We start from the raw sequence: 53,217 nt of genomic DNA, 5'->3' as shown, positions 1-53,217 counted from the left end.
GGGGCGGGGCTTCCGGGGGCGTGCCCGCGCGCCGGGCCCGCGTGCCCCCGGCTCCCCGGGCCTGTGCGCCCGCCCGGGAGTCCACGGCGCGGCGGCGGCGACTACAGCCGCTGGAGGAAGGGGTGCGCGCGTGGGGCGGAGTGCAGGTGAGGTCACGAGGTCTGGACGCTCAACGAGACGACGTCTTAACCTAAATGAACTTAAGTAAAAGGCGGGATGTTACTGAAAATGGGAGATCGCGTGCAGTAAGAGCCACGAGGAGCCGCTTCGTGTCCCAGCTGTGGCGGTACATATGCAAACCTAAACACAAAACCCGTGGGACAAAACCCATACACACGCGGATGAATTCAAGTAACGCTGCGCAATCCGAAGAGGAGGGGCGGATGGCGTGAATGGCGATCGACATCCTGGCTGTGGTTTTGTTCCATGGCTTTGCGAGATGTCGTCTTGGGGGGAGAATGGACACAGGATCTCTATTATTCCTTACCACTGCGCGTGACGCGAAATTATTTTAAAATGTAAAACAAGGTTTTTTGCAATAAATAAAATCTGGAGATTACTATACAAAAATGCAGTAGAAGGTGGGGGGAACAGCACCTTGCAAAACAGGGTGTATATACTCCGATGGCCACTTTAAACGGAATTACAGGTAAATAAAATAGCATAGCTCTATATAGATGAACGTAGCATAGAAAAAAAGGTCTTCAGAAGGATATGCCCCAAAGTGTTAGGAGAGCTCGCCCCCAGAAAGGAGGGGAGTCAAAGGGAGGACATTCCCTTTTTACATCATGTACTTCTTAGTATCATTTGCATTTTTTCAAAGAACATGGACTGGCTTTGTAATTTAAAAACTAATGAAATTGTAATGCACTAGGGAAATGTGCTGTAGTGATTCTTTTTCAAAAAGCAGCAGTATTCACTCCCTCTAATGTTTTAAAAATTCTGACTTTCCCTTCAAATGGAATTTGCTGAGAGCAGCGCACACCAGCTACAGAGCACCTATCTACTTTCAAAGAAGAATGTTAGGGAAACTCCCAGATTACATTTCCACTTCTGCCGCCTGCTCTCTCTGCAGCTCTCACTATTGACATCAACAGGCCTGGGGCGCCTGGGTGGCTCAGTTGGTTAAGCGACTGCCTTCGGCTCAGGTCATGATCCTGGAGTCCCGGAATCGAGTCCCGCATCGGGCTCCCTGCTCGGCAGTCTGCTTCTCCCTCTGACCCTCCTCCCTCTCATGTGCTCTCTCTCAAATAAATAAATAAAATCTTTTAAAAATAAATAAAATAAAATAAAATAAAATGCTCTGACTTTGGCCACAAATACCACTCCACTGGGCCCTGAGCCCAAGCAGTATTTGGCTGTTGTGTCTGAGCTACAGGTCTGTACCATATATACATGCCTGTGGTGATTTTCAGCCTGCCAAAGCCTTCAACATGTGTCTGTATTTATGTAAAAACATCACTGCCTACCTACACCTTATAGCTAAGGCAACAACCAGACAGACCCACAGCAAGGAAGGGGCCGCATCAAGACTCGCCCTAGGCTTTCTGTTACTACCTCACGCCCATCTGGTGCCCCACCACGGCACCCCATCCCACCCAGGTGCTGTTAATACCCTGTCCTCTCTCTAAGCATGTTGCACCCAAAGGGAAAAACTCATTATCCTATCAAACTGGTGTAGCCTATTGCAGAGTACTCTGGACTTGGCTCTCCCAAAGGCCGCTGTTGGTGCTCAAAAGCTCAAAGACACAGGAAAGCAAGATATTGGGGCTGATTTTGGCCAATGTCCCCAATGTGTGTTCATCCCAGGCACCGAACTTCTGCTGACCTCGTAGGTAAGCATCACGTAGCCATGTCCTATTCCTTCAGGGCATCCCCTTTGGGAGCCCAGTGACATTTTACCTGAAGTGTCCCCTGGGTAGGAGCCTCTCCTAGGCTTCCAGACCCTGCTCATTCAGGAACCAGGAACAGCTCTCCCAGCACAGCCCTGAAAAGGACGTTAGGTTTCCCCAAGGGTGCTGTGTGGCAGCTCAGGGACCTGGAACGTGGGGACCCATGCTTGGGTTCTGGGCTGTGAAGACTGAAATCCTGGTCTGGGAGAGCCAAAGTTCCAGACAGAGCTGCAGGGGGCCTTCCTGGCAGCAAAGCAGCTCCACCCACTTGATGTTGGTAAGTTGACCCCATTTTAAAGGAGGGAGTGTGTGAGAGAGAGATGGAGGTATAATTATTTTTCCAGGTAATGACAGCTAACATTTGCTGCTCCTAAATAGGCAAGGAAATATTTTTTTTTTAAGATTTTATTTATTTATTTGAGAGAGAGAGAATGAGAGAGAGAGCACATGAGAGGGGGGAGGGTCAGAGGGAGAAGCAGACTCCCTGCCGAGCAGGGAGCCCGATGCGGGACTCGATCCAGGGACTCCAGGATCATGACCTGAGCCGAAGGCAGTCGCTTAACCAACTGAGCCACCCAGGCGCCCTAGGCAAGGAAATATTTTAGCTGTGCATTTTTAATGACACATCCTTCCTTCCCGGGGCCAAGTGTCACTCCCTGGCAGGGCACAGGGCCGAGTGCTGGGCAGACGCCAATGAGCCACGGTGGAGAGGAATACCCGGTCACTGTAGAGGAGGACTGTGGAGGACAGGGAACGAAACCCCCGCCTGGCAGGGGTTTGTAAACCTCACCTCAAGGAGCCCAGAGACACAGGAGTACTGAGAGGGAGAGAAGGAGCCAGCATTTTTAATGGGCAAAGCATGGCATTAAAAAGTGTTGTTATTCAAGTGAAATGGCCAATGTTTCCTTTCTTTTAAGAGAGACTCTTAAATTCCAATTACTCCGCCCCTGAAGACCAGTTGAGAATAACCCCAACTGGAGGGAATTAATTTCCTTAGGAATTTCCCTGTTACAAGATTAATGGAGCCCCCCTGCAGAGAAACAGTAAAACTGTAAGTACAGTAGATTTGCACCTGAAGGATACATATTTTAATTTCTGTTCTCAAGCTGGGATAACATCTTCTCCAGCTACTATAAAAAGCATAAATGAACACCCGCACGTCTGCTGAGAACCCGCGAACATGGAGCTCCCCAGGAGGAGTCTGCACCTGGCTGGGGATGCCCAGGGGCCCATTCCTCCCCCCTCCCCCCACGGGCTCATGCTCTCTCCACACGCACTGGTGGCCAGGGCTCCTAAGAAGGGGCACAGTGACGGCCACTGGGTGCAGGGCTGGGAAGGACCCAAATAAGGCACTTCCAGAGAGCCCCGACAGGTGGACTAGAGGTGACCAAAATCCAGAGGAGAATCCCTGGGCCAGATTCTGCGAAATCCACCCTAATCCCTGTGCCCCCGCCCTGCCATCGCCCTGGTACCACCCTCTCGAGAGACCACAGCGCTGGATGCAGGATAGGGAGAACCAAAAGGCAGAGGGTCTGTGTCCTGCCCTGCAGAGCCCTCCAAGGAACTTCTCACCCCACTGTCCAACAGCTTTGGTGGCCCCTTCAAGAATGGGCCTTGGGGAGGGTGTCTCACAAACCATGTTGAAATATGCCAGCAGGTGGGATGCTCCAACTGTCCCCAACAGTCAGGGGCTATCCCAATGGGGAAATGGAAATAGGCTGTGAGGGTCTGTCTGTCAACCCTTAGGGACCCCAACCTTGGATCTCGGCACCAGTCGGCCAATTTTCTGTGTTCCTTTCCTTACCAGAAACTGCTTTTATTGGAAGAACTCTATGTATATGCTGGCTGTAAAGGTTGTTTATGCTGTCATAGCTAGATTTTTATTGGTTGTATTTTTGCTGCACTTGTTTGAAAAATAATTATTTTCAAAGAAAAGAAGAATTACATATCCAGTAAACTAAATAAGACTCATGTTTATTAGGGACCCCTGACAGCTCCTCAAACGTGAAAAAAAGATTTCGAAGCAGTGAATGGACAATTTATGTGCAAGTTTATTTGTAAGACAGATTTCAAGACGTACTTCATCTTGGCTGTGCCAATAAAAATACATTCTATTTCTTTTCAGAAGTGTGCGTTATCTGATGGTTCCGCAGCAATCTGGTTTCTCCTAAGATACGACTACATGGATAACCATGTACCCGCTAACCTAATCTAGAATTGGGTTGAATGTTTTGGGCTTGCTACACACACAGAGACATGGGCATATCTCATAAGGTGCTCTCTAGAAGAAATATATTTATAAGAAATGTATTCACAAATCTTAATCCAATTACTGCGATCTCCAAAAACACTGTAGTCAGATAATTTTTAAACTCATGTTTAATTATTTATAATTTATCAAGAAAAAAATTCATCCTGAGCATTGACTGCCCATTTCCCTCCCCAGCATCAATCTAACCTCTTGTCTTCCATGGAGGGCCGGACAGGGTGGCCGGATCGGATGCAGAGCCAGTCTGCAGGCTGTAGGTGGCATCAGCTGCCTCCTCAGGCTGGGCAAGGAGCATCCTTTGTTGGTGGCTCCTTTATGCAACCTAGAGAGGCCACAACTCAGAATTTACACAAACTGGTTTCATATCTGTAAACACTCTGCTGATCCACCAAACAGGTGCTTTTCCCTGACCTGCCAACTTTGAGCACCTTCCCCCCCGCTTCTCAGTTGACATTCTGTAACAGTTACTAGGTCTGTACTGTACAGGGAAGGCATGCCAGGGCAGGGCTGGGGGAGAGGAGGACTCCATTGTCACTTGCACGCTCACATGCGTGCAGGTGCAGAGTCCAGGACACCCTGTTGATGATGAGTGTTCATAATCACTGTGTATGTCTATACGCAGCTGCCTATTGTCCTGGGTCAACCTTCTACATTACAGTATTGTCTGTGTGCCCATGTGTGTCTGTGTATGTATTCTCTAAGTCCATTGGTGTTAATTCTCTGCTCCTATTTATAATTCTTGCTTCAGTTTTGAGAAACTAAGGACACAGATGAACTTGATCTGGTGTCACAAACAAGATCACTTCTCAATCAGAAGTAATTCTTAAGGGGCGCCTGGCTCAGCTGTTAAGCGTCTGCCTTCAGCTCAGGTCATGATCCCGGGGTCCTGGGATTGAGCCCCACATCGGGCTCCCTGCTCCAAGGGGAACCTGCTTCTCCCTCTCCCACTCCCCCTGCTTGTGTTCCTTCTCTTGCTGTGTCTCTCTCTGTCAAATAAATAATCTTAAAAAAAAAAAAAAAGGTAATTCTTAAGAGAGCTATGAAGTTTTAACCAGGCGAGCTCCTCGGGCTGTGTGGCTCCCACAGCTGACGTCTCAGCAAGCACCCTTCTAGACACTGGCTCCCCATCCATGTGGTCTCATTTGAACGCATGGGCCTCTGTCCCGCCAACCTTGGCATTCTCTCACGGTCTGCCCTGGCATGGAGATGTCACGGCTGTCTGGAGCGTCCAATGGGCACTGTGAGTGGAGCTGGCCCTTCCTGCCCATGGAAGAAATTCAGGGTACAGAGGTCTGGGAAACACTGGGAACACACACACGTGTTCCTTAAAGACACAGCTCCATGACGCACAACTCATAGTCACTGGTTCTCAACACACGGCAGATGCCATCCCAACCTGGAAAGCTGATCCGTTTGGCTTTAGTTAAATCAATGACCACAATCTTACCCTTGCCTAAATTCCTCGAAAGTCGGCCTGAACGCTTCCGGCACCTTTTTTTTTTTATTATGTTATGTTAATCACCATACATTACATCATTAGTTTTTGATGCAGTGTTCCATGATTCATTGTTTGTGCATAACACCCAGTGCTCCATGCAGAACGTGCCCTCTTTAATACCCATCACCAGGCTAACCCATCCCCCCACCCGCCTCCCCTCTAGAACCCTCAGTTTGTTTCTCAGAGTCCATAGTCAGACCTGCACTTTCTATTCTGTGAAACAGAACAATGACATTTTCCCCCAGGTGCAGGACAAAGGGACACCAGGATTCTGTTTTGTCATCTGAAATGTGTATTTGGACCTTTTCCAGAGTTGCTGTGTGAATTTTGGCCCAGCACAATGGCCCCCCGCTAGATCTGGTGGGCTGGTCAGGGCAGAAATGTAGGATGCTCAAGGCACCTGTACCCAGCCGACTCGGGAGCCTCCGCAACTGCCTACGGCAGCTGCTCTCCAGGAAGTCCGGGGGCAGTTTCGGGAGGGGGGGTGGCAAAAGAATGACATAACTCTGGGTGCGGGGACCAAATCTGGGTTTGCTTCAAATCCAGAAGGGATTCCCTGTTCGGTGGTCTCCAAACTGGCTTGCCCCTGTCGGCTTTCAATGGCTGGGACGGTTTTCCTGTGAAATCACTACTGACTTTAAATTCCTTCCTCCAGAACCAAACAAGCAAAAAAAGAAAGGGAAAAAAAAGCACACCACTGATATTTACACGCTGCATGGGCCCTGTTGCCCTGTAGTATGTATATAACATAAATGAGTCAGTGTTTCATGTTCTCATGACGAAGTAGCTAAGTTGACACCTCCATGGATGTGTCCTTCCATCAGGGGAAAGCAAACCTTGGGGTTAACTCCATCCCCAGTAGCCTACATTAAGTCAGCATCTATTACTCATTCATATGAAATACACTTTATTATTTCTTTAATACTTATTTAATTTATTGTTTATTTATTACTTATTTACTATTTAATTATTTAATCAGAATATCTCACTTAAAAATTCCAATGCCAACACCCCCTTTAGACTTTCCGACCAAGACATACATCCTTTTCTCAGTTCGATTGTGTTGAACTACAGAATGAATAACAGGAGATAGAGGTGAAAGTCTCCTTCCTAGGATAAGATGAAGAGGTATGGGAGCCCGGAAAGAGTAGCCCTTGATGCCCCATGTCTGAGGGAGACGGCACCGCTAAGCCGCATCTGGCCGGTTCTGCAGACCCTAAGGACAGCTCTGCCAGGTACCGAGCCTGGCAGAGGTCCAGCCGCAGCCGCCCTAGGGGCTGAGATGGAAGAGGACAGAGCTATCTGGCATCCTTGGCCCCTCCATGGGGGGAGCCCTGTCAGCCCCACCTTCTATCCTGCTGCGCTTTATTCCTATTGTCCCTGACTCTCGGGCTTTCTCTCAGGACTGGGGCAGACCAGGAGGGATGCTTTCCGCTATTTGGATGAAAGCCCAGTTTTCTAGTTTTCCATGCATTTTTTTATCCTTGAATCACAAGGAGCAGTGACTGGACCCCTCTTCAGGATGCACAGTGGGTTTCTGGGCACCCAGTTTTCTCTCCCCTTGAATCATCATTCCTCCACAGGACTGAGTTATTACTGGCCATACCGTATTTACCTTACAGAAATATGTCCTTTTATGATGGGACATAAATATGAAATGACAGTGTTCTAGCATACTTGGTCACTAACACGGCAGGATGAAGCCGAATTCCAAAAGAATCCCAAGGCCTAATCATATCCTTAAAGAGAATGTTCTAAGGGATGGTACAAACCTTTAACACTATTTAGCAATCTCTTCGGAGAGGGTCTGTCTCTTATTTACTGGAAGATGTAGTATATGAGCTTCCATGGTTTTGCTTTTGTTTTGAAATTTCAAATTGTATATAGTCAGGAAATATTGCATTCATGGGCAATCAATTTATTTTGATTGATAAAAAGGGGTTAATAAAAACCCCCTTAGAAATAACAAGAAAGGGCAGTAATATATCTCTCATAGTGCCTTCTTTCATGGTGCATAAAGAGAGCAAGCTTCTTTACTTCTCCTCAATAAGTCTTTTCCTTTATTTTCTATACCTAGTGAGTCATTTATAACCCTTATTACTTCCAACCCACACACAGTCATATTTCCACATGCAGGGGGTTCCCCTCGCTAGGTCGTGAGAGCCAAGAGGCCAAAACACCCTATAATTTATATGAAAATACATGCCAAAAATGGATTATCACACGTAAGCAATGTGACTTCACACACTCGCAAATAAAAGAAATTTAGGATGAAATAGCAAACATCATGCTAAAAATTCAATCTATTGTTGAGACACAGCGTAGCACAGAGAGTATGCTGGTGTCTGGCGCCTGGCAAACATTGCCAAGTGATTAGGAGCAGAGATAAGTTGAGATGGGATACAATTAATACTTCCATTCAAACAGAAAGCTATTATTGACTTTATAAGGCACAGTTGTGGGTTTTTAATGTTTTTATTTTTTTACAGCACCTGTAAAGAAAATGCAAAACGACAGACCATGAAATGCTTGCCTTCTGTACGTAGCAAGTGTTTACACTTACGTTATGGGATGGATTGGGGCACAAACATTGTATAGCATCATATACATCTCTAATTTGCACTGGTCATAAAGTCTTTCAGTATTAAATAATTATCTATTGTTGGTCACCCCTGAAGGGCACATTTACAATGCCAGGAAATAATTTAGGGAACTGGCTTAGATCACAAAATTCTCCACGTAGAGATATTATTTTGAAAGTTGAAATATGGTGGGTTATTTTTTTTTTTTGCCTCAATGAAGTATTCCTGGATCATTATAAAGACTGCATTTAGAGAAATCTTACACCAAGTCTTGCCATAAAAGAAAATAGAGCCTGAGCTAAAAGGGCACTGGAGCAAACCCATGACCTGCAGGAAAACAAACATGCGCTGATCTTCTGGAGAGAGGTGCATCTCTCAGATTTGAATCCTCTAGGAATAAAACAGCCTGTCCACAGTGAGAGACCCTTACAAGTTGCCTGTTCACTGTAGAGTTGAAGACCAAGGCTGACAACGAGGGCCAAGAGATAGGAAAGTTTGTCATTCCACTTAACATCCCAGCAACAATAAATGTCATCAGCTGATAGCAACCCTGAAAAGGCAAGAGGCCACGCCACCTCTCTTGAAGGCCTCCTGGCCACGGCTGGAGCAAATAACACATTCACTCATTCATTGGCTTTGTTCTGAATCCCACCCTGGGTCCTGTCTGTGCTGGGTGGTGGGGACATAGAGATAAACACACTCCTAGAGCTTCCAGAGAACGGAGGGACAGCCACTGAGTTCACAGATGACAGATCTACATCTACTCAGAGAACCTTCCACTTTGTAGACAATGGAATGTTTCTGAATGGGTGAACAGGTGCACAGCAAGCGAGCCTCAGTCGCCCATCAGTACTGAACCTTTGCCCTTCTAGTTCTGTCTTTGTGATGTGCCCGAAAATGGTCTCACTTGTAAGATGGCTTCTTTCATGGACGGAGAGGAAAGCATCCTCAAGGCTTCCATATGAAGCACATATTCCATGTTAATTCACCAAGATGAACATTTGTCATATGCCAGCTCTATGCAGAAAACATCCAAGTCCAGATGGACGCAGATGGGAAGATAGGGACAGCATGACAGAAAGAAGGTGGCTTCTGTGAAGGACCAGGCCAGTCCCCACAGGTGGAGGGGAGGTCCCATGGGAGAAGATGGACAGCAGCTGTATCTCGAACAATGAGGAGAAAGAGAAAGGCAGGGAGAGAGAGGCCAGACATGCACAGGGCCCCTGGTCAGTGAAGGGGCCAGGCGGACCCAGGCTGCTAGGGCAGGAGGGACACAAGGAGGCAGAGACCTGCCAGGTTGTCAGGGAGGAGAAAGCCCCTGACCACACACTCCCATGCACAAGCCACTTCTGGCACACAGGTGGGAATGCAGAGTAAGGATGTACAACAGAGCTGCACCTTGCAAAGGCCACCTCTGGGGGCCTGCACTTTACAGCAGGGGGCCTGGAAACTGAGCTGTGAAACCAAGGCCCTTGGGGTGAATAGCAGACTGGAGCCCTTGCGGGGGGAGGGTTTCTTACTTGTTTGATCCAACTCACCTGGTTTTCGGGAAGACCTGCAGCTTAATAAGGAGGCTTTCCGCAGGAAGGAAAGGCTACAGGGCAGCAAAAGGGTAGGCCATCCAGATGGAGCTGTATCAGAATTCAGGGCTGCCACCCAGGCCTTCTGCTGCCCTGGGCACCGCGCACAACATGTCTGAGCCTGGTTCTTTATCTGAACACGAAGATGGCCCAGCAGTGTTGCTGTGGGGATTCACTGACATCAGGGATGCCAAACAGACTGCTCTAGGCTCCAGGGCCTGTGTCCAGCTGCAGGCCTGTCCCTGGCCAGTGGAGAACAAGCACTCTGCAGTGGGGGAGTACAGAACCCCAGTCGTAAAAAAGAAAACTAACCCCTTGCGGCCCCTCTGAGACAGTTCAGTCGACATCTGAACAACAAGAAACAAGCCATTGCAGATTAGGGGGAAGTGTTTCCAGGCAAAGATGATGACCATTATTGTTATAATAATATCTAAAAACTGTAGATTTCAAAGAAAAAACATACCTTATACTAGTGCCCAAGGAAGTGTCAGGAATTTCTTTTAATAAGCAGGCAAGAAGGAAAAGAAGGGACATTTATTAAACACCTACTATGTGCCAGGCTCTGTGCTAGAGGCTTAATATGTTTTGCCTCTTTACATCCCAGCAAGATAAGCAGAGGTAGTAATTTTTAAAAGAGGTCATTGGAGGGACCTTGAAAGGGAGGATATTTAAGTCAATGGAAAAACAGGCATAGCTTTGCAACAAAACTGTTACTCAACCCCCTCCCTACAACACCACACACACATACACACACACACACACACGTCTCCCTTGGCCAGGCTAAGCTGAGCATGTTTTTCTTTTCTTTTTTAAAATATATGTTTTATTTATTTACTTTCAGAGAGAGAGTGCATGAGTGGGGAGAAGGACAGAGGGAGAGGGAGAGAGAGAGAATCCTAAGCAGGCTCCACGTCCAGCGCAGAGCCCGAGGCGGGGCTCGATCTCATGACCCTGAGATTCTGACCTGAGCTGAAATCCAGGGTCGGACACCTAAGTGACTGAACCACCCAGGCCTGCTCTGAGCATGTTTTTCAAACAATCTGCAGCCACTCCTTGAAGCTCCCTCTTTCCTGGAAGGCAGGGGACAGGAGCAAGCTATTTTATTCCTACTGTACAGATGGGGAAACTGAGGCTCAGAAATGAACAGTTGCCCCAGTGTACATCACTAGTTAGGTTCTGCAGCCATAAGCAAACCAAAGCTCCAGAAACATCCAGCGCTCAGATGGGGACAGACCAGAGGTGGTCAGGCAGCTGCAGCGAGCTGACCACGTACTGTGTATCCTGCATCATGCCCTCCACTCTACAGACAGTATCTCACCGAAAACTCACAGCGCCCCATTGAGGTAGGCACCTCTCTTAGCATTCCACCTTTATACACTGAGAGGGACGGGGAATGAGAAGTTAAAGCAGCCTGCCTGGGAGCTGGAGATGAGCAGGGTGGAACTGGAACTCAGGTCACCTTCCTCCTGAGAGCCATTTCCCTGGAAGGCAGTGTGCCAGTGATGGTAAGTGGTGCACCGAAAAACACTTCACTTTTACTATTTAATATATTTACTTTTTTGTTGTGGTAAAATATACATAACATAAAACTCACCATTTTAAACATTTTTAAGTGCACAGTTCAGTGACATCAAGCGACCATCACCACCATCCACGTCTGGAACTCTCCACGTCTTTCTAAACTGAAGGTCTCCACCCATGAGCCACTGACTCCCCAGTCCCCTCCCCCAACCCCTGGAAGCCACCATCTGTCTGTCTTGGCGAGTTTGATTATTCCAGTACTTCATATAAGTAGGATTATACTTTGTCTTTTGTGACTGGCTCATTTCATTGAGCATAATGCCTTCAGGAGTCCATGTTGTAGCAGGTGTCAGAATGTCCTTCCTTAAGGCTAAATAATATTCCATTGTATGGACGGTCCACATTTTATTTATCCATTCATCTGTCTATGGACACTTGGGTTCTTTCCACCTTTTGGCTACTGTGTCTAGTGCTGCAATGAACATGGGTGCTCGAGCCCCAGCTTTCAGTTATTTTGTGTTATGTACCCAGAGGTGGAGTTACAGGATCATAATTTTATTCTTAAAATGCCATATAGTTTTTTGTATGTTTTTAAGTTTTTATTTAAACTCTAGTTAGTTAACATACAGTGCAATATTGGTTTCAGGAGTAGAATTCAGTGATTCATCACTTACATACAACCCTCAGTGCTCATCATAACACCCCCTTAATGGCCATCCCCCATCTAGCCCATCCCCCACTCACCTCCCTCCATCAACCCTCAGTATGTTCTTTAGCGCTAAGAGTCTCTTATAGCTTGTTTTCCTCTCTGGTTTTTTTTTCTTTCCACCTTCCCCTGTGTTCATCTCTTTTGTTTCTCAAATTCCATATATCAGTGAAATCATATGGTATTTGCCTTTCTCTGACTGACTTACTTTGCCAGACTGTTTTTAATAGTGCTGCACCATTTTACATTCTCACCAGCAGTGCTCAAGGCTTATAATTTCTCCACATTCTAGCCAACACTTGTGTTTTTATGATAGGCCTCCTAATGCGTGTGAGGTGGTATCTCACTGTGGTTTTGATTTGCATTTCCCTGATGATTAGTTGATGTTATACATCTCTTCAAGTGGTTATTGGCCATTGTATATCATTTTTGGAGAGATGTCTATGTAAGTCCTTTGTCCACTTTTAATCAGGTTGTTTGTTTCTCTGGGGTCCAGTTGTAGGTGTTCTTTATGTAGTGTAGGTGTTCTTTATGTATTAACTCCTTATCAGAGACATGATTTGCAAATATTTAATCCATTTTGTGGGTTGCCTTATCACTGTGTTTATAGTGTCCTTTGATGCACAGAAGTGTTTAATTTTGAGATAGTCCAAATTATTTTTGTTGTTGTTGACTCTGCTTTTGGAATCATATATATGCAAGAATCCGATGTCATGAGGATTTTCCAGTTTTTTTTCTAAAAATTAATGTATTTGCTTTAGTATATTAAAATGAGCACTATAAACATCATTTAACAGATGTTTTATATTATTTTTAGTTTAAAAATTTTACGACATTAAACAAATATACCAAGTTAAGTAATAGCAGAGTTTTGTATACATCTTGTAATTGGTACCCAAATGCTTGGTGTTTGGTAAACAGTGTATTACACTAAATTGCAGTCTATTAGATATATCTATTTCTGTACACAGTGCTAAAGAAAAAATTATTCATGACACTTGACATGAAGGTAAGGCAGACTTTATTCAGGGGGACCACTGTGACAGTCTTTTTTCTAATAGTTAATGTATTGTGACAGTTATAGGAACTACTATATTGGAGTTTTGCAGCAGGGGAGGAAGAATAGGATCAATTCCCAATACAAAGCAGACTGGGAATTTATAGCCAAGGAGTGTGATGCGGGCAGGGGAAGGTCGGTGCGTGAAAAATTACTAGGAGGAAGCATCTGGGGTGAGGGACAATTCTTTCTAAATCAGCCTAACGGGATTCTTGCCGAAGGCAGGCCGGGTGATCAGACATCACCTGGGGGAATGTGGGGAATGAGGAGCCCCACCAGATATTGAGGCTGATCTCGTATCAAGGATAGGGGATTCTGGCAAACTGACTTAGCAGGATTCTTGCTTAAATTGGACAATGCAGAGACTAACATGGAAGCCCAAAAGTCAGGGACTGGTAGAGAAGAGAGTTCAGGGGAGCCTAAGCGCAGTTTGGTCAAGGAGAGTATCTGTCACTAGATTGTAGGCTAAGCTTTCCCTCATGACCCAACGGTGGACTCAGCATCTGAAAGAGCAGCGCCAACCACAAAGACCAGTGGTACTGAAATCAGGCGACACGGCACATCATTTAATCTAAACTGCAAGTCCGAAAAAAAAGTTTTTAAGGTAGAGGTAGTCATAGAGGTTCATGATAGCACCTTATTTTCAAAACTGAAATGCAAACAGTTCTAAAAATTCATTCTTCCTAAGGTTTGCGCAAACTCACATAAATTTGAGACTAGTTAAAGCCGCTGTATATCCCACTTAGGGTGAATATTTGTGAACATTCACACATTTTGCCAAAGAAATATTGTGTTTGACTAAAGGATGTTATCCCAGGCCCTGCTGAAGGTGTTTCACACGATATATACACTGCCCTTCAAAAAAACAAAAAACAAACAAACAAAAATCCTAGGGATTCTTTTTTTTTTTTTTAAAGATTTTATTTATTTATTTGAGAGAGAGAGAATGAGAGAGAGAGCACATGAGAGGGGGGAGGGTCAGAGGGAGAAGCAGACTCCCTGCCGAGCAGGGAGCCGGATGCGGGACTCGATCCCGGGACTCCAGGATCATGACCTGAGCCGAAGGCAGTCGCTTAACCGACTGAGCCACCCGGGCGCCCCAATCCTAGGGATTCTTAATTCCAAAAGCACATCTGGCCCCAAGGTCCCCCCCCCCGCCCCAGTTTATTGAGCTATAACTGGCATGGAACATTGTAGAACTGTAATGATGTGACATACATTTATTTATTATATTTGATACATACTTACATTGCAAAATGATTACCATAACAGGGTCGGTTAGCACATCTGTTACCTCACACAGTTAACTTTTTTTATGCTGAGAACTTTCAAAACCGACTCTCAGCAAACTGAGGTGGCTGAGCTCCCTAACTCGCCAAAGATCCGGCGGCAAGTAGCCCGAGGGAGGGGGGCTCACTCGTTTCACCGGAGTGGTTCGGAACTGGGCAGAGCAACCAAGGACGTCTTCGCTTGCGGCAGGGCACTCGGTGACTCAAAGAACAGAAACACAGCCATTAGTCTGGAGACTGGCGGGCACTTAGTTGTGGGCTGGTTCACAAGCTCAAAGGGTTCGGCCTCGGGGCTTTCCTCCCTTCCAGCAAGTTTCCCGCCAGCCGTCCTCATGGGGGCAGGAAGGCTGCAGCAGCGCCGGGAGGCTGACGCCTGGCCAGGAGAGGACGCAGCGCCCACGCGCCCTGTCTCCGTCCACCTCTGTCCCGGCGCCCTGCCCTCCGCAGACCAGCTTTACTCCCCGCTGGCCACAGCTCGGTGACCCGCCGCCGCGCGCCAGCCCCCGACAGAGTCTCGGCTCAGACAGGTGTCTATTAATCGGAGCGTCGCACGGCCCGCTCTGGGCAGAGACGCCTGCTCCGGGCCCGGCTCCCTGAGGACGCGAGCGCAGCGGCGCCCCGGGCGGCGAGGCCTCCACCTCGCCTCTGCAAAGCCCCCCAGCCTGCGAGAAAGCCCCCGCCCAGGGCAGCACCCGGCCGGAGACCCGGAGCCGCCCCACGGCCGCGGCCGCCCGGAAGCGAGGCCCTCCCCGGGACTACAGCTCCCAGAGACCCGCGCTCCAACAGCCGCCCGCGCGGACTGGCTCGCTGCGCCATCCATCAGCCACCAGCCCGAGGACGACGCTGCCGACGGCGCCAACGGCCAATGACGAGAGCGAGGAGGCGGGAGCTTCCCCCAGCCGAGGCCCCGCCTGTAGACGAGGCGTGGCCAGACGCTAAAGGAGTAGGTTCTTCGGAGTGGTCCGAGGGGTGGCAGCCTGGCCCTCCGCGAAAGGATGACCTGGGACAGAAGCCCCCTCCTGCCCAGAAGACTCTGGCCTTCACTGCGCGGGCCTGCGGCCCCCGCGGGGCCACGCCCATCGGGCTTCTCCCCGCCCCCGTCTTTCATTGGCTCCCCCGGGACACGTGGGGAAGGAGGCGTGGACGTAGTGGCTGGGACCGGCGTCCGGCGTCCGGCGGGGATGAGAGGCCCGCGGACTCGGGCTTGGGCCGCATGGACACCCTGGTGCCGGCTCGGTGGCGACGGCGGAGGGCGGAGGAGCTTCAGGTTCCGGGGGACGCGGTGAGCCCCCCGGGGCCTGGGCGTGAGGAACGGGACGGCGGAGTCCCTGGGCACGCCCCACTGGGCCTCGCGTCTGCCCGGGGGCCTTCCCGGGAGGAGGCCCGGCCGGGGTCGCGCCCGCGCCCTCCTGGCGGGGTGGGTGAGGCCAGGGCCAGGGGGCGGGGTCGGGGGCGCGGCCGCGGCGCTCCCCCCCCCCCCCCGTCCGCCCGCGCCTGCGCGGAGGTGCGGGAGTTGGAGCTCTTGTTCCCCAGTGTCCGAAGGAGCGGACCCAGAGTCCTTCGCAGCGTCCCTGACCCTAGCGCGGCTCGGGGTGCGCGCGCGGCGCTCCCGAGTCACGCCCCACGTGCCGGCGGCGGACTGGGCGGGGTGGGGCTGCGGGGTGAGCAGACACGCCTGGGTGGGGTGCTTTGGGCGGAGAGAACTGGGTGAGGTGAGGTGACTGGTGGTGGGGCCCCCGATCAAGGTCCGGCGGGCGCCGGACCTGCGCAAGCCTGGAGGGGAAGCAGGATGGGAGACCGGGGAGTGCTTAGCCTTTTAGGGAGCTGGAGGAAGTCCCGTCGGGGTGGAGCAGCGCTCTGTGACTTCCACCTTTGCCTGCGAATTGGCTGGTTCTCACCCCGCCTTTATTTCTCGGTTCCTTGCTGAGAGCACCGAGGAGCCGCCAACATACCCAGCGTTTGAGTTCCTCTGTTTCTTCTGCACCTACAGTCTTGATAAGCCCGGAACCTGCCCCCCGAGTTAATGCAGGCCCTGTTGTCTCAGATGTTTTGCACAGCATAACAGAAGTGGCTAGTCTCCTTCCCTGCATGAGCTTCCTCACCCCCCACTGCCTGACCGCGAAGCCACTGTCACTTGAGGCCCTGTCACGGAAGCACCCCACTTCCAGGGTCCATGTTACCAGGGCACAGGTTAAGCTTCTGTAACGGAAGCTTCAAATCACATTGGCTCCAACACGGTGGAAGCTTGATTCTGCTGCTCATAATGTGTGAAGGTGAGCAGTCCAGAGCAGTGGAATGGGGACCCTAAATACAGGTATGGGGCTGGTGCTACCCGGCCAGAGACATCCAGGGACCCAGATTCCTCCAGTCTCCTGGCTCCTGCAGTCCCCAGTGTTGTCCTCTTTTGCGAGGTCAGCGCTAGGTCATCATTACATTGCTCACATTCCATACACTGGGAAGTAAATAGTGAAGTGACATGATCATACTGACATTTCAAGAGCTTATTCTGGGAACTCTGGGGAGAATGAAGGGTATGGTGGTCAGAGTGAAGGCAGGGAGGCAAGGAGTGTCTGAATTATGAGAGGTGACAGGCTAGGACAGAGAGGACAGTGAGACAGTGAATGTCAACAGAAGGCTCTGTATGTTGCAGGAACAATGCACAGGTCTTGCTGATGGAGTGGATGTGGAAGGTCCTGGAAGGGGAGGAGTCTGGGCTGGCTCCCAGGGCTGTGACTGGAGCCCCTGGGTGGGCAGTGGTGCTGTTACTGAGAGAAAATTGGTGTGGAACTGCAGGAGAAAAGGAGCTCTGCTTGGGACACATGCATTTTCCGTCTTTGGGACGGTTAACAGAGGTTACAGATACTGCTAGGCATTGAGTGGTTACCAGGTGGATTATCTGAATTTCACAGTAACCTGTTACTGTTGCCAGATTACAAGTGAGGAAGCTGAGGCATAGAGAGGTTAATCAGCTGGCTTGAGGATACATAGCTAGTAGGGAAATGGGGCTTAGACCCCACCGTCTGCCTCCAGAGCCTGTCCTCTTAGCTATGGGGCTCTGTAGCCTCCCACATGGGGTTTCGCAACAAAGTCCTAAATTGGCCATAAAATGATGAATGAAAAGTGTGATGCCACAGGCTGTCAGGGACCAGGCACCAGAGGTCATTATTGATCGGAGAGGAAGAAAGGCTTAGAAGAGAAACCTGAATGATCTTTCAGATTGCAGTGCTGAAACTAAGTGCCCACCTTGAGGCTGCAGTACTTCCCTGCTGTTACCCAGGAGTAGTGAGTTCAGTGTCTAATTGCCAAGGTGTGTATGGCCTCTTAATCTGATAAAGTCCTTGTTTATATTGTGTTCTGCCTTGGTCTTTGTGATCTGATAATCTAGATTGAGTTCAATAAATTATCCAAGTCCTTGTCCCGAGTTTTCTGTTCTCTCTCTCTCTCTCACAAAAATACACACACACGCACACACATACACACACACGCCCCCTTCCAGAATTTGGTATATGGAAAGTGCAACCCATTTCCTACCTACAGATTAGTGACTCTACACCCTGTGCATGAGAACCACCAGTGGAGTTTTAGAAACTGCAGCTGCCAGGATCCATCTCTGTAATAGCTTCACAAGTGATTCTCAGGCAGAGCCAGAGGCAGCCACCTCCTGTAACCCCCCAAGGGTCCCGATTGTGGGAAGGGCACCTTATGTAGTGACGTGTGGAAGTGTTGGTAGGGTTTATCATTTCTGTTAGGTAGACAAGTTCTGAGCACCTGTGTGTAGCAAGCAGTATTCTAGGCTCTGCAGAAAGAAGAGTGAGATCCTTGGTTAGATTGACCCTGAGACCTGGGGGCATCCAGCGCTTGGCTCTCTCAGGCCCCCTGCCCACGGCACAGTCACCACACTACATGTTCCAGAAGGAAAGCGCGTGCCCGGGACACCTAGAGTCATGCATACTCAGCCTGTACCAGCCGTCAAGATGCTCTTTCCAGACGACCTCTGTAAAAACCAAGTTCTCTGGGAGAGCCAACACCGCAATGTCTGGGCTCACAGTCGACTTGGTATCTTTTCCGGTTTCCTCTGGGTTGATCCAAGATCCCATTTTCCAGCTTTTGATTTCTAGGGATAAGTGGCCATTTCCTCTATTGTAATTTCCTTTGAATCTTTGTCAATGTCCAGTAGAAATAACATATCAGGATGCATTAATGAATTGGCTATTGACAGGCTTTTTTGCTTATCACTTGTTTTTTCTTTTTAAAAACATTTTCACCTTAGTATTTCTTTTTTGATATGTACTTTTTTTAGTTAGTGAAGTATAATGTACATACAGTGTTACATTAGTTTCAGATATACAGTATAATTATTCAACAATTCTGTATGTTAGTGCTCATCACAGTAAGTGTACTCTTAATCCCCTTTATTTCACCTTTCCTCCCACCCACCTCCCCTGTGGCAACCACCAGTTTGTTCTCTTTATTTAAGAGGGTTTTTTTGGTCTCCTTTTGTTTGTTCCTTTGTTCTGTTTCTTGAATTCCACATATGCAAAAGCATATGGTATTTGTCTTCTTCTGACTTATTTCACTTAGCATTATATCCTCTAGGTCAATCCGTGTTGCAAATGACAAGACCTCATTCTTTTTTTGTGGCTAAGTAATATTCCATTGTGTATATGTACCACATCTTCTTTATCCATTCGTATGTGGATGGACACTTGGGCTGCTTTCATATCTTGGCTTTTGTAGATGATGCTACTGCAAACATAGGGGTGCATGTATCTTTTTGCATTAGTGTTTTTTATTTCTTTGGGTAAATACCCAGTCATGGAATTACTGGATCATATACTAATTCTATTTTTAATTTTTTGAGGAACCCCCATACTGTTTTCCACAGTGGCTGCACCAGTTTGCATTCCCACCAATGGTGCACAAGTGTTCCTTTTTCTCCATATCCCTACTAACACTTGTTATTTCTTGTATTTTTTATTTTAACCATTCTGACAAGTTGTAGTTTTGATTTGCATTTTTGTGGTGATTAATGATGTTGAGCATCTTTTCATGTGTCTGTTGGCCATTTGTATGTCTACTTTGGAAAAATGTCTATTCATGTCCTGCCCATTTAATTGAATTATTTGGGTTTTTTGTTGTTGAGTTGTAGGAGTTCTTTGTATAGTTTGGATATTAACCCTTTATTGTATATATCATTTGCAGATATCTTCTCCCATTCAGTAGGTTGCCTTTTTGTTTTATTGGTGGTTTCCTTTGCTGTACAAGAGCTTTTTATTTTGATGTAGACTCAATAGGTTATTTTTGCTTTTGTGACCCTTGCCTCAGGAGACATATCTAGTAAGAAGTTCCTACAGCCAATGTCAAAAAGGTTGCTGCCTGTGTTTACTTCTAGGATTTTTATGGTTTCAGGTCTCACATTTAGATCTTTAATCCATTTTGAATTTATTTTTGTGTATGATGCCAGGAAGTGGTCCAGTTTCATTGTTCTGCATGTAGCTGTCCAGTTTTCCCAACACCATTTGTTGAAGAGGCTGTCTTTTCCCCATTGCATATTCTTGCCTCCTTTGTCATAGATTAATTGACCATATAACTGTGGTTTTATTTTTGGGTTCTCTAGTCTGTTCCATTGATCTCTGTGTCTGTTTTTGTGCCAGTACCATGCTGTTTTGATTACTAGAGCTTTGTAGAATATCTTGAAATCTGGGGTTGTGATCGCTCCAGTTTTGTTCTTCTTTCTCAAGATTGTTTTGGCTATTCGGGGTCTTTTTTGGTTTCTTACAAATTTTAATATTATCTGTTTTAGTTCTGTAAAAAATGTTCTTAGTATTTTGGTAAGGATTGCATTAAATTTATAGATTGCTTTGGGGTAGTATGGACATTGTAACAATATTGGTTCTTCCAATTCATGAGCATGGAATATCTTTCCATTTGTTTGTGTCATTAATTTCTTTCATCAGTTTTATAGTTTTCAGGGTACAGGTCTTTGACCTCTTTGGTTCAGTTTATTCCTAGGTATTTTATTATTTTTGGTGCAATTATAAATGGGATTGTTTTCTTAATTTCTCTTTCTGCTACTTCATTATTAGTGTATAGAAGTGCAACAGATTTCTGTATATTAATTTTGTATCCTGAGACTTTACTGAATGTTTTTGATGCAGCTGTGGAAGTTTAGATGTGAGTAAATTATAAAGTTCCAATCTACCATTTTCACCAATTTTTGGTATTATGAATAGTTGCCTCTAAAATCAAGGGCTGAGGATATCTTATATCCACTCTGCTCTGTTTTATAACTTTTAGACCTGCTTTTGCTAATACTTGAAAAATTATCCAGTAAATTTAGCTAGTAGTCCTTGTCAGCAAAACCACTTAGACATGTTGATGGCTTTAATTCCATTCAAGTAACCCTATGGGGTCTAACTTGTAAAGAGAGAAAATCCAGAGTTAAGTTTGGTTGTTTCACCTTGTAGGATGTAGATTTTATAGCTCATCTGCTAAGCAAGATCCCAACTGTGAGAACCTAAAGGGTATTGGCGGTGTGCTGACCTCAGCAAAACCTTTCACTCTGCCTTTCTGTGGTCACTCTTTTCATTCAAGATAATTGCAACCCATGCCTCAAGAAACAAGTTATTTAGTTCTCTCACTCTTTTGTAGTTTTAAGGTTCATCTGTTGAGCTACTTTTACTGTCTGTTCTACTCAGTTTAATTGTATTCAGCCATCTTCCTACCTAGATGAAGGGAGCTTACCAATAATTCACCTTTGGTTACATCTCTGATATACATGTTCATGCTGCCACCTGCATATAGCCTCGATCATGTCTAGTTTTTGGCAGATTTCCTTACATACAACACACAAAAGTCAAAATGAGGTAACGGTCACTTGGTGGGGGTACTTGACCATGCTTGGGGGGGCTCCGCAGTCATGGCTGGAGGACCATGATGTGGCTTCTGCTTCTTCAATTATCAGATGCCCAGAGTTGAGCAAGGCATGTAGTAGGTGTTCAGCAAATACTTTCTGACTGGTTAGCATGTTGGGGGTGGGTGTGTGTCCAACTGAAAAGAAACAAAGGGAGGATTACACTAATGCATAAAATCCTTGGTGCTTTCAAAGTATCATTTACTTAGGGAAAACTATAACTCAGCTGTCAAAGCCCCAGCAGTGTGCCCCATCATCACCCTCACGGTCATGACTGCGGCTCATGTCTTTTCAATTTCTCTCGTGTTTATTATCAAAACAATGTTGCTTAGCTGCTTTTTTTCTTTCAAGTGTACAAAGAAGTGATTTTTTGGTAAACTTGCAATTGTGCAACCATAACCCCCAGTTTTAGAGCCCTTCCATTGCCTCATTTGTGCCCATTTTGCAGTAACTCCACCCCCCCCCCCCCCCCCCCCCCCCCCCACCCCAGCTCCAGGCAACTGCTAATCTTTTTATTTTTCTAGATTTGCCTTTTCTGGACTTTTCATATAAACAGAATCACATGTGCTTTTTCTTGCAGCTGGCTTCTTTCACTTAGTGTGGTGTTTTTCAGGTTCCTCCATGGTAGAACATGTATCTGTAGCTTGTTCCTTTTTATTGCTAAATAATACCCCATTGTACAAATATACCACGCTTTGTTTATCCATTTTTCATTTGATAGACATTGTGTTGTTTATCCTCTTTGGCCGTTATGAATAATGCTGAAAATTCGGAAAAGTCACATGCAGATGTTGGTTCCCTTTCTCTTAGACACCCAGGACTGTGGTTGCCAGCGCGTGTTGCCAGGGGAGCTGCAGGCTGTTTTCCGTAGTGGCACATTCTGCATCCCCACTGGCAACCCATAGAGGGCTCCAGTGAGTCCGCATTCTCTGTTGTCCTCTGTTGTCTGATACAGGCCTAGTAGGTCTGCAGTTGGGGGTCTCACTGGGATTCTAATCTGCATTTGCCTAGTGACTTGCTGTTGAACATCTTTTCATGTGCTTTTTTTTTTTTTTTAAGATTTTATTTATTTATTTGAGAGAGAGAGAATGAGAGACAGAGAGCATGAGAGGGAAGAGGGCAGAGGGAGAAGCAGACCCCCTGCTGAGCAGGGAGCCCGATGCGGGACTCGATCCAGGGACTCCAGGATCATGACCTGAGCCGAAGGCAGTCGCTTAACCAACTGAGCCACCCAGGCGCCCTTCATGTGCTTTTTTATCACTCATAACTTTTTTTGGTGAATTATTCAAAACTTTTGCTCATATTTAAAAACAGCTTTGTTTATAATTTACATACCATAAAGTTCACTCTTTTAAAGTACACAGGTCAGTGGCTTTAATATATTTACAGAGCTGAGTAAATATCTCCATAATCTAAATAAAGAACATTTTCATGACCAAAAAGAAACTTGGTTCCCGTGGGCAGTCACTCTCTTTCACCCTCCCCTAGCCCTTAGCAACTACCTATTGACCTTCTATCTCTATCAGTTTGTCTATTCTAGACAATTCATATACACGGAATCACAATATTTGGTATTTTGTGACTCGTTTCTTTCAGTTGGCCTAATAATGTTTTTGAGGTTCACCCCTATTGAAACATTTATCAGTATCTTATTCCTTCCTGTTAGTAAATAATATGACATGAAATGGCCATACCACATTTTGTTTATCTGTTATTCAGTTGGTAGACATTTGGGTTGTTTGTACTTCTGAGATTTTATAAGTAATGCTGCTGTGAATATTCACATACAGGTGTTTGCATGGGCATATGTTTTCATTTCTCTTGGGTAGTTGTTTAGTTGTGGAATTGCTGGGTCATATGGTAACCAGATGCTTAGCATTTTGAGGAATGGCCAAACTGTTTTCCAAAGCAGCTGTGCCATTTACGTTCCCACCAACATGGAATGAGGGTTCTAGTTTCTCCACAGCCTTGCCAACACTCATTACTGTCTCTTTTTGATTATAGCCATTCTAGTGATTGGGAACTGCTATCCCAATGTATTTTTTATTTGCATTTTTCTAATGACAAATGATGTTAAATGTCTTTTCATGTACTTACTGGCTTTTTGTATATCTTTGTTGGGGAAATCACTATTAAAATCCTTTGCCCAGGGGTGCCTGGGTGGCTCAGTTGGTTAAGCGACTGCCTTCGGCTCAGGTCATGATCCTGGAGTCCCGGGATCGAGTCCCGCATCGGGCTCCCTGCTGAGCAGGGAGTCTGCTTCTCCCTCTCCCGCTCCCCCCTCTTGTCCTCTTTCTCTCTCTCACTCTCTCTCTCAAATAAATAAATAAAATCTTAAAAAAAAAAAAATCCTTTGCCCACTTAAAAAATTATGTTGTCTTGTTGAATTGAAAGACTTTTTTATATAATCTGGATACATGTCTTTTAACATATAGATGATGTGTAAACATTTTCTCCAAGAATGTGGCTTGTCTTTTTACTTTCTTAATGGTGCCTTTCGAAGCTCCAAAGTTTTGGATATTGATGAAGTCCAGTTTATCAATTTGTTTCTTTATAGATCATGCTTTTGGTGTCATATCTTAGAATTCTTTGCCTAAGATCACAGAAATCTTGTCCTATGTTCCCCTCTAAAGATGTTATGCTTTTAGCACTTATATTTAGCTCTCTGATCCCTTTTGTGTTAATGTTTGTGTATGGTGTGTAGGTAGGGCCTTAAGTCTCTCCTATTGCGTGTGGACCTTGAATTGTGCCCATATACCATTTTTAATGAAGACTGTGTTTTCTCCATTGAGTTGTCTTGGCACCTTTGTCAAAAGTCAGTTCACCGTAAGTGTCTGGGTTTATTTCTGGATTCTTCGTGCTGTTCCATTGATCTGTATGTTTATCCTATGCCAGGACCACACTGTCTTGATTATTGTAGATTTTTTTAAGTTTGCTTTAAATTTTGAAATCTTTTTTCTTTTTTTCTTTTTTTTAAGATTTTATTTATTTATTCATGAGAGACAGGGAGAGAGAGGCAGAGGCAGAGGGAGAAGCAGGCTCTCCACAGAGCAGGGAGCCCGACGTGGGGCTCGACCCCAGGACCCTGAGATCATGACCCGAGCTGAAGGCAGATGCTTAACCCACTGAGCTACCCAGGTGCCCCTCGAATTCTTTTTCATACACTGTTTGGTTTTTAGTGCTTCTTTGGTTGTATTTTTCAGTCTTGTCTCCCCAGTTAGACTGAAAGCCCACTGAAGACCCAGCTCTGTCATTTCAGATCACCAGCCTCCACACAAGTTAGTTCAGGTTTTTGGATTTCATTTTTCTCATCTACAAAATAGAAATAAAATTTCTTACCCTTTCTATGTCATGAGGTTGTTAAAAGGATCAAATGAAGTAACAAGTGTGGAAACTCTCCTAAACTGTAGTTTTTATCATTGTGAGTGACCTTTATTAGCCCCACCTGTGGTGAGTAAATTTGTATACCTGCGTTCCTAAGATCCTTCACTTTAATCAGAGTGTAACTTCGGTTTATAGTGGACTTCGTAACTCTCGCAAGCCTGTGCTTGATCCTCAGTAAGTCTAGTAAGTTCATTCATGTTTTTTACTTTAATTGGAAGTATGAGTGTGGCTTTTTTTTTTTTTTTTCTCTGTTGTCTTCCTCTAGGTCGCTAGCCCGCCAGGAATTAAGTTGTCCCTCTTGCTTTTGACTATGGTCTTAGACTGCTCCTCTTCCCTAAACCTCCCTGTGTCCCAGCCAGACGGGGTGGAGGGTGTGGGCTGGGGAGCTCATGTACGGTAGGATGACACATCTTCCAAAAAGTGGTAGCAGCTGAGTGAAGCACAGCATCAAGATGTAAGATCCATGTGGTTAAAGTTTTAGTATGCCCTGAGAGCATGGAGTGGAGAGGAGGAATCCTAACTTCAGGTCTCCGTAGTGGACACTGTCAGGTTTCACTGTCCTCAACTCCCAAGAAAGCGACCCTCCCAAGAGGGCAAGATTGTTTTCCAAATGACAGTGTTATTGAAGAAGACTCTGTGCTTGATGGAAACTGTGTTTTCTCTCTAAATGACAGTCTGTAGGGCCTTATTCATCTTGCTGTTCCAGCATTAATAGTTCTGTATTCGGGGCTGGTGGACATGCTCCTCCAGCGGAAGTAAACTGTCTTTGCTGAACTATACAGTCTCACTCAGCAAACTGTTTCTGATAACTAGGACTCAATTAGCCAGCATTACACATTGCTAATACAAATGATCTTTAGAAAAAAAGGCCATTAGTCAATAAAAATCCCCATAATACCTTCCGAATGAAAGATTAGATGTGTGTGTGTGTGTGTGTGTAGAGAGAGACTCACATTAACTGCATTCTGAGTTCTAGTGATTTACATCGGTATTCTGTCTGGAGTATGTGTGCGTAACTCGTATACTAGTGTATGCATTAAAGATGCTTAATTCAAGGTGTTTAATTTTTTAAGAATTAAGCCATTTTCTTGTGCAGATTAGAGAGAATACAGGGTGTTTCTCTGTAGAAGTGTTCAGGAAGTTGGCATCTTTTTTCTTCTCCACACTCCTCTGGGGCATAGAGTGGAGGAACAGGTTTCCAGAGGTGGCCCAGGCCTGTGATCTGTGGGCTTGTGCCCCCTCTTCTGGCTCACCAGTGTGTCCCAGGTGCGTCATGAACACATCCCCAGTCTGGTTTCTACAATTCTGCCAAATCGTGAAGCCTGTAACACTCCTCCCTCCCCCCACTTATCCAGCTGGGCCCCCATCGCTTCTAATAACGGAGAAAGTCCACGGCAACAAAGGTGGGCTTGCGCCTCCTCAGTGGTGGGCACCTCGTCTTTGCTGAGACCTGCCAGGGGTTTTGTTCTGTCATTGAGGCGACACAATACATATTTTATACTTTAATTTATGCATCTTATCAAGTGTCTTTTCTTAGCCAACTGTGTTTCTGTTTCAACTGTTCTCTAGTGCGGTTGCTATTCGATTGATATTCAGTTATTGTTAAGTAATGGGGTCTTTGTGTATACTTGGGATTTTAGTTTTGTTTATACAGTGCAAGTGTCTTCTTAGTTGGTTGGTAAATCTTCATCTGCCTTTATGAAGGCTGACATATCCTCTCCAGGAGGGAGTAAAAGTGAGCCATGTAACAGAATCCTAGAGTGAAATGTGTCTGCAGGCTTCATTTTCCTTTGGTCCAAGCCAATCTACAATAACTGGACAATTTGCCAAGTAAGTGTACAGGGCAATGGCATATGCAGTCAGCTCTCAATAATCCACCGTAAATAGCAGAAAATATGAATAATTTAATCCACTCAGCTGGTCGGGAGCCCCCAAGCAGGTAACCCCCACGTCCCCTAGAGGAGCCCAGCTCTTACCGACCACCTAGGTACCAGCATGACTCCCCCTTTCGCCTGCCCCCGGGTGTGGGGACCCAATTCCCCAACCGCCTGAGCCACTTAAAGAATGTCAGCTTGTCGCCATGGATGATCACAAGTCTGCTGACCTTAATGTGACAAATGTTATTTGACCCCACACAGAAATGGTTTAGAATGCACTTCCAGTGTTTTAGGTTTCATCCAGAAAGTATGGGTTCTAGCTCAGAGCCACATGTCCGTGCCCTTTTGCTCTCCTTTCTGGCAAGTCTGATGTTGTTCAGAAACAAGCAGGGAAATAATATCGCTGTCAGCCCGCTGTGGTGTAACTGTTGGGGGAAGCTTGAAGCCTGTGTGTAAAATGACGTGGGGTGTATTTAATATTTCCACTTTTTCCCTTTAGCCCAGATTGTGGGAAGTTGGCAGTAAACCAGTTTTATACATCGAGCTTGTGTTGACAGTGTAAAGATTGAGTACATCCTGAGTAACCGGAGATCTAGGTCCTCGGTCTTCCTGGGTGTTTTCTCGGACTTGGGCAAAAGCACAGAGGCTGCATTCTTTGCAAACGTCTTGAAGATGATTAGTAGGATTACTGCAGTATCCGGGAGAAGAAGGATTGGATGTACTCCGATAGACCGGAAAACCACACAGGTGTCAAATTAAGGTTAACGAGGGCGCCGAGGAGAGCCCTTCCATGCAGAGAAGAACACTCAGAAAGCACCAGGGCTGGGGCAGGTGCTTCACACGGAGAAGACTCGGGGGCTGTGCGGGATGCCCGCCTCTCTTGGACCTGCCACGCCATGTGGCCACTGCGCCAGCCCACTAGGGTGGGTTTCTTCTGTGCAGACACACTGGCTGAGCCACGGAAGGCGGTCATTCTTCTCTCCACGGTGGGGGCTGCTTGACTTTGCAGGTATTTTTTATGGTTTATTTTAAGAGGGATATTGACAGTTTAGAAACTCTGGAGCAGGATGTCTAAGGATGGGAAAAGTCTGGAAAACATCTCAGGTGTGGGACAGTGAGAGGCAGTAGGAATGGTTGGTTGGAGAGAGGAAAGCTCACAAGTACCTGAGCGTGATCTACAAACATCTGGAAGGATGTTTATCTCCTGCTTGAGGGACTATTTATTTTATGTTGCTCAAGAGGGGAAAATTAGAATTAGTGGGTTGAGATTATGGGAAAGCAATTTGGCTTAAATCAGTATTTCTAGAAGTATGCTATACGCACCACCAGGGGTATGAGAGATTGTTTTTTCTTCATCTTTAAAAATCTTTATTTCAAAGTAGTTATAGATTTACAGAAAGGTTCCCCCCCAAAATAATATAGAGAATTCAGGTATGCCATCAGCTAAACAGCTTACCTGATGATAGTACAGTGAGCGCACTGTGAAATTAGCCCTGGTGAAGCGCTGCTAACTCTGCTAGACCTTCTCCTGTCTCACCTGTTTTCCCACTAACAGCCCTTCTCTGACCCAGACGGGATCCAGGGCCCACACTGCACGTAGTTCTTGTGCTTCTCGGTCTCTTCCAGTCTGCGTGTGATGCTAACCGGTGCTCATGACCTTGACACTTTGAGTGAATGGTAGTCAGTTACTCTGTAGAGTGTCAGTCAGTCTGGGTTGTCTGACATTTTCTGTGATTTAGATGAAGGCCACGCGTTTGGCATGAAGACCACAGAGGTGACGTTACGCCTTCTCAGTGCATCAGATCAGGGCTGTGCGGTTCCAGTCATTACTGCTGGTGTTGACCTTGTCCTTCCATGACGGTCATTTCATCCACTGTAAAGCCACTATCTTTCTCTTTGTAATTAGTAAAAACCTTGGAGGAAATGCTTTGAGGCTGTGCCAATATCCTGTTTCTCCTTAAACTTTTGCCCAGTGATTTTAGCATCTACTGGTAAATCTTATTTGAAATAACTTTCACTGTGGCATTTACTTAATGGTGGTTTTGTATTTTCCTCATTCCTTTACGCTTGTTAATTAGAATTCGACTGAAAAGGAGAACACTAACTCTTCTCCCCCAGTGATGTATTCATTTGTTGATGTCATGGTTAGACTCCCAGGTATTTACTTTATTCTCTGGATTACAATCCAGTGCTGTTGTTACTTATTTTATTGCCCAAGTTGTTCGGCTTTGGCTTTGGCCATTGGGAACTCCTTCAGGATGGCGTGCCTTTGTCTTTTTGACGTGTCCTCATCCTTTTTAAAGAAACTTATTTTGGGTGACACAAAATGTCTCAGGCTCATCTTATGCTTTCCCTGTTCCATGCCTGAACCAACGCCTCTCCCTGAAGCCTAGATTCCTTCAACGGGAGAATGGTATTTAGAAAGCAGTATCTACATGCTAGGTATAGTCTTGCTACCACCAGGATGCCACCATGACAGCAGACATAGCTAGAAAATGTACGTATGGGTGTATGCATACGTCCTAGTGTGTAAGTATTCATATTTATGCTTCATATCATGTGCACATCCACACAGCTGTATGTTTTCTCTGCCACTGTCTGGATACCTACTGAAAACTGCATTCATGCTAATACTTTCAGTCCTGATCCAGCACCCCTGGGTTCTTTTTTTTTTTTTTAAGGATTTATTTATTTGAGGTGGGAAGGAGGAGAGGGAGAGAGAGAATCTCAAGCAGACTCCACACCCAGCATGGAGTCCGATGTAGGGCTTGATCTCACGACCCTGAGATCACTACCTGAGCCAAAATCAGCAGTCAGCTGCTCAGCTGACTGAGCCACCAGGTGCCCCACCACTAGGTTCTTTAATAGCCTTCTCCCTTCCCTTATTTGTGACTTATCTCTTCAACAGAGAGAAACCTGGCTCTCCTTATTTACAATATGTTTACTTATTTATTCAATCCCAGTATACCAATAAAATAGTTTTGAAATTGCTAATCTGTGAGAAACAGATTAGCTAACTAGAGTCAGTATTTGCATACAGCTCTTTTTTGTCCTTAGACTTAAGAGTTTCTAGTGAAAATAGTATTTTCCAGAATTACTGAGGATCGTTCTGTATTTCAGTGTGACTATGTTATTTGTCTGTAAAATAGTTTCATTTGCTACCATTTGTGTTCCATTTGGGACTGATGTCCTGGTTGATTTAAATTTGGTACTTATTTTCGGGTATGTGAAGTGTTACTACGGTTCTAAGACTAGAGCTGTAGAATTTGCATCAAGTGTCTGCCCCCACTTTATACCTGTCGTCCCCCTTCTTTCGTACCTTTTCCCACCCACTCTCCATGGAAACCAGTGTCTTTAGTTCCTGGCACCTCCTCCCTGTATTTCCTTTGTACAGATGAGCAGATGGGTGCAGGTGTTCTCATCCCCCTTCTTGCATTGCACATCTTCTTTTGCACTTTGTCACTGTACGTCCTGGGAATCTCTGTGAGCCCATGCACAGAGGTCTTCCCCTGTTTTTTACAGCTGCCTGGAGCCGCGTTGCTGAGATGGGCCGCGCTTCTCCAGCTACTCTCTAGCCTGTGCCTGTTCAGGTGGTTTCCAGTATCTTCCAGCTTAACCAGTGGTACAGGGAGTAGCCTCGTGCATTCTTTTTTCCCATGTCGTTGTAGGTATGCCTACCCGACAGGTTCCTGCAGGCATAATTTCTGGGTTAAAAAGTCTCTGTAGCTTTTGTTAGGTATCACCAACTTTCCTACAGGATATGCAGCCCAGGAGACACCTGTTTCCCTACAGCCTCGCCAGCAGAGTCCGCACCACGCCTCAGCATTTTGCCAGTCTGACAGATGACAAGTGCCCGGTGGGGTCTTCTCGTTTGCTCTTCTCTAAGTGTGAGTGAGCTTGAACTTGTAAACTTTTTTGTTAATTGTCTGTTCATGGCTTTTTCCCATTTTTCTTTTGTGTGTTTGGTCCTTTGTCCCTCATTTTCTAGGAGAGTTTCATATATTAAGGGGAGTGGCCCTTTTCCTGTGGTATGTGCTGCAAACATTTTCCTCCAGTTTGTCAGTTATCTTCTGTTTTGTCTAGGGCACCGTTTTGTTTTGTTTCATTTTGCCCAGCAGACATTTTTATTTTTATGTAGTCAAATTCATCAATTTTTGTTTCATTGCTTCTGGGTGTGGAGTCATAGTGAGAAAGTCTCCCTATACTAACGGCTCACCCATGTTTTCTTCTAGGAATTCTATAGTTTAATTTTCTTACATTTCTAGATCCTTAATCCATTTGAGGTTTATTCTTATATATGATACAAAAGACACATCTGATTTCATCTTTTTCCAAATGGCTACCCAGTTGTCCCAGCACCATGTATTAAAAGGTCCCATCTTTATCCCAGTGGCTTGTGATGGCAAATTTCCATATATATTCAGGCTTATTTCTGGACTTTTTATTCAGTCCCATTTGTCTATTTGTCTGTCAACAGCACCACCCTTTTTACATATAGAGTCTTTATAGTATGGTTTTATGTCCAGTAGTTTTAATTTTGTTTTTTTATTTTTATTGATAAAAATATTAGTCTAATGAATTTTTCTCTGATTACTGCTTTAAAGGCATCCCGTAGATGCTGATTTCCCCCCCTAGGGTTTTCTTGGCTATTCTTGCATGTTTGTTTTTCCACGTGACCTTTAGTATCAACTTGTGCAAGTCTACACTGTAGTCTATTGGCATTTTTACTGGCATTACATTGACTTTATAAGTTAACTTACGGGCAACTGTCATCTTTCTAATGTTAAGTCATCCTAACCAATAATAGATGCTTTTTCATTTGTTCATTTCTGCTTTCGTTGTCTTGCAAGAATGTTTTACATTATCCTTGTATATATGGGTTGAGTGCAATTACTATTAAACTTATTCCTAAACATTTACTCTTCCTTGTTGCAATGATCTAAAATGGGGTTTTCTCTAACACCTTATTATTTTATATTTCAAGGCAATTTTTGTATGTTAACTTTGTGTCCTACTATTCAATTGATTCTTTCATTGTTTGGGTTAGTTTTATCACTGATTCTCTGGGGGTTTCCAGATATATATTATGATATCTGCAAATAGTGATAGTTTTACTTCCTTACCCATTCTTATGCCTCTGCTTGATTTATCTTTTGTAATTATATAGAGTAATGTAATACGTCTAGGGTAGGGCAGTGGTAAGCAGAAATGGAGACTGGGCATCCTTGCCTTGATTTTAGTGGAAATGCCACTAGTCTTTTCCCATTAAATAAGATACTTGCATTAGGAATAAAGTATGTATATCTTATCATGTTAAGAATATATCTCTCAATTTCTGTTTTCTGTAATTTTTATAAATGGGTTTTAAATTTTGTCCAAGGGTTTTTCAGTATCTGGGTAGATGATCATATGTCTTTTCCTTAGGTTTATTAATATGAAGAATGATACTAGATTTCCTAATATTGAACCCAACTTTCATTTCTGGAAAAAATCCTACTTGGTCATGGTGTGTGGCTTCTTCCTGTGGTGTTAGATTCTGCTTGTTAATGTTTTATTTAATATTTGTGCATTGATATTCGTGAGGGATACTGGTCCGTGGTTTTCTTTCTTTGTTCTTCTTTATCTGGTGTATCAGTATTACACTTCTTCATAAAAGGACTTGGGGAGGGCGCCTGGGTGGCTCAGTCGTTAAGCGTCTGCCTTCAGCTCAGGTCATGGTCCCAGGGTCCTGGGATCGAGCCTCGCATCGGGCTCCCTGCTCCGCGCAGTAGCCTGCGTCTCCCTCTCCCACTCCCCCTGCTTGTGTTCCCTCTCTCGCTGTATCTCTCTCTGACAAATAAATAAATAAAATCTTTAAAAAAAAAAAAAAAAAGGACTTGGGGACTTTTCCATCATTGTCAGTGCTCTTTAGTAGTTTATGTAGAGCATTGGAACTCTGGGTCTTGAGCATTTGGTAGAACCCCCTGTGAAGGTGTCTGCCCTGGTGCTCCTTGGGGAGGTGCCGCTTAGGAACCTTTGTCTTCTCTGACTTTCGTCTGGTTCGGCTCTCTCTAACTGCAGTGGAGTCAGTCTTGGTCGTGGCCATCTGAGCTCCTCGGGGAGTTGTCCATGCCAGCGACGTGTTCAAGTCTGTTTGCATGAGGTCTATAAAAGAGTCTCTTAGGATTTTTAAAATTTCTTGTTTCACTGGCCACTTCCCCTGTGTCATCTCTTATTTTCTGTAACTGTGCTTTCTCCCCTTTTTTCTTGATCAAGTAGCTGGTAGATTGTCTACTTTGTTAATTTCTACCCCCACCCCTGCAAAAAACTGTAAGACTTAGAATTACGGGTTAGCTCTGATGTTTTTAATGGAAAACCTCCCCTCATGAGTCAGCATTTCCCTCCATTGTTTCTTCCTTGCATTTTCTTCTGGGTTACTAACAAGCTAAGACTTATTGATTGATTGATTTTATTTTTTCATTTTTATTGGTAAAAATATTAGCATAATGAATTTTTCTCTGATTACCACTTTAAATGAATTCCATGGATTCTGATACATAGCGTTTTCTGTGTAATTATTTTTTTAAAATTCTATACTTTTAGTTTGTATTTACTCTTTCACTAAAAGTCAATAATAGGTTTTTTAAATATCCAAGTGGAGATGACTTTGTTGTTGTTGTTGTTAATAATGTATACTTCTATTGCATTGTGATCAGAAAGTATTGTTTGCAGTATTTCTACATTATGGAAATGGTTGATGTTTTCTTTGTGACCTAATATATGACCATTTGTAGGGAATGTGCGATAGATTCTTTTTTTTTTTTTTTTTAAAGATTTTATTTATTTGAAAGCAAGGCAAGAGAGAGAGAAGGAGCTGGGGGAGGGGCAGAGGTAGAGGGAGAAGCAGGTTTCCCGCTGAGCAGGGAGCCCGACACGGGGCTTGATCCCAGGACCCTGGGATCATGACCTGAGCCGAAGGCAGACGCTTAACTGACTGAGCCAGCCAGGCGCCCCTGTGCTATAGATTCTTGAGAAAAATGTGTATTCTCTATTATCAGGGTACGGACTTCACTGTATATCTATGAGCTCTACCTTGGTTGTTGGTGTTGCTTAGATCTGTCTCTGTGCTTATTTATTGTGTACTTGCTCTGCCTTGTATGGAGATGGTGTATTAGATCTCCCATTTTTAGTACGTGCCTATGTGCATCTCCTTGCATATGCTGTCACCTTTGTTTCGTAAAGGTGGTGGTTATTTATTTATTTATTTTTAAAGATTTTATTTATTTGAGGCGGGGGGAGCACAGAGGGAGAAGCAGACTTCCCGTTGAGCAGGGAGCCCGACGTGGGGCTCCATCCCAGGACCCTGGGATCATGACCTGAGCCGAAGGCAGACGCTTAACCGACTGAGCCCCCCAGGCCCCCCAAGGTGGTGGTTGTATTACTTGGTGTGTAGATGTTCATGAGCATTATGTCTTCGTTGCAGACTGTGGCTTTTAACATTAAATATATCCCCTTGTGTTTAACCCTTTGTGACGTGAGTTCTACGTGGTCTCCTTCTCTCTCTTTGTTTCATTTACCTTGGTCTGGCCATTTGCTTTCTGGCCTTTCTGACTGACTTTATTTTAGGTACGTCTCTTGTGTACAGGATACAGTTGGGTCTTGTGCTGTGAACTCAATTAAAAACCTTTTTCTCTAAATACATAAATTAAGTCCATTAATATTTTTTGACATGACTGATTTATTTGCTTGTAACTATCATAATATTTTATAATATGCATATTTTGTTGTATTTGCCATTCCTTTAGGAGATCTATATTCTTTGCTTTTATATTTTTGATTTTGGATTTAGATAGATTTGTATTTTCTAGTCATTACCTGTGTATTTAAACCTATTTTTATGTCCTTAGTAACCCGTTTTGTTAAACTCTTTATTGTCTGATTTGTTTTTTTCCCTCGTATTCTTTAATGCACACCTGTTGCTTACACAGTAATGACCTATACATTAATCAGAGTTTTTGCTCTTTACCTCTTCCTTCATCTCACATTTAGTTGAATAATTTCTGTTTTGTCACTGTATGTAATATTTGCACATCAGTCTTCCACCTTAATTGCACCTTTATTTTGGTCTAATATGTATATCTAAATATTTTTAAATGTGTCTCATAAATCCTTTTGCTGAAATTCTCCCACTCATCACTAGGCAGATAAAGTTTACCCTCACATAGAATCCTCAAGAAGGGCTGACTGGGTGTAGTATTCTCCAAATTCATGGATGTTAAAAACTGATTTTCTGTAGTCTTGGTAATTGAAGGATGGCTTGCTGGATTTAAAATTCTTGGTTCATACTTGCATTGAATTTATAATGTTGCTCCATTGTTGCCTTGCTTGTGTGTTGGTTTTGAAAGTCTGCTGTTAGTCTGCTTCCTTTGCGTATTCATTGATTGGTGCCCCGGGCCTTGAGGACTTTGTCCTTACCTTTGAAATCCCATAGTTTCATTAGGCTGCATCTCAGAGTTGATCCTTCTGGGTTATTTTTCCTGAGTACCCAGTGAGTCCTTTCTTTTGAAGATTTGGGCCTTTGTCTATTCTGGAAATTTTCTTGCAGAGTTAAATGTTAGCTTTGCTATACTGTTTTGTTTTCCTCTTTTAGGAAGTCTGATTTATGGACATCACTCCTTTGTCTTCTCTCCCCGCCACTTGCTTTCCTCCCCTTTCCTGTCTTTCTCAGTGTCGCTGTCCTCCTCTTGGTTGTGGTCCTGTCTGTCCTCAGTGCCCTTTGTTAGTTTTCATTTGAATTGATTCTCCTTGGGTGCTCTGTAATTGATTCCTCATTTCTGAGGTAATTTTGTTTTCCTTCCATAACTTCCCTGAGTCTGCTCACCTCTCCCCTGCTTTCTCTGTTTTTGTCTTTTTCTGTTTTTAATTCTTCTACGTTTCTAATTCAGGGTGGTATATTTAATTATGTTTTTGGGAGTGTAAATTCCAATTTTCTTTTGACTCGTGGTAGTTTTCAGGAGGACATTTTTATGGTATTGAGTGTTTAAAAGATTGCGAGTCTAGCAGCAGCCTCTTCGGTTGGTTTGGCCAAGTGCAGGGGCCACCGAGGCAGCTGTTGGCTGGCTGCTCGGCTTTGGTGAGGACAGGCCAGGGTGAATCTAATGATATTCCTCTTTACTCCTAGGACCCTACACTTTTCCTCTTTCTCTTTTAGCTTTACCACTCAGTTGCTGAAGGGTGCTTCTCCCCTCCTCTTTTGTCTGTTTTCTTCCCCGGAATGCCTCTGTAAATGGTGTCTGTCCCCTTATGCTGCATGTGTGGGCCTTGAAGTCCCTTCCCTGATATGGGCAGTCAGGCATGTCATAGCTTCTTCATGTTCGTATGGACTTTCTCACCCTTCTGCTGTGTTCCTCTCTGTCTTGTGGTCTTTCCTTCTGCCCTGGCTCACCGGAGCTCATGACGGCCGGTGTGAGCTGGGGGCACGAGGGGCCTACACCAGGACCTGGTGGCTTTTCTCTTACCCTTTTCTTCGTATTTCACATTATCTGGCTTCATGTTATGCCCGGGGTGTGGTTTGTTGGAGAATTTGTAGTTTCATTTGGGGAACCATAAGGAAGTCAGTGACTGCGTAGCCAGCCTTGTCTTCAGCCATCCAGAGGTCAAGCACTCACCCAAGAAATTCTTCTCAGTGGGCTGAGGGGCTCAGAGCTCAGCATTTTCCAGTTTAATCCTAAAATTTCCATGTAATCTTTAAGGTATATTAGAGAACAGTAAAACTAGCACTCTAAACCCATGATATAAGGCTTCTATATTGAATAAATCCATTAAGGGAAAAAAAGTCAATTTAGAAAATACAAATAAGTAATAGTACGGATAAGAAACAAATTTGGTAGAAACCATGTCAATGGTTTGCAAGAGACCAGAGAGGCGGAGGGAGCCACAGTGTGTAAGGACCATGTTTACTGACCTGGCGGGAGCTGTCCAGCAGCAGGGCCCACAGGCTGGCCCAGGGAGCAAGGGATGGACTTCACGACCCTTTGCAAAGGTCTTCCGGCTTCTCAACTTTGTGTCACTGAAAACATTGTTACCCTTCAAAATGCACAAAGTCTTGGGATTTTGAGAGTGAATAATTTTTTTTTTCCTTTAGCGTTAGAGGATTGCTTTTGTAATTTATCTTTTTTAGTTCGTGGGAAAGCAAAAACCAAATGCTAACTTTCCCAGAGGTTATCAGTTATGGAGTATATGTGCAACCTGAAAATAAGTGAAATTAATGTACTCTTCAGTGTCAGTAAGACAAAGAATTATTCACATGTGAATTATTTACATTGTATTAAGAAAGTATGGAACTCGACACTAGGCAAAATGTGTTGAAGCATGTAACTAGTTTCCTGAACAAAATTGATAGATTTTGTATATTTTCAATATCAGTAAACCAGTCACAATAGTTTATTATAAGAGTTTTGACCAAAATTGTTTCAAATGTCTATTTTAAATCCATAAAGCCAAGTAAACCCCAAACAGTGCTAGAAATAATGAGGTTAAATGTAATTGATGGAACGCGTTCCTGAAAGATGATGTTTAAAGTCACCCCTCAGATGTCCTATAAACTCCCTCAGCTCTACAGGGGTCTGTGTTTGCAGCTTAAGTTTGCAGAAAGCAAATCCAATTAGTGTCCTTTGCTCCCGGAGCCATCTCCAGTGAAGTTTCGTGTCTTTCAGAAACGGGCATGCAAGAGAGTAGAAGCGGCCGGGCCGGAATGGGGCTGCGGCCCCGCGAAGCTCAGCGCCCTGGTGTCCTGGAGTGGCGGGGGGCTGCCACGTGTGGGGGTAGGTTCCCGTTCCCACCAAACCAGCTGTGATCCGTTTAAATATTTTAATAAAAAGTGTAAATAATGACTGTCCTGATGCATCTGCGGCTGTGATTTGTTAAATAGATTCCTCAGAACGGTGGAAGGAGCTCAGCCCAGCCTTGCCCGAGATGTATTGCGGGGGAGTCTGTAAGTGCATTCACCTTCTTGCTGTGACATGAAAGACAGACTTGCTCTTAAATATTAGATCCATAAAACAAAGTTAATAAAAACAGCAATTACATTTCTAAGGAATGAGGGATGTAAATAAAAAGATGCAGATTGAGTTAAGCTTTTCTTGGCATTGTGCTGGGGTGCAAACTGATTTGTTTCCAGGTTCAGATTGGAAATAGAAATGAAAATACACTTAAAATTTTTTCTTAACACAGGGTTCAGGGGAGGGAACAGGCCACTGGATACAGTTAATAGAGATCATGTGAGGACATCTTGAAGAGAAGCCCTGACCTCAGTTAATTATCCAAATAGGAATGGATGTTGTTTTCTCCTTTCCCTGGTTAAGCTTTCTTTGGTGTTCCCATAAACTTCACAGAAACCACAGATTTCAGAAGGAGAAATGCAGTGTTCACAACATTAATTCAAAGTAAAGGAGGTCTAAGATGACCAGAGTCAGATTCTCAGTTTCCTGAGAATATTGGGCAGAATATCATAAAGAATACACCAGCATAATAATACCTTTGTTATTAATTTTGCACTTACTCTAAGAACAAGTTAATGTCTTTGATAACCTCTGTAATTCTTGTTTTTTTATTTTAAATTTAGAATCTTAATATTGTAGTAAAATAGAATTACGCTTAATTGCCACATAGAAACCAGGAGAGTGTGTGTGTGTGTGTGTGTTTAGAAACCAGGTGTGTGTGTGTATCTCTGTATATGTGAGTATTTCTTAGGTTGCCCTCTAAAGAGGTTAGAGAAACGTATTGCTCTGCTTTTGATCAGCAAAAGATTGAGTTGATCCATCCTAAGTTTTTGAATAGGCATATCGCCGGCTACTGTGTTTTACAATGAGAGGCAATGATTTTGTTTTAAATGAAGACCTAATGCTGTGTCAGTTATTGCCCACATGAACCTGATTCTCTGAAGTCATTGGAGAAATACAAAACAAAGCTTAGTGTGCGACTCATTCCACGAAGGTGTGCTTTTCGTACTCTTCAGGAGAATGCCTGCATGTTACGCAGCATTCGATGGTGTAATCCTGAACAATGGTGAAGTCAAAGATCTATCAGTTGGAACTTACTTTATTTTAGGTTGATTCCTATAAGAGCCACATATGCCCTAGAATACAAATACATAATGTTTACCTTGAGAAATGTGGCCTCATTATGACTAAACTGTGTTAGTGTGGTGACTAACTGGTAACCTTCCTTGTTCTCATCCCATTTCCATGGACTGTGTCTTTCAAATCCCCCCGTCTGTTGGGCAAACACTTGGAACGTAATATGGATTCTTTATGCTCTGAGACGTTGAGTTCTGTCATGAATGGCTTAAAGAAGAAAATTTGACTCAAGCAACTGATTGGATCATTTTAGCTAATATTCTGTTTGAACAACAGTTTCTATTTGATTAGGATTTTTCCTTCCTTTGTAACTCCCCAAGCTTGCCTCTGTTCTGTTTCATAGGAAATGAATCTGTGAGCAGAGAACCTATATTGATATGTAAATATATCATTTTTTCCTTAGTGCTCGATATTCTTTTCATCTAAATTTCAGAAACCGACTTTAAAAAATCAGTTTCCCTTTATCTGTAGTTATTCTCAATAAAATTTCACCCAGGCTTGGGTGATTTAATATTTACACCCACTGTTACAGAAGTCTTATGTAAATAAAGATTGAAATGTGAATTTGAAAAGTCACACCTTTGATATTTGAACAGACTATAGGTGCATATATCTTCTTTTTCTAATAATATGGCTAGTTTGTCTCCTAAGCTTTTAAAATAATAAGACCCTATTTTTATATTCTGGAGCATCAGAAGGTTCAGTGCTAAATAAAAAGCAAATAGTATTTTTAGAAATGCGAGATCCCAGGGAGAAGTGCTTAACAGTAAATCACCGATGGGCAGCAATTCCAAATTTCAGAAGACTTTATTAGACACACAGCTCCATTCACAAATGTGCACCTGTGTGCATTAGTGTGCCCCGTCCTGTACCATTGTTCCTAGAGCAGACCCAGGGTGGTGACCTGGGCTCAAAGACAAAGGTTGCATTGAGGGGTCTGTGGAGTCCTAACAGGAGACTTGCCTATGAGTCTCAGCTTCTTTGGTGCTTCGCTCACCATAACCTCCCTTGGTGCTCCCCCCATCACCTCCCTTGGTGCTCCCCCATCGCCTCCCTTGGTGCTCCCCCCATCACCTCCCTTGGTGCTCCTCCCCCATCGCCTCCCTTGGTGCTCCCCCATCGCCTCCCTTGGTGCTCCTCCCGCATCGCCTCCCTTGGTGCTCCCCCCACACCTCCCTTGCACCTAGTTTTCTGGTGTGCTTCTGATCCGGCAGGTCCTGCTCTGAATCCTCACACAGCTGTCAGCTCAGTGCCTGAGCACCTGCTGTCTCTCCTGAGCTTTTCCTCATTTTTAACATGGATCGTTTCTCATGCATGCAGGGTCATGGCTTCTCAAGTATGCGGGGACGTTTTTAGTTGACCTCCCCGCCTCGTTTTCCAGGTTGGCACATGGTCCCCTCGCCATGTGGTCTGTGCTGGCTGCCTTTGCAGTGACCACGGCTCCGACCCGCCATGAGGTTCCTGCCGGGGCGTGCGCGGCTCCGTAGAGGTGCCTCCTCTTAGCCTTGCCTCGTCCTGCTCAGGTTACTGACAACTGCAGGGAGACGGTCCCCGTCCTTGTGGTGGGACGTGGTGCTCCATCCTCCAGGGTGTCCGCGCTGCCCCTCTCTGCTGCCCCGTCCGGGGCTGCGAGCCCAGAAGCGGTGCTGATGGCCGATGGCCGCCGTCCGCAGGCCCCCTTTCCCTCACAGGTGGTTGCTCAGCTGGGCCCGGCCTCACCAGCCGCTTCCTTCCTCGGGTCAGCTCAGCTGGCCTGGCATAGGGTGCGCCGCGGCCGCAGGGAGGGTGGAGACCGCGCCGTCCTTTGCAGATTCTGACCCACTAAATGAAACCTGACAGGGCTTCACAAGCTCTCGAAGCAACTGAATGAAGCTCCGTGGTGGTGGTGGTGGGGGGGGGTTGCAGTATAAGGCAGAAAACTCTAGGAAGGACAGATTGCCCTCGTTTGCTGAGGCAGAGATGCTGGGTTCCCGCCACCATGTTTTCCGAGTGGTGTCTGGTCTCTGACACCAAAACTGCCCAGTGCAGGAGCCCTTCAGGAGCAGCGCCGCCCTCAGATTTTATTGGGTCAGCATGATGGTCAGCTGCCTGTTCTGTCTCAGCTCTGTTCCCCACCGTTGCTCTGCTCTGTCTTGTGGAGACTCCTTCTCCTTGGTTTCTGGTTTCTGACCCTGGACGCTGGAGTGGGGCGGGGGGTGGGCTGGGAGCCAGAGCATCTCTCCCTCTGCCCCCTCCCTCCAAGGTGCCAGCTTCTACAGAGTTGTCCCCCGTGGTCCCAGCTCCTGCGGGCAGCATGGGCTCCCGGGCTCTGGGCCACGCTGCTGCCTCCCTTGGTCCTCCCCACCGGGGGAGACTGTGGCTGTCTGGGGGGGGGTGGCAGTGTCTGGTTGCCTTGCCCTCCCCCACGTGGCTTTTCTGCTCTTCCATTGTTAGTGTGCTGGAAGCCACATTAAATTCCATGTGAGGTACCTAGATTCCTCTCTGACTAGACCCTTTTGGCCTTAATTACCTAATGAGTGGACAAGTCCTCCTGGGACAAAAAAGAAAGAGATTGCTGTTTTAAACCTGGGCCTCTGGATCTTTGTTGCTCACCCTCAGGTCTCTGGGTGGAGTCCAGCAAGCTCGGTGTTCAGGAGTGTGAGCAGAACCTGCCCCAGCTCGGAGTCACCTGGGCGGTGTGGTGAGCCTGGGTGTTAGATTGAAAAAGAGTCAGGCCCTTTCATATTGCTCACTTGTGTGTTCTGTTATCTGGGGTTAACTGGGTTTTATTACCCAGACTGGTAGTGAATTGCCATATAAAGGCCAATGTGCAAAGCATGATGTTTTGGTTTTATGGACCCCCCTCCCCCCCCCCACACCAACAAGTTAATTTTGGATAGCAGCCCGTTCATTAGCGTTGAGGGCAAATACTAAGGGAGAAGTCTCAATAAGCCTCTATACTACTCACTTTTTTTTTTTTTAGATTTTATTTATTTACTTGAGAGAGAGAGAATGAGAGAGACAGAGAGAGCATGAGAGGGGGGAGGGTCAGAGGGAGAAGCAGACTCCCTGTGGAGCAGGGAACCCGATGTGGGACTCGATCCTGGGAGTCCAGGATCATGACCTGAGCCGAAGGCAGTCGCCCAACCAACTGAGCCACCCAGGCGCCCTATGCTACTCACTTTTTGACATTGAAACGCACTGCTGACCAAGGTGAGGAGGGGCGGGAGCAGAAATCGAGGGCAGGGCATCCAGGATTTGGTCCATGCCTGCTGGCTGGTGGCCCCGCAGGGACAGCAGGGGCAGCCCACATGTGATTATTCTGATTCTAAAGGGATACACTTGTTTTCTTTGCACTTTTTATCTCCAAATGGGCGACCTTTAAAGTATTTGTTTTATTTTATTTACCTATCTGACTTACTGGTAATTGCTTCCTGCATCTGTAGCATCTATAAACAAAGCTCTGGAGCAGGAACCGCCCAGAAGCTGGTGTGCACGAGTCTGCCTTTCCCCAGGCCTGCGTCACAGCAGGGGGATGGGTGTTGTGGTCAAGCTCAGTGGCCCAGGTGTCAAGCTGCCGACGAGGCGGAGATGAAAACGTAATGTTCTGACACAGATTAGGGAAGATCGATGTGCAGTGGTTTGCTCTTTGTGTCCTGTTTCAGCAAGAGCTAGTCCTTGTCAGTCCTTTATTCTTACGTCCTGAGAGGAGAAAACACCATCAGGTGGGATCAAGGGAAATTTCATTGATTCTTCTGTGAGAATCAAATTGTACTTGTCCGTTTTCCCCGGGTTTGTCAAGGATCCTAGAGTTCATTGAACCCCGTCCATTTACAGATAAGGAGAGTCAGGTCCGCCGTGGTTGATGGGCAGGTTCCCGGCCCGCTCTGCTCCTCTTGGCTAGTCCGCGGGCTCGTGGCCAGACTGCCAGCCTCCCTGCCCCGCGCCGGGCGCACCGAGCGGCCGCTGTGAGGCGCTGCAGCCAGGGTGTGGGTCTTTGCGGCATCACACCCGATGCAGGGAGAGCTCCCTGGCGAAGGCACAGCGCTGGATCGCTCAGACGGAAGAGCACGCCGGCCGAGGGAAGAGCCCGGCTGTGTTGGTACAACCAAGTGTGAATCCCAAAATAGAGGCGTTTGAGTAGACTTGCTTACAAAACCTTCAGATTTAGCTTCTGACGGTAAATGTTTTCTCTAGAGTATGGGAACCAGGAAAATAGTTTTGTTTGTTCTTTTTTTTAAAACTATGTTATTGAGATCATTTCCAGGCTCTGAAGGAACACAGAGCCTTCAGATGACTAGAAAAACAAAACGAATGCTTCGTTCTCTATAAATAGAGTGAGTGAAACTATGAGGAGATGGTGCTGTGGATTAAAAGCACTTTAAGGAAAACGTCACGTAGACTTGCTGGGAGCCCGCTCAGCTGCGCGGATGGACGCTCACCGCCTTCTGCTGCGGGTGGACCATGGTGTCAGGTACACGGTCAGTCTGTCGTGAGTGCAGGCAGAGCACAGAGCAGTGCGTCCAGACACATCCTTGGTGGCCATGGCGAGGTCCTCCTTTGTTGGGTTTGGTCCTGGAATGGGCTGGGCAGGGGGGCTGGGGGCTAGGGGTTGGAATTCTAATGCCCAGAGGCAGATGTGACTGACTGGTGGAGGTGTGGGAGCCAGAATCTGGACCCTTGCAGAAAGTTCTGAGTCTGGGAGCTCTGCCTGTACCTTAAGGACATTAGAAATTAAAATACCAGGCCATACACGGGTGTGGGTTCCAAGCTTATTCTGTCCCAGTGGTACGAGAACCGAAAGGAAAGCATGAACATAAAAATAGATACAGACTCTTGAAGTCCTTTAAGGCCTTGGACAGTGGCAAATGCAGAATCATCTTGCGGGCACATCTCCACCGTCCAAGGCACACAGGATTCAGAGCTGAGACCGTCTGCACAGAGAATGTCACATCAGAACAATATAAATAACATAACATCTACCACTGCAGGCGGGGGGGGAGGGGCACATCAGGAATTATAACAAACAGGAGAACAAACCTCCAAGATTCTGAAATGTATTATAAAAGAACTTCACTATATGAAGTTCACTATAAAGTTAATTATTTTAAATTGCAAAAACAAATGATTAAGAAGAAATAGAGCCAGGGGCATCTGGGTGGCACAGTGGGTTAAGTGACTGACTCTCAGTTTCGGCTCAGGTCATGATCTCAGGGTCATGAGATCGAGCCCCATGTTGGGCTCTGTGCTCAACGAGGACTCTGCTTGAGATAATCTCTCTCTCCCTCTCCCTCTGCCCTTCCCCCTGCTCATGGACTCTCTCTATCAAAATAAAAATAATAAGATTTAAGATAGAAGAAATAGAGCCATAATGAAAGGAGAGGACAGTGTGAAAAAAGAATTGGAAGGTCAAAAAAACCCCCAAAAATCCTTCTAAAAGTGAATGATACAATCATTGAAGTGAGACATAGTTAAAGACAGAATTAGTGAACTAGATTTATCTGGGGAGGTCATCCAAAACAGCATGAGATGGAAAGATATGGAAAGTATGAAACTGTGATTGGGAGTCAGAGGAAAGAATGGAAGGTCTGTCAGGAAATCCAGAAGGAACGAATTTACAGAACAGGAGAGGAAAGGATAATGAAAAGACCTGACTTGAGAAGACTTACAGCTTTTGAAAAGATAGTGGCTGAGAATTTCCCAGAATTGAAGAAAGACATGTGTAGCCAGACAATTTTGAAGCAGAAGAACAAGGTGACAGAGATTACCTGTCAGATGTCAAGATACATTACAAAGTTGTGAGAATTCCAACAATGTGCTGTTGGCCCAGGGATAGGGAAATAGACCAATGCAATAAATTTGAGGGCTTTAAACTTGGGTATATGGCAGCTCAGTGCATTGCAGAGATGGTATAGCAAGTCATTTGAGAAGGACAGGGTCCTCTAACTGTGCTAAGTTGTGTGACCATCTATATGAGGGAAAATAAGATTAGATCTCTGCCTCACACAAATCAATCCTGGGAGGTGGGGGGAAGGTTAAAGACCCTAAATGTGCAAAGTCCAAAATCTAATAAAGCCACAGGGAAAAGATTGATATATTTGACTATGTACATAAGACACATTGCATACCAAAATTCCTCATCACTAAGAAGATCCTTCCATAAAGCAGGGAAGACATTTGTGACATACCAAATGGAGTGTAGCAGATACGTGGATAAAGTCTATGAATTGGCAATTCAGAGAAGAGGAAACCAAACTAGCCAGTAAACGTAAACGGACGTTAAGCCTTGCTAGTAATCAGGGGTATCAACTCAAAGCATCAAATTATCAGGAAAAAAAAAATAGTAACAAAGCTCCAAAGTATGGAGAAGGATATGGGACATCCTCTATCCTCTCGCCCTAGTCCACCTCCCCCCATTTCAGTCCTACCCACTTATCCCTTCCCCTGATCTAAAAGGAATTACTTGCCAAACCTGAGCCCTTTAAAGATGATCCATAGGAGACTGAGTATGAACAGTGTGCTGAGTCGCTCGTTAGAAGCTGATGATGGAAGTGTGGGCAAGAATGTGGAGTGAAAGGATCTGCCCACCTCGTTGGAGGCCGTGCACCTTGGCTTTGTGACTTACAGAGCAAATACCTACTAAGGGTGGTGGTAGGTGTTCCCTGTGACCCAGGAGATTCCTTCCTGAGAAGGCACCGTAACAGATGCCCAAAGAGATGTGTACAAAATAATTACAGTGACATTGTTTGCTTAGCAAAAAGCCAGAAACAACCCACCTGTCCAATAGGACAATGGATAAGTCAGTTTGGGTATATCAATTCAGTGAAATATACACAGTAAAAATGGATGAATTAAGGAAATGGCAGAAGACCGTGTATAGAATGATGCCATTTAGATATAATTTTAAACATGTAAAACATTGATATTAACTAAAAGAGTAAAAGATGGTTCTGAGAATGAGAGACCTCAAATTTAAGACTATGAGCTTACTTCTCCTTAGGGCGTGAGGGCTCAGGATATGCAGGGTGTTTCATTCGTATCTCAAATGTGCTCTCTCCCAAGCTGTGCGGTGTGTTATGTTTTTGTCTATAGCTTTTTTGTTCTCCTGAAATCATGGCGGGTGGGACTTGGGCATGATGTCTCTGCAAATCCATCATGGTGAAGGGGAAGGACAGTAAAGAGGAAATTCTGTGGAGCTGCTGGGGAGACATGATGGATTATCCAGGGTGGGATGATGCTTTGACCACAGGCCTCAGAAGACCTTGGCATGACATCTTTGATGTGCTCAGGGGACAGTGCCCGTGTGAACGTGTGGGCCGGCTGTACGAACCACAGGGCCAGGACGACCAGCGCCAGTGGGAGCCCCCCTGCCCCCCACATACAGGAAGTGCGGCCACCAAAATTGACTCCAGAAGAGAATATAAACGGACCAGTAATAGTGATGAGTGAGAAGAGCTGGGAAAGTGATCTAAAAGCTACCACCACAGATGGCTTTATAGGTTAAAAAAAATCCTGTGTGAAGTAACACATGGGTGAGTTAACATTAGAAAAACTACTACATTGATCAAAGGAGGAAAAAAACCCCAAATGATCATCTAAATTGATGCAGAAACAGCATCCAGTTACTCCAAATCCTACCCATGATAAAAACTCAGCAAACCAGAAATAGAAGTATTTATCCTGGGGAGGTTTGGGGTTTGTCCTACTTCATGGAAGCATTTCCGTTGACGAAGAGGGAAGCACGGGTTCGCTTGCTGTCTCCACTTCTGTCTAGTGCACTGAGTGTGTTCGTGTGCTGGGGTGCCTGACTGTCCAGGGAGGGATGATGCTTTGACCTTTGGCGTGTTAAGACAAGAAAAAAGAAGCAATGGTGTGAGAATTGGAGAGGAAAAACATAAACTGTTATTTCCAGATGATAGAATTATCTACACAGAAAATCCAAGAAAAGCTATAGATAAAGTGCTAGGACTAATATTCATCATCCTTGTTGGATATAAGATGAACATTCAAACATAGGATGAATGAATGAATAGAGAAACTGTATATATACACAGTGGAATGTTATTCAGCCATAAAAAAAGAATGAAATCCTGCCATTTGCAACAATACAGATGAACCTCAAGGGCATTATACCGAGTGAGATAAGTCAGAAAAAGACTCCTACTGTATGATCCCACTTATGTGTGGAATCTTTTATTTAGAAAAAGAAAAAGTGGCTCGTAGATACAGAGAGCAGGTGGGTGGATGCCAAAGGTAGGGGATAGGGCGTTGGAGAAATGGGTGAAAGGGGTCAAATGGTGTAAAATGAAAATTAAAACAAAAATTTAAAGACAGCAGCAGGGGCGCCTGGGTGGCTCAGTTGCTTAAGCAACTGCCTTCGGCTCAGGTCATGATCCTGGAGTCCCGGGATCGAGTCCCGCATCGGGCTCCCTGCTCGGCGGGAGGCCTGCTTCTCCCTCTGACCCTCCCCCCTCTCATGTACTCTCTCTCATTCTCGCTCTCTCAAATAAATAAATAAATCTTAAAAAAAAAAAAAGACAGCAGCAGCCCCGGTAAGTGGGTTCTTTTAAAGTCCTCAGGCTCCTCATGGGGGAGCCAGCTTGTGACATCAGCATCCCCTCCGAGCGCCAGATGCCCCTCCACTAGAGCCCGGATCCATGAGTTCGAGCTAAAACGATTTTATGTAAAAGAACAGCCTGATAACTGGATTTTGGAGAGTCTGGCCTTAGTGCCTGCTTCCAAAGTCCACGAAAGCTGTGCGTGCAATTTGTTTTTTAGTTTTAAACTCCAGGCTTTTCCTAGAATGCACATTCCTCCACATACCCTGTTTTTAAAATGACCTGTTTGTGTCCAGCTCAACAGTAATCTTCTGTGATACTCCCGATCCTCGCACATCTGGGATGTGAGTGTTGTAAGTCGCCCTGCTCGGGCAGGTGGAGCTGTGCCCAGCTCGAGCCTCAGCCTGGATTCAGCCCTAGATCTTCTTCCCCAGTGCGAGCACCTGACTCAACCTCAGAAGCGTGAGCAAGGTTATGGGATGCCACCTGGCCGACTCCACCTCCCCTGACTTCAGTCCTACCCACTTACCCTTGCCCCTGCTCTAAGTGGAGTGTTTCTCCAAATTGGTCCCTTCGAAGATAATCAGTGGGAAACAGGTTATAAAGTTTGCTCACTGTTGTTCTAAGTGGCTTGCTTGAAGCTGTTACTGAGTACTGCCAAGTACTGAGCTTTGTTCCTATTGTCCACTCCCACCCCCTAGAAGGGTCCTACATGGATGAGGCTAGGGCAAGTTCCAGGGCCTTTGAGCTATGGGAAAATCCAGAACGGAGGCCAAAAAAAGGTCATCTCAAGAATCAAGTGTCCTTTGCCTTGATGTGCGCCCTGCTCTCCTCAACTACTTCAGACACATGCTGACAATTAAGCCTTGAAGGAAGGCCAGGAGTAGGGCAGTAATGGGGTGGTCTGCCCTCAGGAGAACATACCTGGAGAAAAGGCTGGCCCCAAGAAGTAGGCTCTGGAAGAGGAACAGGGGCTTTGGGTGGGGACATCCTATTGGCCCTGTGGATTCTTTACCCCATGGAGAGGTACAGCTGAAATGGGCCAAATGGGTGCCCTCTGCAGCATGAGGCCCAAGGCTGTGGGTGCACTGGAAGCGTAGCTCGGATGGAGGGAGAGATAGATGAACTCTACTCAGTGGTAATAATTAGGAAACAAGTCACATTCATGCTATTTCTTCCTGATGTGAGGAGCAGCAAATCTTCAGATGATTAGACAAACAGAACAAAATCTTCTCAAAGAGTAAAATCTGTTCCACCCCGAGGAGAGGGTGAACTGCGTTAAAAGGCAAATTAGCACTTTCAGAAAAATATGAAGGTCTGGCTTTGAGTTCCTGACCAGTATCCTTTCAGTTGGGCCTGCAGGATTCCCTTCAGCATTTGTCGCAGGCTAGGTCTGCTAGCCACAGCTTGTCTCTGTGCACCTGGGGCTGGCTCAGGGGTGCCTTCATTTCTGGGGGCTAGTTTGACTGGATCTAGAACTCTTGATGGACCATCATTCAGCACTTTGCATACGTCCTTTCACTGCCTCCTGACTTCTGTGTTTCTGATGGGAAGTCAGCTGTTAATCTTCCGGAAGTTCCCTTGTATGGGACACAACGCTTCTCTCCTTCTGCCTCCAAGAGGGTCTGAGCTTTGACACTTACTCTGCTGTGTCCAAACGTGGACACCTTTGGGCCTGAGGCCTCTTTGATCCTGATATTAGAAATGAATAAAAGCTGTGTTCAAAACACATCTTTCTTTGGTGGAAAACTGATGGAAGTGTATTTTATCAAAAGTGATGTGTTCCTACTGTATCTTACGAGATGACTTTTCAAGCCTGATCAGGCAACAGGGCATCGTCAGTGAGCACGAGCCTATGGGCACAACTAACCTCTTCACTCCTGTCGAGTCGGAGACGCAGTCAGTGCCCAGACCCCACTGTCACACGCGCCTCTGGGGGCTGGCGTGCGCCACAGGACGCTGCAGGGTCCAGGGGCTGCACTCCCGACCTCGGTCAGGGATAGATAGGCTCCTCTTTGGGTGTCACTGTGGCTCTGTGCTGCGAGAGGGACGTTGACAAACAAAGGTGTCGAGAGGAGTGAATAGGATGGTGTGGGAACCTGACAGGGCACTGGGAGGCAGGCTTTAAGGAGCAGTTTCTGCAGGTCCTTTTGTGCTTGAGATCCTGGATCTCAGTTTTCATAGTGACATGGCTCTGTCTATGTAATTGTTAAGAGTCTGGTCATTCTCGCTCCAACACATCTTCAGATAACCCCATTGCATGGGGAGGGTGGGGACAGGGGCTAGATGGAGACCTCTCAGTGAAGACCTTAAAAGGAAAATTTGGTTTTTGAGCCACATGCTGGTGGTGCTATTGGCAACAGTGATGACGACGATGATGATGATGATGAAGTTAATTAAAGAGCATTGTCCAATCCCCCCCCCCCACCAGCCAGTCTCACTGTCCCTCCCCTGAGAGAGGCCCCGTCCTCTCCGGAGTCTGGCCTCCTGAGCCTGTCCACTGCATTCCTTCTCCCACAGCCCCTGAGAAGGAGCTTCCCAAGCTCTGTCTGACCTCGTCACTGCAGTTTCCTGTGTCTGGAGCAGTGCTCCCTCACCCAGGCTCCTGCTGCCAAGGCTCTCACGACAGGAGCTTCCTGGCCAAAAACATTTGGGAAGTGCTAAATCCTTTCCCCACCTTTTGGAGATTTAATGCACAGTAGATGATTAAAGAACCCAAGAATCACAGTAAAGACACTCGTTTAATTTTATTCAATCCAGTGTTTGGAAAATGTCCCTTTTATGAAAGGATGCCTGTTGCACATGCATTTCTGGGACTGTTTTGGGAAACACAGGCCCGTTGAATAAATTCAGCACCTGTATTCACAATCTGGGCGCAGCCTGACTATCCAAATAGATCCCCTGTCCCTGCCTGTGTGTGCCGTGAACCCTGCCTTCTGTCATCCCAGATGGCTTCTCTCGTTCTGGAACATTCTCACCTGCTGTTCTCATTGCCTGGGAGGCTCTCTCCCACCTTGTAAGATTCTATTCTGTCTTCTTGGTCCACTCAAGATACCTCTCCTACGTGAAGCCTTCCAGACCCCTCCTTAGGTAGAATCAGCAGCCTCCAGAGCATCCCGTTCTGGTCCACCTGAATGATTCATCTTTGTGACACATGTGCTCACAAGCCTGGGTGCCACCTCCCTGACTCTTTGCCAGTCCCAGGTCTCTCAGGCTGGGTCCCCATGGCTCAGGACAGCACCGCCTTCTAGGAAATGGACACCTGGCCCAACCCAGCCTTCCTGGCCTCCACCAGCCTAGGGAGCCCACTGGCATCATGATGTGGTCTTGGAGAGCAGGGCTCCCCTGCTGGCTCCTGCCATTGGGCCACAGATCCACTGCTCTCTGCCCGGATCATGGCCAAGTGGGATAAAGGTTTCTAGATGCTGGACATCACCTCTCATTTCACAGTGGCTCAGTGTCTGGCCACCTGTCTGCCCCTAGCCATCTGGTCCTCCCAGTTCCTTCTGTGGGTAAAGGTGAGGAGGCATGAGACGAGGTGGGCAGAGGACTGTTACAAACCTGGGTCACTTCCAAAGCCTGGTCCGCCTGGGAGCGGCTGCTACAGTGCCTTTGTGTTGGATCCCTACTCAATATTTAGACATCATTTTAAAAAATTCTGTTTTATGAATGTATAAATTATATTTTCACTCTTTTTTTTCCCCTCATAGCACTGTAGGGGAGAAGAAAAATAATGTTTATTGAGAACGTTCTATGTAACAGGCACTGTAGGAAGTGCTTTAAATATCTTTTTTATTATATGTTTTATATATAGTCTATAAATGTGTATTTACCTCAGAAATAAAACATTCTTTACAAGTGGTGGCCCTGTCATTTTAAATGCAAGTGCTGCGTGTGGGTGAACAGACAGCCTCGGTAAATCCATTCCCATGATGTGTTTTTGTATCATTGTAGGGACATCTTAACCACACCGAGAGCCAATAGAAGGTGCAAGTTGGAAGGTTCCGTCCATGTGCCAACGAGGGTCGCCCTCATGATGGACCTGGGTGCCCACCTGTTCAAATCACAGCCCGTGTCCCCTGTCCAGGAGATCCCACCACCTGCTGTGTGAGAGCCAGGAGGACCCCGTCACCTCAGAGGAGCCCTCAAACCGTTGTCCCCTGCTACACCTTTCAGATGTATCTTTCTTGACAAGGAAATCGTTTGCGTCATTTAAAAGTTAAAAAAAAAAAATGTCACTATCAACTTTCCTGTGAGGTTTGAGAACCGTGTGGCTTCTGGAACCACGTATCCAGATGTATCCCGTTTTCACACTTTCCAGTTGTTTTGTGGATGGATTCAGGGCTGCTTATGTGTTCTTTTTTAATTAAAAGACTTATTTTTATATTTAAAATGCTCTATAATCTTACACTGAATTTCACTAAATGCTGGTATCCAATCTGTTCTGTGTAATTCCCCAAATGAAGTTATCAGGCACGGGCCTCTTTTGTATTAAAATGGAAATTTCTCATTTCTCTTGGGTTTTCCGTGCATCGTCTGATGGCGTCCTCTTCCCTGGGTCTGAAGGTTTCCTGAGATGTCCCAGTACTTAACAGACAAGGTCCTCAGAAAACCGCTGGGTTATAGGGCTGCGCCAGGTTCTTCACCCTTCCGAAGCCAGAGGGGGACAGAGACCCCGCAGTCCCCGTGTTGTTCTTGTGTCATCCCCAGGGCCCTGTTCTCTGCCAGTGGCCGCCCCTCAGCACGACGGTCTGAAGGGCCAGTCCACCCATGGCCACGGCACGTGGTCGTGGAGGGACTTCATGTGGCACGGAAGGGCAGAAGCCCGCACCGTCCTAGCTGGGATGTGGGTTACCCGGAATCGCAGGGCACGCTGGTGTGTTGGGGAGCGAGATGAGCCTTTTCTGCCCCCGGCTTCTTGGGAGGTCACCGGCGTTCGGCCCCGGGTCAGGTCGCCGACCGCCTGAGACGCGGCGGCCAAGGCCCCGAGCAGCGAGGCTCAGGTCCGCGGCCTTCGGTCTGTGCTGCTCAGCAGCTTTCGTGGGCCCCTCTCTCCAAGAGCAGACACATCTCGGTTCGCAGGGAGGCCGGGAATTGGGGCGTTCTGAGGTTCGCAACATTTCTGTGTGTGTGTGAGCTCCCCCCTTCCCCCAGAGCCGTGGGGAGAGGAGTGGCCCCGCACGGACTGGTGCTTGTCCACCGAGTGGCTAGAGGGGAGTGGCGCACCGTCGCCGGCCACGTGGTGAATGGAAAGCGTCTTCTGCGGGGACGAGGCCCCACGCGTCTTCCTGCCCGCGGGGAAGCACGCCGAGTGGAGCCGGGCACTCGGGGCGCGGGGCTCACGCCCCCCAGCGCCTCGCCGCGTCGCCCGGCCCCGGCGCCTTGGAGCCTCGGCCCGTCTGTGGCCGGGGGACGGCCCACGGGGCCTGCGGGGGCAGGGGACACGCACGGCGGCCTTGGTGACGCTCCTGTGCGGCCCCAGGCCCCAAAGCAGGCCCTCCTCCGGAAAGCCCCAGGGCGCGCAAGGTTGGGCCGCGGTGACAAGGACAGAGGTGGGGCTGACGCTGGAGCCGGCCGCGGGAGCGCGAATTCCCCGGGTTCCCGGATGCGGAGGGAGCGTGTCGGCCGGGCGCTTGCGAGGTGTGGCCTCCGTGTGGCCTCACCACGTGTGGTCCGCCAGGCCGGGTCGCCGCGGGCCGACCAGAGCCCCTCCCAGCCGCCGCCCGCGCCCCCGCCCGGCCGCCGCCCGCGCCCGCGGCTCCGCCCCGCGCGCCTCGGGCTGCGCTTGGAGCCGGGAGGGAAGCCGATGTGAGGCCGGGGCAGTGGCGGGCTCCGGGCTGTCCGCGCGCTGCTTGTTCGCTGTGGCGGAGCGCGGGAGGCGGAGCGGCGGGCGCAGACGCGGCGGGCCGGCGCGGGGGGCGGCCGTGGGGCGCGCGGGGAGGGAGGGCGGCCGTGGGCACGCGCGGAGGGAGGGGGGCCGTGGGCACGCGCGGAGG

At 46.3% G+C, this 53,217-nt stretch overlaps 1 protein-coding gene across 1 annotated transcript; it reads left to right on the top strand.

Moving 5' to 3' along the window:
• The first annotated feature begins 15,521 nt into the window (after positions 1-15,521).
• Positions 15,522-51,734, top strand: CUNH10orf143 (chromosome unknown C10orf143 homolog). Its single transcript, XM_034986240.1, has 4 exons — positions 15,522-15,676; positions 37,263-37,370; positions 37,478-37,540; positions 51,176-51,734. The coding sequence occupies exons 1-4, from the start codon at positions 15,608-15,610 to the stop codon at positions 51,203-51,205; spliced, it is 270 nt and encodes an 89-aa protein (XP_034842131.1). The 5' UTR covers positions 15,522-15,607; the 3' UTR covers positions 51,206-51,734.
• The last annotated feature ends 1,483 nt before the right edge of the window (positions 51,735-53,217 follow it).

The sequence above is a fragment of the Mirounga leonina genome, unplaced genomic scaffold (assembly GCF_011800145.1).
Source record: "Mirounga leonina isolate KUSES-001 unplaced genomic scaffold, KU_Mleo_1.0 Mir_114, whole genome shotgun sequence".
Lineage (NCBI taxonomy): Eukaryota > Metazoa > Chordata > Mammalia > Carnivora > Phocidae > Mirounga > Mirounga leonina.
Note: the sequence above shows the minus strand (reverse complement) of the source record. Positions and strands in the feature narration are given on the sequence as shown.

Excerpts from the sequence above, each read along its gene's own strand:
- CUNH10orf143 (XM_034986240.1), top strand. The coding sequence starts at position 15,608 with ATGGACACCCTGGTGCCGGCTCGGTGGCGACGGCGGAGGGCGGAGGAG. Across the intron at positions 15,677-37,262 it reads TTCAGGTTCCGGGGGACGCG|AAACGGGCATGCAAGAGAGT; the intron begins GTGAGCCCCCCG and ends CGTGTCTTTCAG. Across the intron at positions 37,541-51,175 it reads GATGTATTGCGGGGGAGTCT|GGACATCTTAACCACACCGA; the intron begins GTAAGTGCATTC and ends GTATCATTGTAG.